Source organism: Hemitrygon akajei, unplaced genomic scaffold, assembly GCF_048418815.1.
Source record: "Hemitrygon akajei unplaced genomic scaffold, sHemAka1.3 Scf000049, whole genome shotgun sequence".
Taxonomy (NCBI): Eukaryota; Metazoa; Chordata; class Chondrichthyes; order Myliobatiformes; family Dasyatidae; genus Hemitrygon; species Hemitrygon akajei.
This window is the reverse complement of record NW_027331935.1, coordinates 4,942,622-5,014,710: the sequence shown is the minus strand read 5'-3', so window position 1 is coordinate 5,014,710 and position 72,089 is coordinate 4,942,622. Positions and strand designations below refer to the sequence as shown.

Below are 72,089 nucleotides of genomic sequence, written 5' to 3'. Positions count from 1 at the left end.
TCCCGCTGTTCTCACTGGCCAACCTCCACGCGCTTGTGCAGTCGTACCCCATTCAAACTGCTGAAGAGATAACAATAACCAAAAAAAAAAAATAATCTGGCATTGTTTGAGTAGACTGAGAATGATAAATGGCCCTCCGATGGGAGGGAGGCATAAGAAAGGAAATGGTAGGTGTTAGCCTGTCCTTGAGTGCCTCAGCCAGAGTCCCGACCTTACCCCAATCCAAAATCTCTGGCAAGAACTGAGGATTGCTGTCCACTTGCGCTGCGCAGCTCACCTGGCACATCCTCGGCAATCTTGCAAGGAGTTGTGTAAAGCTGAAACAGACTTTTCCAAAAAGTACACTGGCTGTGAGAGATGATTCAACTAGGTATGAGTAAGGGGCCATGAACACTTTTGAACATTTCCGGTTTTGAATTTTCAGTTTATCATGCTTTACAATTTTCCCTGTTTGTTTTCCGGGGGCAGGGAGGGGGTGTCCACTATGTAAAAAACAAACAAACAACCATAAAATTCACGAATAAAAACTCTGAGTTAAATTGATCAGACTCCCTGGTTGTAATACTGAATAATGTGAACAAGGGATTAGTGACTGAATATATTTTGGTGGATGCTCCAGTCTTCGAATTCGTCCCAGTGCCCCCACCTGGGATGCAGCAATATCTGCGTGGAAGAAAAGCCTGATAATCTACTCCCTATCTTGCTACGGAAACCCCATGGACATCTGCACTATCCATCGGTTTGTCATGTCGACCTCGACTGGATAGCAAAGTTCCTTATGCATTCTTTTTCATTGCCGTCTCCAGGTGCACATCTCTCATTACCCAATGTTCCCAGATCTTGCAACCTTGTTTTCACTCCTCCCAGAGACAGTTTGAATTCAAAACCACTTGGCTTCAAATAACTCTCAGAGATCTGTTGTGTGCTTACCCCGTCACAGTTTGCACCCGATTTGTACTCTCCCCAGATCCTGCCTAAAGTAAGGCTCACTAGCCTGCAACGCAGACACCAGTCTGAAGGAACTCAGCAAGCATCGTTTGAATAGAGTCAACAGTCCTAGTTTCGGGCTGAGAAGATGCTATCGGCACTGGAGCAAATAGGGTGTAGGGACGTGAGGAAGGAGTACAAGGCGCAAGATGTTCATTAGTTTGTCCTGATTTTAGCAAAATCCCCTAAGATTACGTCCTTCTTTGGGGATGACTGTAATCAAAACTGTTCTCCCACCGAAATTCATCAATTATAAGGCTTGTGCCCCAGTGCAAGGTCTCTTAAGTGTCCCGAATTCATCTGCTTCTACCTCAACCCCAAGATAAAATTCCACATGTTTCGCGACATATGACTTGCATTCAATACTTTCTTCCAACCACTTTGAAATTATCCCCCTTGCTTCAGCCACCTCCCTCCCTGGGAAATAACTCTGGCTGTTCACTCGATTTATCTGCTATAATGTTGTATACCTCTTTCAGGCACTTCTCATCCTGCTTCCCTGCAAAGAGAAGATCCCTATGTTATTCAACTTACCCTCACTGGACATGTTTAAAGTAAATTTGTTGTCGAAGTTCATATGTGCCAACATTTACCAACCTCATATTTATTTTCTTGCAGGCATACACAGTAAATACGAAGAAACACAATGGAATCGATGAAAAACAGTTCACAACAAAGGCGGACAAAACGTCAAAGCACAAAACACGACAATGGCAATGAATTGTACAAATAAAAAACATACATAACAGTAAATATGAAATAGATGTCCATAACTGCAGTGGTAGAACACTTGATGTAGGTTCTTTATAAACCAACTGGACTTATCCCCTTTGCCTCGAGAGCCTGATCATTCAGGAGGAGTAGCTATTCCATAACCCGTTGCCGGGAGACCGGGCGCTCCTGTAATGTGTTCTTGCTGGCGCTGTCGAGATGGGGCATCAACCGGAAAATGGGGGTCCTTGATGGTAAATGCTGTGTTCCTGCGACCCCTCTCCTTGTAGAGGTTCTCAGTGGTGGGAAGAGCTGTGCCTGTGATGCCATGAATTGCAGTCCAGTGTCAGGGTTGAACAGACCTCTGTTCTTGAAGTTCTTGGGTTGCACCAGTGTTTCCCGGTGGAGTACCGTGCTGGGTGTACAAATGTCAGTGCGATCACTACACAGGTTTCAGAGTTCTATACGACTGTGCCCGAGAAGTGAAGGTCTAGGTGTTGTAAAGTTCACTGTCTTGGTAAATTAACTGCTGACTATTCTTGTACAGGTTCGTAATCAGGTAATGTTTGTACCATAGTTATACCCTCCTCTTCCTCAACATGTTGAGTTGCATCAGGGTTTGACCCTGCAGGACTGTGTTTGGTTTCTACTTGTCCGCTTCCCTGATGTGCAGCACTGGGCAGTTGTGTAGCTGTACCTGGCAGTGTCCATGCAGTCCGGAGCTGGTTTGTAGGTCTTTGTTCTGCCAGTGTTGGTGGCTCGTGTACTCAGCGGGATCTCTGTTGGGTTGTGTATAATGAGGTATTCCTCACGCCTTTTTCTGTACAGAATATAAATGGTGCTGCCAATCTGTGGTCCCAAAGAGCAGAGATGGGTTTGCTGGGACCTGTGATACATCATTTTGGTTCTATTTTTGAGAGCCTCAGGGTTGTCATAGACTGCAGAACAGAGTGAGGGTTGTATTATTGTGAAATTTGTGGTCATTGCAGGGATGCTACCAGTCTTCTATGACACCGGATAAAGACAGTTAAATGTTGGTATATAGTAAGATTCTCAGCCGTTCCAGTGCCGGTTCATGGTTGTGCATCTGTTTGATTGTACACCTGACCCCATTAAGCATGCGAACAATATTTGTAAAGGTCTGTGCCCTTACCGAACAGTGCTAGATGTTGTCAATGCATGCAACCTTCCAGTATGACAGCCGTTATAGCAAAGATCTGTATCCTTAGAGTATGGAGCAAACGGCTGTAAGAATCAGTTACAGTACGATACTGGTTGTTATAAAGGTCAGAGCTACAGCAAAAAATTTAAATATATATATGTACACTGGGATTCTCTTGGTCTGTGTCAACAGTGTAATGTTTAGTTAGATGTCTCTCCTTGTATTAGAGTCTTTCCTGGCCAGTGTCGCTCTGGCAGCTCAGTGTGCGTGGAATACAATGCCAGCATTTTGACAGCAGAGTGACCTTATTACACAAACTTGCCTTCTACACCCCGGTAGATGTGTTGTCTCCAGGAGACCATACTGGGATTTTGATATCATTAGTGAACAAGGTATCATTGTGGGATGGCACACCATTCAACCCAGAAAGTCTATACTAGCTCTTAGTACAACGTTTCAATTGCCCTGTTCTCCACACTCTTCAAACAGCTCAGCAGTTTAATTCTCCCGAATGAACTGTCGTGTTCCACTTTGAACACCCTGATTGTTTGTTCCCACCACACGTATAGGCAGTTTTCCAGATCAGAACCGCATTCAGCGTAGAACTAAGAATTTCATCACATGTGCCCTTTTGGACCTTTGCCCACTGGGCTTCAAATCATTGACCAATAAACTGTGAACGCACAACACAGAGAAAGTCCCCCCAGCTCACGATATGTGCGTTGATCATAATGAAAATTTTAACTGTATGTTTCCCTGCATGCATCGGTGTCTCCTCATGGACTAAATCCCCTGAAGGATTCAACCACCTTAATGCTCTTTGAACTAAATTCATCTCGTCCTTGGTGTCAACATATCCCCTCGAGATTCCACTCTCGCTCATGTTCCCTCCCTCGCCATCAATCCCCGATGTGTCATTTACTCTCTCTCGCTCGCTCAAAATAATTGTGTTTTTGTTCATTTGTAGCACAGTTAAAATTCTAGAATTGCGTTTCAATCTGCTGTAAAGGTCTGTCTCCTTATAGCAGACTGACGATAGTTATAAAGATCTGTACCCTTCCGGTATCATCCGAGATGTTGTCAAGCCCTGCACCTTCCAGTGTGACAGCGGCTGCAGCAGAGATGGACATTCTTACAGTACGGTGCCAGCTGGGCTAAATATCAGTTACAATCCTCCTGCTGGAAGATAGTTGACGGTGGTAGAGATAAGGAGAACCCACAGGTAGACAAGGATGCGAATAAACGCGGGAACGAAAAGACCGATTTTGATGAGAGTAGGAGTGTTTGATACAAACGAATATATACTCCCGGATCACGCAGCGTAGACAATGCCGGGAAGCTGGGGTAACAGGTCCGCCTGAAACTTCACTTTTAGGTGTGGTGAGGTACAAAGCACATTTCTGTGGAAAAGAGTAAACTTGCGAATTATGGTTCTGACCCCGTTCATTGGACTCTGAATTACTGTGAGTTGTTTTGTAGCAACTTCAGATTTTAACGTGTTTGCTTTATAACTCTATTTATCACACTGCTCCCATTTACTCACAAGTGGGGCCACGGAGTAGGGAGCATGACGGCAGCTGAATTGTAATACAAACAACATTTATTTCTAACTTTTAATGAGTTTCCAAATCTGCTTCACTGGATACTCGATCATATCCTTGAGTTCCTCCCGGAATTTGCTCTGAGTCAGGGCGTAAGTACATGTGTTGGTGCAGGAACTGACAACCTGCAGCATAGACGATGTCAGTAACGCGATGTAACCAGGATCCGTGACAGAATAAACAAACCTCATTGAAATCCGTTCATAGATATAAAATACCACCTGTGTTACCCAACACAATATGAAACTACCCGTTATGCTGAAGAGCAAAACGATGAATTTGCGTCAGTTCTCCATCTCCCGGTCCTTGTCATTCTCTCCATTCTTTTGTCCCCGGAGCCCCCTGCGGGCTCGACTGGCCTCTAGAATCCACCGGACAGTCAGAATATTGAATAGCAAAATCAGAAAGAACGGGACACAAGGGGTTAAAATGCGGTGAAAAATCTCGAATGCCGCCCATGATGATGAGTTTAGGAAGCTCTGTGTAAGGGTACAGTCCCAGGGAACACCATCAGTTATTACTTTGGGCTCGTACATAAAGCCCCAGGGAACACACTCCAAACAGGCCAGCACACTCACTGTCCCGATAACCACAGCCGCCGTTCTCTCGCTGCAATATTTTGTTTTCAGCTTCTCACAGCAAATAGCCACAAATCGATCGATGGTGAAAGCGACAGTCAGGCAGACAGAGGTCGCAGTGCTGGCAAAAATTAACCATCGACAGAGTATGCACAAGGGAGTCAGGAAAAGGAATGATTGGAGAAAATAAAACCTAGCAGTCCACGTCAGCAGCGGATCGAAGGTAACGACCAGGAGATCAGCCGCGGTCATTCCCACCATGTAGCGAATAACACATTTGGAGAGACCTCATTTCCCCCGGGACAGGATCACAATCGCCACCAAGTTCGCTGGAAGAGAGACAGGGAACAGCAAGCCGAGAAAATACAGAGCACAATTCAATACAGTTGTTGCTGGAGATCCTGCAATACTTGCACATTATTGTTGCATTTCGCGGTGGAAGAGTCGAGAGAAGGTGCACCGACGTCGTAGAGAAAAAAAACAACAAAGTATCCCCTAAACTTGTCCATCTGGTCTGAATACAGATTAATATCCTAATGACTGAAACGTGAAGTGGGGGCGGAAAGCTAAAACCGGATAGCTGCCTCCTCGGATTCAATACGTCATTTTCTACCCGCGGGGTGCTACAGACATCAGCTTCCGTGGCGCTCCCCGCCAGCGATAGAACACCGGAACACGGAACAGAAACAGGAAATGCTGGAATACAGAATAACTGGAAAAGCATATAACGCGTCTCGTCTCAGAACTGTTGTGCTTCTGTTCAAGTTTCTTGGGATATGGCATTCCCGGTGTATGGTTCCTAATCCTGCAGTTGCCACCTCACTGACTTAACAACAGACATAGCCTGATTCCAACAGATACTCAGCAATCAGTAACAACCCCACAGACAGACATGACGCCTCCTGCTGAGTGCATTACATGGAAGCAGAGAAGAGGAATTCTCCGGCCAGCAGCAAGCTCGTTACCGTAGTTAGATGTCTGTAACCGTGTCAGATGTTGATGTAATACAACACAATTTCGCACAACTATGAAACAACACGTCTGCTGTGATATTTGGCGCAGCAACGGCTTCATTGTGTTGTCCATCAACGGCTTCACGTTCAGTCACAGCGCACAGTTATTAAAAAACCTCACGTTTCAAGCTACACATGGAACTCCTCACATTTGTTAAAGTGTGGTGGTTTGATTGTTACACCTACCTCAGACAATCGCTCACATACAAATGCAGGCGACCAATGGTATAACCTCCGCGGGTTGTATTCACGTAATATTTGCAAATGCAGAACAGCTGCTGCAAACCAAAAGCACAGAGACCCCGAACATCACTTTATTGAACGCAAACGACTGCAAAAGCGCTGCCTAACGCGTTGAATTCCATAGTGCTGTCGAAATCACTGCAATTCTGCACGTTCTGTCTTCAGATCCAGTTCCCAAAATCCTCCGTACCTGAGTTTCCATTCCGTCCCTGAAGATCGGAATTCTGGAAACGGACATGTGGCAGTGCAGACCAGCGATAAACAAATGACAACACTGGAATTAAGATTCGTTTCCCACCGACAGCAGCTGACATTGGGCTTACCGGGAATTCCAAAGGCTGAAATAAGAGGATAGAAAACTTTTTCTAGCTTCCAGAAGGCAGGATTCTCCATGTCAGAAGATCTGTGACTTTTGTCGACCCTGTGTTCACAGTTCTGGCAGACACTGAGTTCATGCATTCCAAACAGCCATGATTTATTCAGAGGATCCGTCGCTGGAGATACGGTTATACCCCTGACTAACGTTCTTACTTACAGTAGCTTGAACAAACAGTTTAGTTGTACACCATCGACTCTGATGTAAATATTGGGCTGATTAAAGATAAACACATCAAAATTCTTGAGTCAATACCTCAACAGTGACTCATCTGGTGGAAATAATGCTAGAGCTCTAATGATAAAGACTGAACTTTGTCACTGATTAGTCACACTAATGATTTACGAACGTTACTATTGGCTAATTGTTCATCTGGAAACAGAGTTCACCAAGAGCGTCCGAACCCTAACTTCTGTCAGTGTGGTTCCCATTCGAAACTGTCCTTCAGTCCCTCAGCCCCTTGACACCATACACTCACACACAGAGAGAAATGTAGACATTGCGAGGAATTATGTCAATCTGCAAAGGAATGGGCAGACCAGTTAAATAACAGAAAACAATAGTCTAAAATGTGAGAGGAATAGATACAGGATGTCTGGAAATGAATAACAAGCGTCAGTTAGAGTATTGAAAAGTGTGAAGGAGAGAGAAGGAGCGAATCAGACAGGCAGATCCCTCCCCTTCAGTGACCATGGAGTTTCCTTCCACCCACACGTCCATCAACTCCTGTCAAGGAAGAAGGTTCAGACCAGCCGCTCCGCACTATTGTAGAGCTCAGCTCGCAAAACCAGTAGTTGGAAGTTTGCAGAGAGTGTTTTGGGATGCAGTCTGAAGTGGATGAGTGAGGATGTGGCAGATGGTCAGAGTGTGGGGAAATGTGGCGCCATCCATTCCGAGAGAGACAACCAGGAAAAAGACACTTTTACATGGCGACAGACATGACTGTCCAGAGGGACCTGAGGATGCTGATGAACAAATCTCTGAGCGTTACCGTGAAGATACATCATGTAATAAGGGAAATAAAGAGAATTCTGTGCCGTGATGCAGGAGGATTGGAGAAGAGGTGTAGAGGTGTCTTACTCGGAGATGTGTTATGGGCTCTGGTGTGAATGCAGATTGAATCTTACTAACAGGCCTCGTCACACTTCCTCGGGCATGTTATCCCACCAGCAGTGGGAGCGCAGAAACGATTCCTCACACTGACTGGACTGGTTCCAGCGATGGCCGGCTCCCTGTGTGTGGGGAGAATGAGTGCACTGGGTGGAATTTAGAGGAGAATTGATGGATTATTTCAGAGTATTTAGAAATATTGCAGAGATGTCTTCAACGAATAAGAATTCTATTATTATGGATCACAGCCACAGCAAGAAGGAACAGCTATTCAGGATGAGAGTCAAATACATTTCCTTAGTCAGTGATTATTTGTCGAGGTAGAACATCTACCAGTGCAGAACAATAAGAGTCCCTCTGCTCTGTGTGGTTTTGCTGACATAATTGACCATAAGGCGATAAGATATAGGAGCAGAAGTAGGCCATTCGCCAATGAAACATAGGCTGATCCAATTATTTGGAATGTTATATGAGATTCCACCCCCCCCCCCCCCCACTTTCTCCTGAACTCCAGGGAATACAGCCCAAGAGCTGCCTGACGTTCCTCAAACGGTAACCCTCTCATTCCTGGAATCATTCTCCTGAATCCTCTCTGAACCTTCTGCAATGTCAGTTTGTCCCTTCTAAAATGAGGAGTACTGCACAAATCACTGCAAGTGTCGTCTCACAAGTGCCTTATCGCGCCTCAACATCACATCCCTGCTCTTTTATTCTATACCTCTAGAAATGAATGTCAATATTGCATTCGCCTTCTCACCACCGACTTAACCTGGATTTTAACCTTTAAGGTATCCTGCACTGGGACTCCCAAGTGGCTGTGTACTTCTGCATTTGGAATTCTCTCCCCATCTAAATAATAGTCTGCCCAGTTATTTCTTTCACCACAGTGCAAGACCATACACTTTCCAATATTTTATTTCATTGCGACTTCTTTACCCATTCCCCTAAACTATCTAAGTTTCTCTGCAGGCTCTCGAAATACTGACATTGGAGAGGGTTCAGAGAAGATTCAGCAGAATGATTCCAGTAATGAGAGGGTTACCGTTTGAGGAACGTCTGGCAGCTCTTGGGCTGCATTCTCTGGAGTTCAGGAGAACGGGTGGGGTGGGGGGAATCTCACTGAAGGGGAGGCATCTCGTATAAACATTCCAAATAATTGGATCATCCCATGTTTGATGTTTCCCCAACAGTACCTGCCCCTTCACCTTTCGTTGTATCATCGGCATATTGAGCTACAAATCTATTTATCCCATAGTCCAAATCATCGCAAAAAGCAGCGGTCCCAACACCGAGCCCCGTGGAACTCCAGTTCTTTGCCCATTCCCCTAAACTATCTAAGTCTCTCTGCAGGCTGTCTTATTCCTCAACACTGCCTGCTCCTCCACCTATCTCTGTACCATCGGGGAATTTAGCTATAAATCTAATTGTCAGTGCCTGGAAGTTTATGGCAGGGAGATTTTCTCCCGTTTGCTGCCTGATATCGGGACTTGAGACTTAACCACGCCCATGTCTGAGTCTATCGACGTTACGGTATTGTTTGCACTGCTGTAACTATATGTTATAATGATGGTTTTGTCAGTGTGAGTCTTGGTTTATCCTTTTTTTATTTTGTGATATCACTCTGGAGGAACATTGTATCATTTCTAAATGCATGCATTTCTAAATGACAATAAACGTATCGAATCCAATCCAATTAATCCCATAGTCCAAATCATGGCACACATCATAAAAAGCAGCGGTTCCAACGCAGATCCCTGTGGAACTGCACTGGTAACCGGCAGACAGCCAGAATAGCATTCCTTTATTCCCACTCTCTGTTGTCTGCATATCAGCCAATGCCACACCCATGCTAGTACCTCTCCTTTAATTCCATGGGCTCTTACTTTGCTAAGCTGCGTCATGTTAAATGCCTTCTGAAAATCCAAGTACACCACACCTGCTGCATCTTCCTTGTCTACGCTGCTTGTAATTCCCTCAGAACATTGCAGAAGGATAGTCTGGCAGGATATTTCTGATGCTGACTTTGGGCGATATTCTCATGTGCCTCATTGAGCCAGTGATGGCTAATTAAACTAATCCACTTGTCTACACGTTGTCTGCATCACTCCATTTTCTGTGCGTTTGGTTGCCTGTGTATGACCCTCAAAAACACCACTCCAGATATGCATTCCAAACACCCACCAGTCTTTGTTTTTTTTTTCTTTTAATTTCTTCCCGACCATGTCCTCTGAATGTTTTCCCCTCTCACCCTATCCACATGCCCTCTGGTTTTCGGTATTTTGATGCTCTGAGATAGATACTGGCTGTCTGCTCTTGTAAAGCTTTGGCTTCTGGAACTCTGGGAAAAACAACCAGTTTGTGCAATTCCCGTTTCTATATCTCCTCTTCAAACTCCTCTTTCAAATGTCTTCTATACACTGTCCAAATCTTCGGCACCCTTCCTATGATAGGTTGACTGAAACTGAATGCAACAGTCCAGATGCACCCTAACTTGAGGTTTACAAATCTTTGTAACTCTTGAACATAAACCATTCAGTCATAAGTGTAAGAATGTAATAGACTTTTATGAACTTCTCTAATTTGCTGGAGCGCAAACGAAATTTGAGTAGAAATGTTTACTCTCCAAATGAATGGGGAGACCAGGCAAATAATAAAATCTACACTTAAATTGGGAGTTGAATAGATTTGGCATGACTCTTTGTGAATAAAAGAATGAGAAGCGTCAGATACAACGTTAGATATGTAAGAGAGCGCGAGCGAGCGAGCGAGAGAGAGAGAGAGAGAGAGAGAGAGAGAGAGAGAGAGAGAGAGAGAGAGGGGGGGGGGGGAAGTCAGATTGACAGAGGCTCTGGGCGCTCAGGCCTCTTCACACAACCAGCTGACTTTTACCTCACCCTCACTGACCCAGTTTCCTTCTCCTACTCACAGGGAAAGACTTCATTCAAATCCGATATCGCTGCCTGTCGAGACACAAGCAACAGGGCAGCCTTTCCTCTCTCGCATACAAGGTGTATTGCGGAGCACAGAGACACTGACAGCCCATCAGTTCCACAATTTCAGACAGCTAAAACATTCGGTTCGCGCTGAGACCAAGTCCCAGGTATACATTTCCTATAGAGCTGCTACACTGAATTATAGATGGTCAATATTTCCATTGTATGCTGTACCGCTGTCCTCCAGGTAGAGGTACACACTCAGACCCTAAGTCCCACCGCACGGGACTGAGAGGACAGCAACAGCAGGGAAACGGTAAACAGACCGGACATTTGGCAAATAAAGAATGTGATGATAGTGGAATTTCAGAAAGGTACTGATAAGGATCTGGGATTGTGGATAATGTACTCGTGTGGACCGAGAATTAGTCAGCAGTTCGAAGGCAGAGAATGAATTAATGGATCATGCTCAAACTGGGAAGTTGTGATCAGTAGCGTGACACAGGGTTTGCTCCGAGACCGAAGCTGTTCATGGTCTACATCAGTGATTCGTATGTGGGAGTATATCCATCTATGCTGCTGTTACCCTTCTGCCCCCACATTAAGGTCGTTAATAAAAATCACGAAAAGCAGAAATCACAGAAACGATCCTTGTGGGGCACCACTAGTCACAACCCTCCAATGCAAATGTACTCCCTCCAATACGACCTTCTGCTTTCTGCAGGCGAGCCAATTCAGTATATACCTGGCCAAACTTCGCTGGATCTCCTGCCTTCTGACTTTCTGAATAAGCCTACCGTGTGGAACCTTGTGAGCTGATAACGAGCGGGAATAAATAAAGTGCACCCAACTCACTCACAGTCACACACAATTAACTGACCGGCGACACCGAGTGACAGTTTGAATATCTAAAACTTTTAACGCGAGGAAATGTCAATGTATTTTAGTGATGTTTAAGTTGCCCACCAGAATACCGTCTTCATATGGCACCTGTCCAAAATTTATCTCCAGAACAATTCCTCGAGGTCTAAGTATTTTTTAGGGTGTGGGGTCTGAGGTCTGTCCAGAACTCTCTCAAACTACTGATTGCTCCCTTTCTGCTCTGAGTTCTACTCACAGTCCATCGATAGACAAACTCTCCACGGGTTCTTCGCTTTCTGCTGCTGTGTTACTATCGTGCTCTCTCTCGTTTTCAATGGCACTCCCTTTATCCTCTTTTAATCGACTCTGTCCATTTTGAAACATCTGGACCCGGGAATGTCCACAAGTCATTCCTGCCCTTGTGATTGTCAAGATTCTGCGATAGTGCAGAGTAAATCAACCAATGTAACAATCATTGCCCGGTGGTCTACCTTAACTGTTTGACGTGTGCAATCCTTCGTGGATTTTGCCATTGAAGGATGGCCAGGCACACGGTTGATTGAATTTTTGACATATTTGCCAAACCAGTTTTATTCGGAGACTGTGCTGAATTGCAATTGGAGATGGGCGTTATCTGTACAGATGGCCATTTAATGTAAATACATACTTCACTCCATTCTTTAGCTCGTTTCTGAATTTCTTCAGTGCCAGTGTATAGATACAAGTATGGGTGCACACACTGAGTGATTGTAACATGAACCCAAATTGCTGTAGTATATATACAGGAGAACTCAAATATTTGTCCTGATAAAAATAGTTTTGTGGTTGCCATTTCAGGGAACGAACTACAAAGGGTATCCACAATAATATGAAATTAGCTGATATAGCAAACAAAAAAATCATCGATTTTCTGCGTTTTTCCACCTCGTTATCGTTCAGATTATCATTGATATTCCGAAGCCCTCTGCGAATTCTATTTGCGGCAATGATATGTCTTACTGTTAACCCATTGAACACTAGAATTAAACCGATCGGTAACAAGGGTCTAAAAATGCTATCCAGTGTTTCGTATATTTTCCACACGGGTAAAGTACCGTATTCGTGTGTGAATGCGCAACGCCACGGTATGTTGTCAATAATCATGTAAGGCTCTATGGCAAAGTACAAGGGAACACATTTCCCGCAGATCACTATAACCATCATCAAGATCACCACCGTTGCTGTTCTCTCAGTGCAATATCTTTCCTGCAGCTTTCGAGAACATATTGCGATGAAACGATCGAAGGTAAAACTGACTGTAAACCAAACAGAGCAGTCTATTGTTGCAACAACAAAGATATATATCAGAGCGCATACAGGAGTGATGAGCAGGGATCTGGAATAAATGTAGATATTGTTGGTGTGTTGCACTAAAGCAGCAATGATAACCACCATCAGATCCGCTGATGCCATTCCAACCAGGTAACGGGTGATGCATTTGGAGAGTCCGCATTTTCCCCGGGATAGGATCACAATCGCGGCTAAATTAACTACAAGAAATTTGGAGGGAGGGGTGAAAAAAAAGCAGAAACATCGTTAGGTGCAACTGTTTGAATTCCCAATATTTTTTCGATGCTCTGCAGGGTATACATTTTGTGGGAAGTGGGGAGCAGGAATCCAGTCTGTCTGGGCTTCGTCGGTGCACTACCGCGAGTTGACTATAATGGACTGGAGAGACAGTGGGCTGGCGACCTTCCGACAGTTCAGAGCGGCGTCTCATTTCCACAACACACGTAAACGATCAACCGCTCCATAAACAACAGCATTCCCATTACTTGAGGTGAAACATCTGAAGGGATTATATGTAGTGGGAACAAAATGGAATCAATCAGATAGAAAGCACACGTTCTCTTTACCTGCCAGATTGAAGAACAGACCTGCGTCTCGAAAATAGATTGGTGCATCATTTGAAAAAGCTATCGTATTGTTTTTGTAAGGTCAATGTATCTGTATTGACAAAGACTTAGATCTAGAAAACCATGGACCAGTATCGATTCAGAAGTCCGAGCAAGGTGAAATTATGATACTGTTCCAATATCGGCACCAACGTTATTGACAGGAAAAAAATCACACGGAAAAAATATGGAAGATGAAAACAAAGCTATTAGATGCTTGAACCCTTCAGTCCAGAGAGAGAAAAAAATCAGACGAGGGAAGAATTTGTGCTGGCAGAATGTCCGAGCTGTGCAACGAAACAAAAGCAAGACGATGCCTACACAGAGAGTGACCAGATCCAATATCTTACCAGGGACACCTATCGCTACAATTACAGGATAGAAAACGGCCGCGATGTAGTAAATTGCTGGATATCCCATATTCCGGCAGAAGCAGCGTTCAGTTGTACGCTAACTGTTTTTATGCATCGTTGATCGGTTTTACGCATTTATATGCAATTGAGAGCAATTTCACTGAGGCAATTAGTGTGGTTACCACGTCAGTCACATCAGGGACGTCCTACCACACAGAACCTGACATTAATGTTTTTTTTCCTCACACTGTCACTGTGCCATGAATTTGTCTCCTCAAGGGATGCTTCAAGTTAAAGCTGAAATTAATATCACCATTGCCCATTTGATTTCCAAGGCACGTGGATTCAGCTTCTGAAATGCAACATTTTCTGATCAGTTTTATTTTTAACATAGGCTACCAAATGAATAATTAACATCGACAATCAACTTCAAACAGATTTATTTTTTCACATTCAGCCGAGCACATCCACCTGTGACATTGGGGGCGGGACTTTAGCTCGGCAGGTGAAATGGAGTACACCTTATTGAACGGGGAGATAGCATCATTTATTTCCTTCGCTTGTTCGTCATTTCGAAAGGCACAAATAACAACTGATGACATGTATCAAAATAAAACACGCTGCATGTACGTTCTCCTAAGCATATAAAAGAGATCGACAACAATATTCCAGGGACCTTTGATAATAGAAGTTTTCGCGCCCACACTACTTTAACTGCGGTTTGTGGACAGATTGGTGAACGTTCGTTTCTGGATTAGCAGAGAGTGGATGATTGATTGACTGTGACAAGGGTACTATAGGATTCATGCTGGGTCCATTGTTAGTTATCATGTATTTTAATGATTTAGATGTCGATATAGAAAACACTATCAGTAGAATTAAAGATGAACCCTAGATTGGGAGCGTTTTACAGGCAGGAACTCTATCCAAGCGAGCAGCTTGATGTTGACTGGCTGAAAAATGGGTTGACAAATGGCAGATGGAATTTAATACAGACATGTATGGGGTGGTCTCTGAGGAAAGATACAACAGGTTAAGAAGTAGATATTGAATAGGTGGATTTAGTGTGCGGTATTTCAAAAGAGACGCGGGGCTATAGAGCGATAATTCCAGGAAAGCGGCGTCACGGGCAGCTCACTGTGCTGTAATTGAGCTCCAATCACGGTGGCCTTCACAATCAGATCACTGAGCACGGGAGTTGAGACGTTATGTTGCAGCTGTACAACACGTTGGCGAGTTTGTAGATAGAATATTCAGGTTTGTTCCGATCCGCTACCTACAGTTTTGAAAGGTCAATAAGTTTCAAAGTGTGCAGCGATAAATTGAAAGGAAGAGCTCGGTGCCAGAGGACAAGAGTTAGAGGGGTAGGTTGAATAAGGTAAGAATTTATTCCACGGAGAGCAGGAAAATGAATGGAGTTCTTACAGAAGTATATAAAATTGTGAGAGTTACAGACTGGGTGAATGCCCGGTGATTTTCCCCATCCTCTGAGTGAATCTACAACTGGAGTTCATAGGTATGGGATGAAAGGTGAAATATGCAAGAGGGATATGTGGTAAATCCTATTCACTGCGAGCGTCGAGCGTGTGTGGAAGGAAGTGTGTGCGAATGTGGTGGTTGCAGATTCAAAGATATCATTTCAGTGAAGGTTGCGTAGGTACGAGGATGAGAGACGGACAGAGGGTGCAGATAAATGGGACGAGGTGGAAGATCACAGCGGGATGGTCTGAATGGGCGGAAGAAACTATTTCTCTGATTTAATCTATCAGTTCATGACTGTCTCTTTTCAATATCCCCAGTGTCTTTTCATTTTCCTCACCAATCTGAGTCTGCGCAGAACATATTCTGTGACTATTGTGGTACTGTACCGATGGGAGATCGTCGACCTATTGGAGGGAAGGAGGGGGGGAGGGGGGAGAGAGAGAGAGAGAGAGAGAGAGAGAGAGAGAGAGAGAGAGAGAGAGAGAGAGAGAGAGAGAGAGAGAGAGAGAGAGAGAGAGAGAGAGAGAGAGAGAGAGAGAGAGAGAGAGAGAGAGGGACTGAGAGACAGATTGACAGATTCATACTGCACTGTCTGCACGGGCCGCTCCACACAGCCGTCTGATTTCTAGCTCTCCTTCACTGACAGTTTCCTTCTCCTACCCACAGGGAAAGACTTCATTCAAATCAGATATTATCTCCTGTCCGGGGACAGGGTACGGAACAGCCGCACCCCTCTCACACATATGGTGTGTTACAGAGCACCGAGAGACCGGAAGCTCATCAGTTCCACAGTCTCAGACAGTAGAGATATTCCGTCCCACAATAAGTCGAAGATTCATACACACATTTCCAATGCAACTGTTAAAGTGAACCACATACAGTCAATCTTTCTATTGTATTCTTTACACAGTGTCCTACAGGCAGGGACAGACCAACCCAGAACCCACATCCCCACCCACGGGGTTGGGATGGACAGCAACAATAGCTTTGGCAGAGTCAGCGTGTGTTTAGAAAAGGATAAACAGATGGAAAATTGTGGACTGAAGAATGTGGTCTGGGTGGAATGTAAGAATTTTTCTGATAAACTCTTGGGATTGCGGTTAATGTACTTCTGTGGACTCAAAAAAAATCAGCAGGTTGAAGGCAGAGAGACGCAATAAATGGGCTGTTTTCGATGTTGAAAGTGGTGACCAGTGGGGTTACACAGCGATCTGACCGAGTCCCCAGCAGTTTTCCCTGCAGGGAAATGCACTCTACGCTGGCCTGACATTCCTCGCACTCCCGATCACCACGTATCCGTGGGCTCCTCCTTATCTGCTACGGTTGGTCTCTCGTTGCTGAAGTGCTATCATCCCGGCGTATTGGGAGCTCCTGATACTTACAGTGTTTCTCATTATTTGAACTTTTGGATCTCCATCCCATTGACTCTCCGTCACCTGAGCTATCTGGGTCACCTTCTCACTAGTCATTGTACAGGAATACAACCAACATAATATCATAGCTCTGCCTACCCCTGCTTTGTTTACTTGTGTTTGTTTTAACTCTGACTGGTCCAGGCTAGTTAAGAGACGATACCAGACAGAATCTAACGAGATTACAGGTTGCTTCTCATTCAGTTGGCTGCCCAGAGGACTCCTATGGAGCCAAATTGAACAATTGCATTCTATATAAAATACTAACGCTCACTAACTAAGTTTGCCGAATTTATGCTGACCGCATTCTTTGTTATTTCATGAAAGAATTATCCCCGATTTTTTCCCCCATTATTTCTGCCTTCCATCGTCGCGGTTGATATAAACTGAGCAATCAGTTATGAGGGTATATTAAATTGGTATTTCAGCAGCATATGTTACTATTCTTATCCACGGATATATTTGAACGTTTATCCCCCAATTCAAAACTTACTCCAAAAGCCTGGGTAGCTGAATAGTTCATTTGCCTTACCAGCGTGTGTGTTAATTGGTTCAGTGTGTTCTGTCCAGTGATGGATTATCTCCCTTGCTTCCTACACAAGACATGTCCAGGCTGCAGTCAAGTGAGGCATTGAGGGCAACTGAGTAACAACATATTCCCACAGATATTCATCTGTACCAGTGCATTGGATCTAGAAATTCTCCCTCATTACTGTGCATAATATAAATTTCAGTCTTCTACTTCTCCTTTGTCAGATCGTATCACCCGTGCCCGTTGAGAAAATACTTAATATTTTTTGTCTTTCACTGAGTGTGTTCTAAGCAGTGATATCACTGTTGACACATTGGTCTGCCGTACTGGCTCTGGAGCAAACTTACTCTGTCTCAGTCATGGTTAACGTCATCGCAACGAAATACAATATTCTCTTCATGTTGAATGAAACCTGTAACACAAAGGGGAATATCTGCTCTTATTTCCAGTGAAAATCGTAAGTTATTTTAAGTCCATATTTTCTATTTTTTTTTCTAGGCCATCCAATCCGGATTCTCAGTTGTCTTTGGACTCAAGGCGTCCATTTTTCCTCACCCAATTTTGTTTCGAAAAAGTGGAGGAGGACAAGCACACGGATATTTTCCTTGCTTTTTGATGATTTAACAAAACTGCCCTTTTTATCAGGATAAGGGAACTGACAATCACCCCATTGATAGAACCTGTCCCAATCTTGTTGGAACAGTTGTTCCACTCTCCAGTCATCCAAGTCAGAGCAGTCATGTACATCCGGTACAGATGGTGATAACATTCCTGTTTCTCCTCCACCAATTTTAGATGGCTAATACAGTACCACCCACATTTTATCTGTGGAAGTCAGTAGTTTGTACACTGATGGACCTGGTTTGTCTATAATTTCAAACAGCCCTGCAAAAGCTTCTATTTAATAATGAACGTTTCTGTATTCTAATCATCACGCTTTGCCCTAAACAATTCAGAAACCAGACTGACCTCTGAGTCAAAGTAGGTTTTCCTCTGTTGTTTCGTCTTACCCTTTTGGTGCGTTGCCACATAACTGGCCTCTTTCATGGACTGTACCATTGTTGTACCCACATTTCTGACACAATCCCTTTGATTTTGTGTTCTGACAAATTTCATTCAAACAACTCCTCTAAACATTTCATGTCCCTTCCAGAGATGTATTTATAATGGGAGTAACCTGTTGAAAATGTTAATGAATTCCATATTATCATCAAATCATAATGCTGTCCCATGTTGTTGCACCATTTCCTTTCCATACTTCCTCCTGATTGCGGTGTACGGAGTTTAGGAAATCACCATTTCATCCCTAAAAATGCCATGACATCTTCCATTACCTGGGCAGTGAAATGTGTGCCTTGATCTGTTTGGATACTCCGAGCTAGACCCAGCAAGTGAATATTTATTTACTCACGTCATAAAGCTATATGGTATATGGTATAAAGCATGGTATATCTGTATCCTCCTGGGGGGCGGGGGGCGGTAAGAAAAATAATTTAATCTATTTGTAAAGTTGTCCAAGGCCCTTCTACCGGTCTGGTGTGTTGAAGGCCTCTTTTTCTTACATTTCTGTGAGGATTAAATTGTGCACAAATCAAGCATGTTTTCACAAAATATCAACATCATCCTTCTTCTTAGGCCACCAGCCCACTTTCTTGATCTTTTCTGGGGTGTGTTTGCAACCCTGGTGTCCCCATGCGTCCTGGTAACAACGGGTCACCTGTTTCCTTCCTTCCTCTGGAACCAAAAGCTTTTATTCATGAAGGACAACTCCATCTTTGTCAGATATCATTGTGTGTGTGTGTGTGTGTGTGTGTGTGTGTGTGTGTGTGTGTGTGTGTGTGTGTGTGTGTGTGTGTGTGTGTGTGTGTGTGTGTGTGTGTGTGTGTGTGTATTTCGTTTCTGTGTATGTGTACACACACAGAGAGAAATAATCCTCCACTTCAGATTCCGAAAGCAACTATTACAAAGACTAACAGCCGTAGGAGTAGAAGTAACATCTTTTTGAAACAAACTTCTAATACCTCTGTTATTCTGTTTTAAAGACGGAGGGAGATATATCTTTCCAACAGCTGTACTGGATGGATCCAACTAATTTAACTACTGAATGTGATGTATTTCTAAAAAACATAATTACACCAGAAGGAATTGCATACAGAACAGCAGCAAATTATTTTGTTCTCAAATAAAGATTCAGTATAACTCAATAAATACAGCTTGAATTAAATAACTGTTTAACAAAATATTATCAAACCAACCCTTATAAAACAAAAAAAAATGTATATACTTATAAGGTATGTTGTGGTTATTCCAGATAAAATAACCATTAGAAGAAGAATTGTGTTTGGAATTCAAAGACTGAGATAAAAGCATCTGTTTATGAAAATGAGATAAACGGAGAAGAACTTTGTCTATTTTGTAATTACATAAAAGAAAAATAAACAACAACCACCAACCTGGGAAAAGACAAAAGAAGGAATACAATTCCATATAGAAGTAGGATTACGTAAAAATTGTTTAACCCAATTAATTTTAGAAGTATTATTAAAACTATCAAAATCAAGAAAATGTAGGACCCCCCCCCCTACATTTGTCATAACTATTCATGGCAACAGATTTTTTTTTAATATAATGAACTTTGTTTTTTTCAATAAAAAAAATTAAGCCATATGGCGTCTATCAATTTACAGATTTTTTAATCGACGTATAAGGGGGGAGTTATATATATATATAAAGCCTGGAAAGGATTTCTGCTTTACAAAGCAAAAACCGGCCTTTCAAATATAAGTCCCTTTGAAGCCACTGGTTTAATCATTTTTTGGTTTTGTCTATAAGAGGTTGAAAATTATCCAAACACCTTAAGTACTCATTTTAGTAGTAGTTATCCTCAAATACGTGACTTTGTCTTTTACTGGAATATTAACAAATATAAACTGAGTACAACCTTTAAGAGGAAAGAATTCACATTTGTGAATAATTAAATAGAGGCCTGAGGATTTGAAAAAGACAGAAATACAATTTAAAGCTAACGAGATTTCAAAAAAAAAACATCATTTAAAAAAAGTACTATCATCTGCAAACTGACTAATCAGAAAATTGGGATTTACCCAATGAAATGTATTTTAGAGGACTAGACTTGATGAATAGGTAAGTAGCTGAGCACATAAAAGAAATAGATAGGGTGAGTTAGGACAACCTTGCTTCACCCCCCCCCCCCCCATTTACATCAAACCTCGGTGAAGTCCCCAACTTCAACTTTTTAGAACTATTACGTTTGTGTACAAAGCCTTAACAGCCTTACAAAATCTTGGACTAAATCAAAATTTACCAAAAGCAGAGAAGATAAACTGATGTTCAATACTGTCAAAAACTTTGTAGAAATCTAAAAACAGTAGAAAACTATCATTTTCAACAAGATGAGAATTATCAATAAGACCTAAAACTAATCTGACTTTATTAGAGATATGAAACCTGACTGTGTTTCATCAATAATAAATGGGAAAAATACTTTCATTCTGTTAGCAAAGTTTGGGGCCACAATTTTATAATCACTATTGACAAGGTAAATATGACGTCAATTATCGATAAATAATTTATCTTTTCTTTGTTTAGGAATTAAAGTAATAAGGCCCTGTGTTAAAGAAGTAGGAATGAATTATTTATCAATACATTCTAAAAACAATTTTAGTAAAAATAAAAGGTGTGAGAAATAATCTTATAAAATTCTGCAGTCAGACTATTCATACCTGGCAACTCATTGTTTTTTTTTTAATTTGAAATGACAGCCTTAACTTCTCCCAAGTTAATAAGAGCCACACACAGGTCTGTACATTGGACAGGTTCCTAAGAATATTAATATCGTTTATGAAATGTAGTGGAGATGCTTCACAATATTTTGATCTTTACTACTTACTATAAAAAGCAGAGCAATGTTTTGATATTTGTTTAGAGTCCTCTGAAATCGCACTATCAATATTATGCTGATGAATGGAATTGTATTGGGCACGCTGTTTTTTTTAGGAACGAAAGAAATAAGCTGTACTTTGTTCACGCTCTTCCAGCCATTGTTTTCTAGATCTCACATACGCACTTTCTGTCTTTATAAGATTAAAATTGTTAAACTGATCCTTTAACAAACCCAGCTCCTCTATATCTCTCCCGGAAAGGTTATCTGGAAAGAATTCACATAAATTTGCAATCTTTGAGATCAATAACTGTACTTCCAATTTTCTTTTCTTTGCTATATCACTACTCTATTTCTATAGAATTTGGCTGATTCAAATTTCAAAAGTTGCCAATTTGTAGAGAAATTGTGGATAGCTTTAAGATCTGTTAAAGGTGAGGGGGAAAATAAAAATGACATTATTATTCCTTAAGGTATCGGATAGTAACCATTAATCTAGTCGAGACATTCATGTAATAGATTTATTAGTCTAAGTATAATTTCTAAATCCAGGAAAGCGTTCCCTCCAAATATCTATGATATTAAACTTCTGAATAAAGCTACTAAAGTTATCATAAGTAGAGAACTGCCTTGGTGGCATCGATCAATATTTTCATCTAATACCATATTAAGGTCTCCTCCCAGAACAATAAATGCATCAGGAAATTTAGAGAGCCAATAATCAAAACGTTTTTCCAAAATCTCAAGTAATCCATCATTATCATTTCTAATATTATGACCATAAATATTAGCAATAATAAGCATTTTACCACAATATTGAACAATCTGAAACAAAAAAAAGTCCATTCGTTTCCGCCTCAGAGTACAAAACATCCCCTTTCAAATTAAACATCAGAATAAGAACACCTGCATAATGTTCAGAACCATGTGAAAACCAAACATCGTTCCCCCGCTGGGATTTCCATAGTTTAATGTCTTCAGTCAGAGAGTGTGACTCTTGGATTAAAAGGAAGTCCACACTTTTATGCTGCTTTAAGAAAAAAAGACTAAAGCCTTACGTATAACAGTGTGTTCAAGTTCCCTGGTATTAAGAGAAAAAAGTGAAAAAGACAGTCTTATGAGAGACTATCTATATACACGAAAAGAATTCTTCATCTCTAATAATAAAAGTTAAAAAACTATCCCAGTCCTATATAAACAAAGACCAGACTCAAATATTGGTAGAGGTAGTAGACCAGCCGCCAGGCCAACATGTTCTGCTCGCATCTCTTTTCCGTCAATGAAAGCTCGGGTCCCAGCAACGAAAGCACACTTACATCTTTTCGAGCCGCCTCCAGCAGCGGCCACAGCTCCTGTCGGGCCACCTGCTCAGCTGCAGTCAGGTCCTCAGCAATCCGCAGGCTCTGCGAGAACAAGTATTCATATTTCTGGCATATTTCCATTCCAGATCCTCATGGTTCTGTTTGAAAATCGAATAATGGTCACCCGAGGATTCTTATCCCCTCTTCTCCTACCGAGACGATGTACACCATCCACGTGTAGTAGAATCTCTTCCTTGGTCTCCGGAACTCCTGCTTGGCATATATGAGTTACTTTATTTTCAATATTTTATCCGTTTGCTCAGGAATGCCGTGGATTCTCAGCTTGCATCTTATCTGATAACGCTCGGCCTCAGCTCCAAAGTCTCAATTCTCTTTTCGTGGTCCGTGCAAGTCCCTTTAATCTGAACGATATCAGACTTCGGGGTGTACACCTCTTCAAAATAGTCGAGGGATTTCTTCATGTCATCATTGGTGCGCAGACTGAAACCCGCCGTGCTCGCTTAATTCCCCGGGTCCATCGTGGAGAGTCTCGAACGCGAACATCCGGCGGAATCAGCGCCGCTGGACAGGAGGCCGAAGTACGTCACTGCGGATATGCGGTCGCTTCCGATGTCGCGGGGCCCAAGACTGGAGCAGGTTCCAGTAAAACCCTTGGTCATTAAACCTGGCGTGCAGCCATTAAATGGGAGTGCGGGAGTTAAATGGAAGGAGGGATTTAAATGGGAGGGCCGGAGTTAAAGCGGAGGATTGAGTTAAAGGGGAGGGCGAGAGTTAAATGGGGGGGGGGGGAATTGATCAAAATGTCCCCATCCTGCGGGCGAGGATGTTCACACATTCAGATGTTCATAGATCCACTCTCAGTCCGGATCTGGATTCCTGCAGAGATCTCAATTCCTTCTTCCCGGTCCCACCGAACCAATTTCCCCACAGCCTGAAACAGATGGAAGAATAAAGATGAAATAAACAGATTACGCAACAGTGTCAGTAACAGGGGTCTGGGGTTAATGTTTCAACAGCACTCAGACAAATGTCAGTGGAAAACCTGCGGATCCGCTGATAATTTATCACATTGAACATGAACACAAACACTCACCCAATCCGTTCCAGACTCGGGAGGGTCAGTACGAGGCGGCAGAGAACGGAGACAGATCGGTCTGTCAGTAAGTTTGATCTCAGTTCGAGCTCCGTCAGTGATGGATTTGTATTGAGAGCGGAAGCGAGATTTCTGGCACCAGAATCTGTGAGATCAACCATCGCCAACCTGGAGATGAGAGAGAGTGAGAGTGAAGGACACAGAGAGACAGGAGACGGTTTATCAGAAACACAATTACTAATCAAATTAATGTTCAGTGTCACACAGTGACTGCAAACACAATCTTTCACAGTCTGGTACTTACCACAGTTTCTGTATTTTACACTCCGTGTTCCTCAGAGCCGCAGACAGCTTTTTCACTCCTGAATCTCCCAGTTTATTACGACTCAGGTCCAGCTCCGTCAGTGATGTGTTTGTACTGAGAACGGAGACGAGATCCTCGGCACCAGAATCTGTGAGATCGACCATCGCTAGCCTGGAGATGAGAGAGAGTGAGGGTGAAAGACACAGAGAGACAGGAGACGGTACAAATCCCCAGTGTATATCGGTATCAAAATTACTGATCACATTAGTGTTCAGTGTCTTACACCCGGTGACTGTTAACACAATCTCCCACTGTCTAGTACTTACTTCAATTTCCGTATTTTACACTCCGGGTTCCTCAGAGCCGCAGACAGCTGTTTCACTCCTGAATCTCCAAGTTTATTATAACTCAGGTCCAGCTTCGTCAGTGATGGCTTTGTACTGAGAGCGGAGGCGAGATCCTCGGCACCAGAATCTGTGAGACCGACCATCGCCAACCTGGAGATGAGAGCGAGTGAGAGTGAAGAACACAGAGAGACAGGAGACGGTTTATCAGTAACACAATTACTAATCAAATTAATGTTGAGTGTCAGACACACAGTGACTGCAAACATAATCTTCCACAGTCTGGTACTTACCACAGTTTCTGTATTTTACACTCCGTGTTCCTCAGAGCCGCAGACAGCACTTTCACTCCTGAATCTCCCAGTTTATTACGACTCAGGTCCAGCTCCATCAGTGATGGGTTTGTACTGAGAGCGGAGACGAGATCCTCGGCACCAGAATCTGTGAGATCGACCATCGCCAGCCTGGAGATGAGAGAGAGAGAGAGGGTGAAGGTCACAGAGAGACAGGAGACGGTGCAAATCCCCAGTGTTCATCAGTAACACAATTACCGACTGCCTGTAAACACAATCTCTTACCGTCTGGTACTTACTCGAGTTTCTGTATTTTACACTCTGTTTTCCTCAGAGCGTCAGACACCAGTTTCACTCCTGAATCTCCCAGTTTATTAATGCTCAGGTCCAGCTTCGTCAGTGATGGGTTTGTACTGAGAATGGAGACGAGATCCTCAGCACCAGAATCAGTGAGCTCAACATTGTGCAGCCTGGATATGAGAGAGAGAGAGGGTGAAGGACACAGAGAGACAGGAGACGGTACAAACCCCCAGTGTTTAGCAGTAGCACAATTACCACAGTTTGGCACTTACCAGAGTTTCTGTATTTTACATCCCGAGATACTCAGAGCCGCAGACACCAGTTTCACTCCTGAATCTTCCAGTTTATTATCGCTCAGACTCAGCTCCGTAAGTAATGGGTTTGTAATGAGAGCGGTGGCGAGATCTTCAGCACCGGAAGCCGTGAGACCGACCTCGATCAGCCTGGAGATGAGAGAGAGTGGGGCTGAAGGACACAGAGAGACAGGAGACGGTACAAATCCCCAGTGTTTATCAGTAACACAATTACTGATCACATTAATGTTCAGTGTCAGACACCCAGTGACTGCTAACACAATCTCCCACAGTCTGGTACTTACTTCAGTTTCCGTATTTTACATCCCGAGATCGTCAGAGCCGCAGACAGCTGTTTCACTCCTGAATCTCCAAGTTTATTATAACTCAGGTCCAGCTCCGTCACTGATGGTTTTGAACTGAGAGCGGAGGCGAGATCCTCGGCACCAGAATCTGTGAGACCGACATTGAACAGCCTGGAGACGAGAGAGAGTGAGGGTGAAGGACACAGAGGGACAGGAGACGGTACAAACCCCCAGTGTTTAACAGTATCACAATTACTGATCACATTAATGTTCAGTGTCAGACACCCAGTGACTGTAAACACAATCTCCCACAGTCTGGTACTTACCCCAGTTTCTGTATTTTACACGTTGGGTTCCTCAGAGCCGCAGACACCGGTTTCACTCCTGAATCTCCAAGGTCATTCCCACCGAGACTAAACACAAACAGACAAATTGACGAACAAAGTGATTCAAACCGTAGGTCTGAGGAAATCTTTCTCACGATATTTCAGGAAACATTACACCCTTCAGTAAATCACTGATCGGAGTTCCCATCACTGTCAATGTCGCTCACTGCATAGCTCCAGGGTATTCACCGAATGTCGGCAATTTAGTCTGTCGGTGTGACCCTGTAAACACAACACATTCTGTCTCATTTCCCAACGGTCAGAAAAGTGTTCCTGACGTGAGAGGATCAGAAGGGGCAGGGCCGAAGTGTGGGAGGAAGTCCCACAGTGAGGAAGATCTGTTGAGGGAAAGTGTCAGTGGGAGATGGTGGATGTGAACACACCTAAGGCATAGGAAGACAAATCCTGTAGGAGGGTGATTGAGGAAGAGAGATTCCAGAGGAGGAAGGAGGAGAGATCCCAGAGGAGGAAGAGGGTTGGGGAATAGATATCCGATGGGAGTATACCAATGGGAACAGCGAATCCAACAAGACAAGGGATTTCAGAAATATTGCAGGGACGGGTTGGTCTGAAATGTGGCACCCAACCGGGAGAGGAGATGCCTGTTTGCCGTCTGGGTATATGATAGTGAGCACAGCCACAGGGGCGAACTGATGGTGATAGTCACACACGGGGAAGGGCAGGGGAGGGCAATCTCACAATGGTATTTCTTTCCTTTCCACCGAGACAGTCTGCTGACGGGTAGAGGGTGTGAACCTCTGACCCACCTGCTGCAGTCACGGCCATTGCTGTGATGTACTACCATTAAAGAAATGGCCATTGTTCACTGATCCAAAGACTTCAACATCCCTTCACAAGGAACCACAGAAACGTCCCGTCCTTGGGGAATTACTGACCGATCCCCTGAGCATTTTTCACAATTCTTCACAATCTGATTTACTACAGTTTTACCCAAAACACAATGGAACAGTTTCACAGTTCAGAGTGAGAGATAAATCAAGTTACCTCAACTCCTGGCACTTGTGCAGCCCGGGTCCCAACCGCTGGATTTCTTTACACTGAATGTTGCATTTCACCAGGTCGAGGTGTTTTATTGCATCACAGAGTCCGATGACATAAGACAGGACCGCGCAGTCAGTCGGGGTTAGTGTCATTCCACAGAATGAAAATGTTTCCACAGATTTCAGTGCGACCTGAGCCAGTCCACGATTCTGAGACTCAAACAGGTAGTACAATGTGTTCAAGAGGCTCCTTTTACCAGCGTACCTCCTGTTTTCACTCTGGCGTTTAACCTCCTCCTTCACCCAGTCAATCACCCGGCAGGTTGTTTCATGAGGAAATGGACCCAGAAACTCCTCCAGGCCCCGAGCTGTCATTGGGGAAGAGAGACCAGCAACAAAACGGAGAAATACCTCAAACTGCCCATCTGTCGTGTTGTGGGCTTCAGTGAGGAATTTCAGGATATCTCCGGGATGTGGATTCAAGAATTGTGCGACAGCTGCTACAAACTCTTGGATGGTGAGGTGTGGGAATGTGTACACCACGCACCGGGCAGAATCCTCTCTCTCCAAAAGCTCCATCAGGAACCCGGACAGGAACTGGGAAGGCTTCAGATCGTCGTTGATCAAATCTCCATCTGTAAACACAATCTTCTTCTCGGACACTCCTCTGAAGGCCATCTGACCAACCCTGAGCAACACATCACGGGGGTTCTCGATCTCTCTGCCGTGGCTTTTCAGGATATTGCAAATATAGTAGGAGTACAGTTGCGTGATGGTCCTGGGAATTCGCTGTGGGTCCCCGTCTCTTTGTGTGAAGAAGGGGCCCAGTGCCAGAGCGAGGATACAGCAGTAGGAGGGGTTGTAGCTCATGGAGTACAGGATCTCATTCTCCTTCATGTATTTGAAAACATCTTCCGCCACCGTCTGATCTTCAAAATGCCTGATGAAATATTCCTTCCGTTCCTCACCAACAAATCCCAGGATTTCAGCCCGGACACTTATCTCTGCCTTTTCCAGTAAATGTAACGTAGTGGGGCGGGTGGTCACCAGCACTGAACACCCTGGGAGCAGCTTGCCCTGGATTAAACTGTACACAATGTCGGACACTTCACACCACCACTCGGGATCTAGGCACTCGTGCTTGCGTTCTGTATCTCTCCAACTGTCGGCAAAATCGATTCTGTGTTTGAATTCATCCAAACCATCGAATATAAACAGCAATCCCTCTGGGTTCTTCCAGACCTCTCTCAGGAAATTCCCAAAGTAATTATACTGATCCAGAATCATTTCTCTCAGGTTTATTCTGCAATTAATGAAGTTTAAATCCCGGAATTTGAAACTGAAGACGAACTGGAACTGTTGGTATATTTTCCCCGTGGCCCAGTCGTAAACAATCTTTTGTACCATTGTTGTCTTCCCGATCCCTGCAACTCCGGCCACAGCTGCGGACCTCCCAGATTTGTATTTACTCTGGGAAAAGCTGCTCCGGAACAATTGTTCAGTCCGGATGTTTTCCAGCTCACCGTGAAACTGTTCCTCTCTCAACTCCTCGCGGTCTCTGCCTCTGGCCAGCAGCTCATGTTCCACCAGTGTCCGATCTCGAACAGTAGAAATGACCGTGAGCTCAGCGTATCGATCAAACAGCTGGAAAACCTTCTCCTTCTCCCTCATCAGGATCGTGTTCACTCTCAGTGTTTCAGTTTGTGCCCGCAGAGTCTCCTTGTGTTTCTGTTGAACATCTTCCATGGGAACAGACAGTGGACAAACTGTTAGATGCCTCAACTCAGAATTCAATACTTAAGTACTCAGGAATTAGCTCAAAGCTATTGCATTAATTGAATTCGTCAACGGATGCTCGTTCAATGAAGTAAATTCGATTAATAGACTCCAGACTGGACAGATAGACTTGGTCTAGATAAACACCAGATCACCATATTGCCATCTTATTGTGCTTTGAAGGTCAATACTCCCCTGGTAGTTTACTGACCCCCGACTGTGCCGTACTGAACAAACTACCACTACTACCACAGCTAAAATTTTTCCTGTGGAAGAACTTTGAAAGCCCAGTGTTGATGTGGTGTATGGAAGTGGAGAAAGGGGTAGTGGGTATTCTGTCAAAGGAACAGGTCTGGGAATCACAGCTCCCCGTCCCACCGTCACTGATTCTAAATGCAATGTATATTTGTTGAACAGCACGTGCACTGTGGGTGGGATTTTTTTTGGGGGGTGAAAATGTCAATGTCTTGTTCAGGAGATTGAGACAGTCAGCATTTTCACATAAAATGGAGATAAGACACCTCTTCCCGGTCAGCACAGATGCTGTTCAGCTCACTGAGTTCCTTCAGAAAATTGTTTGAGACGGCAGATCCGCAGTCCTGTGTCTCTTAAAGAGTCTGCGTTGCAAATACTCAACAAGTTCAATATTGAAGATAAACAAGTGTAAAGGAAAAGGAAATGATTGTTATTCCGGAGCTGGTGTAGCACAACAAAAATCTCAGATAAAGTAAGCAGTAGAAAACACAATAAATATAAATTCATACGATACAGGAGTCTCTCTGACCTCAGGTGGTTCTGACAGAAAAAAATAAAACCGTGCTGGTGGTTAGGTGGGGGTTGTGAGTTGTGGAGGCGTGGTTTAGTCATTGGAGGTGTTGATCACTCTTACTGCTTGAGGAAAGTAACTCATTTTGAGTTAGGTGGTCCTGCGATGGATGCTACGTAACTTCCTCCCTCATGGGAGAGGGGCACACAGCTCATAGACAGGATATAACGGATCCTTCCTGATGCTGATGACCCTTTGCCGGAGGCTTTCTGTATATACGTCCTTGATGGAAGGTAATCTGGGGATGCCCGTGATACGTTGGGCAGTTTGACTATCTGTTGTAGAGCCTTCCAGTCCGTCACAGTTATGCAGCATGTTGGAAGCTGTAGAAGGACGATAGTGTAGATGTGAGTACAGGTCAGGCAACGTCTGTGGAAAGGGAAGAAAGGGGAAATTCTACCGGTCAACGCAAGCAAAACTTTGGTGGAACACAGCGGGTCAGGCAGCAGCTATAAGGAGAAGCACTGTCGAAGTTTCGGGCCGAGACCCTTCGTCGGACTAACTGAATGGAAAGATAGTAAGAGATTTGAAAGTAAGAGGGGGAGGGGAAAATGCAAAATGTTAGGCGATGGCCGGACGGGTTGGTGAAGCTGAGAGCCGGAAAGATTGGCAAAAGGGATACAGAGCTGGAGAAGGGAAAGGATCATGGGACGGGAGGCCTAGGGAGAAAGAAAGGGGTAGGGGAGCACCAGAGGGAGATGGAGAACAGGCAGAGTGATGGGCAGAGAGAGAAAGAGAAAAAAAGGTTGAGGGGGGAAATCGAAATATATCAGGGATGAGATAGGAAGGGGAAAAGGGGCATTAACGGAAGTTAGAGACGTCAATGTTCATGCCATCAGGTTGGAAGCTACCCAGCCGGTATATAAGGTGTTGTATCTAAGATATAGACATATCAGAATGGGAATGGGACGTGGAATCAAAATGTGTGGCCACTGGGAGATCCTGCTTTCTCTGGCGGACAGAGCGTAGATGTTCAGCGAAGCGGTCTCCAAGTCTGCTACTTTAAATAAAAGTTTGTAAACCGTGCTGTTTACAGGCCGGGTGGTAAACAAGAGAGCAGAGACCGAGGAATTTCGGTAGCAGATGATTCAGGATTTCAGCTGTCACAGGACCTACCTGGAATGTAGAACAGCGTAGGAATGGGCGCTTCGACACACAACGCTGTTATCAGTATTATGTCAGAATAAAGTCACTCCACCTGCATCCGGTGGTAATTATTCATTCCCTGACTGTTAACGTGCCTGGCTAAAATATTAACATCTGTCTGTAGCACCACCCCTGGCAGCATATTGCAGGCACCCACCACTCTATGGAAAAAAACACTGGACATCTTTCGGCCAAATCAATAAACACTATTACCTGATATATATACCGAAAACACCCTGACTATCTTCACCTCTCAATTTTACAGCTCAATATATGGTCTCCATTCAACACTTCACACTTAAAATAAAAGAATTCAAGTTCGTCTACACACTCAGACAGACAGACAGACAGACAGACAGACATACTTTATTGATCCCGTGGGAAATTGGGTTTCGTTACAGCCGCACCAACCAGGAATAGTGAAGAAATATAGCAATATAAAACCATAAATAATTAAATAATAATAAGTTAATCATGCCAAGTGGAAATAAGTTCAGGACCAGACTATTGGCTCAGGGTGTCTGACACTCCGAGGGAGGAGTTGAAAAGTTTGATGGCCACAGGCAGGAATGACTTCCTCTGACGCTCGGTGTTAAATCTCGGTGGAATGAGTCTCTGGCTGAATGTACTCCTGTGCCTAACCAGTACTTTATGGACTCCTTAAAGTTAATGCTCTCTGCTCTAGAATATGAGCTGTATTGCTCTTCAGCACCCAGTGAGACCTTCACACCTTTCCTGTAATGGGGGACAAAATTGCAAAAATACTCCATGTGCAGCCAGACACAAGTTTTATACAGATGCGACATAAGATTCATATTCAATGAGCTATGGACATGGACATCAAGATCGCTTTAGACATGAAAGATGTAAAGGTCGTGACCTTTGCTCGATACTTCTCCCACACATTTGATCTCCTGAATTGCAACAACTCACTCTTCTCTGGGTTGAACTCCATCTATTATTTCCCCATCCGCATCTGCAACTGATCTATATCCTGATGGAGTCTTTCACCCTCTTCACTCTGCACAACTCAGTGTCTCATTTCAGCATCATAAATCTTATGTTTCCCTTGGACTAAATTTACAACATCTCTCGTCAAAATCCACAGGTGCTGCCATCGTTGATTTTAATACATTTTAATCTATGCCCCAAAATCTGATCAGCTGATATTCAGTTGATCCCACATTCCTGATGGTTGTATCTCAACCACGGTTTCGGTAGCGCATCAGATTCTGCAATTACGTTAGTGAATATGCACGTGTCAGCTTATAATTATTTCATTGTGATAGTATTTAACTCCATTCATTCCGTCGTAGTATTTGTCGAGACATGGACACAACAACAATTCGGTCTGTGAGTTCCGGCTTGTCTGAGAAACTGGACTGTCGAGTTAACTGACTCTGAAGACTAGCGATATTTGTTTCATTCTTAGTTATTCTTTTCAAGGACAATGTAGCTTCGTTTTCCATTTGAATGTTTAACAGCCCCTTTTCGCCTGGCGTTCATTGATTTATTCTCCCTGTAACAGTAAGACCGCATTTGGAGTATTGTGTGCAGTTTTGGTCACCAAATTACAGGAAGGATATTAATAAGGTTGAAAGAGTGCCAACAAGGTTTACAAGGATGTTGCCGGGACTTTGTTGATTGTTTTAGATAGAGTGAATGTTGGCAGGCTTTTTCCACTGAGGCCAGGGGGGAAAAAACAGAGGTCATGGGTTAAGGGTGAAGGGGGAAAAGTTTAACGGAAACATTGGGGGAGTGGCTTCTTTACGCAGAGAGTGGTGGGAGTGTGGAATGAGCTGCCAGATGAAGTGGTGAATGCGGGCTCACTTTTGACATTTAGGAAAACTTGGACAGGTATATGGATGAGAGGGGTTTGGAGGGATATGGCCCAAGTGCAGGTCGGGGGACTAGGCAAAAAAAATGGTTTGGCACATCCAAGAAGGGACAAAAGGCCTGTTTCTGTGCTGTTCTGTTCTATGGTTCTAACACTGTTCGCATTAAAATCAGTGAACTATTGAGCTGCTTCAATGTATTTCACTCCGCATTTGGGCCATATCTGAAACTGCTGATAGGTGGTTTGCCCGACAACAGCTGCTCTCGATCTAACCCTTTGCCATTTAATCTGCCCACCCCCAGTTTATCTTTCCCACAACCTATACCGCATATTTGTAGACCTCTCGTTATTCATAACCATCTGAGAACAGGAGTTGTGTTCACTGCTCCAAAAATCTGTCCCTCTGAAACCCGAGTATCCTGAGGCTTACATCCCAATACCACCTGCAGTGCGGCCTCTCCTCTAGTTCGGACATTACACACAATATTCCCAGAGCACATAGCACCATCGGAGATTCGTAAAATATTCTTCCAGTGTGGAGACATGTGACGGAATATGTTAGCCCATCAGCCACAGAGGGAAATTTTAAATTACCCACTACAACTTGATGCTTTCGCATCTTTCCAGAATTTGCCTACATATCATTTCCAAGGTCAGTAAATAAACCTCTCGAACTGTATTACCGCCTCTCTCAAATCTGAGATATCATAACTCTGGAATATCGAGATGGCAGTTCTGTCTCCTTCTCGAACAAAGCTTCATAAAGGCATAACATCACACTTCCATGTGCTCATCAACTCTAAAGGTCCAACTACCTGACCCACAACTCTCTCCCCATTGAACCAACCACTTCAGACCCAACCATCCCATCGTGTTCATTTTCCCGGCCCTGCCGCCTTACACTGAGGTTTATTAGCCTAACCTGTATCTTCCTTCGTCCGGACTGGGCAGGAGATAATGTAGCTGGCAAGCTTTTGGTGTGTCAGTGGTAGGGCATGCTGGACATAAAGACTATGGGTCTCAGTTATGGAAAGGGATGACGATGTCCCGAGTATTGAGGCTCTGAATTAGGGGAAGGCAGTTGTCCGTCTAAGACGGGGTTTGAATGAAGTGTGGGAACAGTTGCTTGCAGCTACCCAACAGCTGAAGACAGACTTTCCAAAAGGTAAATACGAGCAAGTCTGCAGACGCTGGAAATTCAAATGCTGGAGTAGCTCTGCGGGTCAGGCAGCATCAACGGAAATGAATACACTTTTTGACAATCCAATATACCAGGGTTCTGCCAGGAGTGTGTGGCATCTGATAGTGTGTCAGGAGCATTCCAGGTGTGTCTGTGGTCTCACAGTGATTCAGGACCCTTCTAGGGGTGTGTGGGGTCTCACCGTGTATGTACGGAACCTGTCAGGGGTGTGTGGGGTCCAACAGTGTGTCAGGAACCTGTCAGGTGTGTGTGCGGTCTCATGGTGCATCAGGACCTTACTGGTGATGTGTGTGCTCTCCATTCAGTTATTAGGGTGAAATAGTGAAAGAGTGATTGTTGAAATCGTTACTTTAGAAAATGTGACAGTGATGTACTTCAATAGTCAGGAGGAGAATCAGTTTCGTATTCAGAAATGGGTGTGGGAATTTCACGGTTGTTACTCTTCCCTCGGCAAAAACCCCATAAAGAACAGTGAATAATAAGTTTGCTGGTTTGAAGAGATCTACTAAATCCACCGTGCACGGAAAATGAGTGGATTAATGTCTAAATGAGGACTAGAAAAGCACTGACAGAGGTGACAGAGCCATGAGCAGTTCGTAAAGCTCCTGAGTCACTTTTTTCTGGTCCCATATGTAAATTAACATCTTTGGAAATTGTTCTTGAACATGAAAGGGGCTGAACCGGCTTTTGTTTTTGCTGAGATTCCTTATGTTTCTGCTCAAGAGCTTCGAATACTCAGAGATAATATGGGCTGATGCAAGATGAATGTTTTTGCGTTAACTGCCTTTTCCTCGACCTCCCTTCTGTGAAATGTGGACTTGAGTGATCCAGCTGAGTCTGCGATAATGAAGCCTGACAATCTCCTGAACCCATGCACTGCCCTGGGCTCCATTTTCACAGACATGATGTGCTTACCGATGCAGCGAGCTTCTCATCCAGACGGCCACAATTTAATTGATTGTAATATTATTTATAGAAATTTTTATTCCTTTGCACATTCCCTGTCGCGATCTCACGACTTTTGATTTTCCTCTCCTAATTCCCATGTCTCACCCTTCCACACTGCCCATCACACAGCACTGGCACACATGAATTTGAGCTTCGGTGGACTGAGCTGAGGATTGTGTCCCGAATCTCACCCTCACAAATACGGTCCCCTGATGGAATCCCTAGATTTACTGAGTTGGAAAATAAACTGGATAACTCTCGCTGTGTTTGTACTGAGGGAGAGCAGATGTGAACAGAGTGCGGTTCATCTGCTGCTCTGTGGTTGAACAGACCAGTTGGGATGCTACCTGCATTTCTAATTAAAATGAAGCTATTATTACAATTCTGTGACTAGAACTTCAATGACGCCCAACTACAAGAAAAGATAATCTGCAGGAAAAGAGGGAATTAAAAAAAAATGGTTTATGATTAAAACTGTTCAGGAGAGAGTAGTGGCTGGCTGGAGAAGGATTTGACTTACTGTTGTGAAGAAATATCCTGTGGCGACCCACTTCACAGCGCTCTCTAACCGGCTCACAAAGTGGAGCGCGTCGGCATTGAGGCCGGTTCCAAAAAGGACGCCAGGCCTTCTTCACCAGCAAGGGGAAAAGCCCGCGCGCGGGACGGGACTGTGAATATGCGTCCCTACAGCATTCCCGCCCGGGGAGGGCAGGAAGAGGAAGGCTTTAAAGCGAGGCTTCAAAGTTTGAATAAATCTCTTTTGCAAAAGCAACTCTCCGACTGCGTGTCGTTATTTCAGCGCTGTGTGTAGCACACCGCTACAGTCCGTTTTTTCTTTCTTTCTCCAGATTGCCCTCTTCTCCGCTCAGACTCCGGTGGGGATCTGCAGTTTCAGGCCCCTGGAGCAGTGTGACCGCTTTCCTCAAACTCGCCAGCTCTCTGCCTCTTTCTGCATAATGTCCTGTGAAAACTCTCCCTCGAGCAAACATGCTTCCATGTGTCTCACTGTGTTTTCTGTCACACTTACCTGGTCAGATCCTTGTGGCTCAACATCTTAATAGCCCTACACAAATTACAGCCCTTGGGGAAAACAGAAGTTAAGTTTCAACTTTATGAACTCGGCCACATCTGGGCCATTACTTACCGTTCCTATCGCCAAACTACAGGAGGGATGCTAAGGCTTTAGATAGGGAGCAGAAGAGGCTCACCAGGATGCTGCCTGGTTTAGAGGGTATCTGCTATCATGAGAGGCTGGATAAAATTTTGTTGTTTTTTTCTGGATCATCGGAGGCTGCGGGGAGCTCTGAAGCAGGTTTACAAAATTATGAAAGGCATAGATAGAGTGGACATAGATAATCGGATTGTTGTGTTTGAACTGTCTGTTACCAGCTGGAATACATTAAAGGACAGAAGGCGTAGAATGAAGTGACGTTTAGATATGTAAGGATGTAAGGAAGATGGAGGCAATGGACGTGGTGTAGGAAGGAGCGATTAGGGTTTGGGTATGTTTGATTTACTTCTTAGCTGGTTCGGAAAAATATTATATGCCTAATGGTTTATTCCTATTTTATACTTTTCAATGTTCGATGCACGTTCACTTACCTTGCAGCTCACAGAGAGCTCCAAATAAACCTTGAGCGGGATTTGATCGATGGGAGTGAGAACAACCTGTTTGAATTCAAACAAATTGATGGAATGATTTATGTACAATTGTAAAGTGTGCTGTGTTCAATCTTGATTTAAATTACACTGATATTTTCTCACCGTGTTCTTGTATTTCTTCCAGTATTTTGTCAAACTTTGAGACATCAATCCGCATTTTCACAAAGGTTCCCCACATCACCCTCCGGGCGCGGGAGCCTTTCTCCATCACCAAGCTCAGGAGGAGTTTAGAACTTTCCGCCCGCTCTCCCTTATCAGCGAGATCAGAGATTTTCTGTGAAGAGTAACAGTGAACATATTGGGGACTGACAGATTCACACAGAGAATGAGAAGTAACTGATGTGCTCTGTAACGGGATCACACTGAACAGTCACCCGGATGGGTGCTGATTCTGTCCGGACATGGACTGTACATTCTGAGTGCAGAGCACACGGAGGGACATTCACCGTGAATTTGGTCCACCAGTCAATGAGATCCTGGCTGGTCTGTGACCGCTTCATTGACGTCGCTCCCAATCCATAAATAATTCCTCACCAAATTTGACTATGTAGAACAGAAATGAGAAAATAATGATCACAGATGAAGAAATAAATCTGGAAGTGTTTTTTATAACAGAGTGAGCTGTCCAGAGAAGTTGCAGAATGGATGATGTGATTCATCTGCTCAATCTGCCAGTGTCCAACATGTCAGCGGATTACCGGCTGATACCTGATGCCTTTCCTTCGTCTTTTCCAGTGGAGGTTTATTCAGTGATTAAAAATTACAACATGGTCGTTTTCCCCGATTCACACTGTTTGCGGTGACAGATTGTAACACAATCATCTCCACTCAGAACAGAACACACTCGAGCTCCTGTGGCATCCACCGGGAATTGTCTGTTTCTCACTGCTGTCATGCTCCACGATCGTCCGAAACCAAAACTTGCCGTCATTTTTCCATTTCAACTCCTTTGTTGTAAGTCCACATAACTCTTACCTGCTCCGCTTGCTCTGAAACTTTGAGAACCCAACAATCGGCGGGATATGTTTACCCATTTCTATCATTGCCTTATTTTCGCAAGTTCGTTATAGTATATATCTGTTTTAATATCCGATGAGTCAGAATTCTAACATCCACCAGTACTGTGATGCACATAAAACCAAACTAATTCTCCCTCCCACTCACCCGGTGTTCCTCTCCGCTGAACTGATTCTCGGCCGTTAACGCCAGGCTCACTCCGTGCACCCCTCCTTCAATCGCCTGCTCCAGCCTGTCCCGGTAGAAATCCGTCAACTGCAGCAGCTGGAAATCATTCCAGCTTGCCAGGAGCTCGGTAATCACTGAGTCCGAAACTTCGAAGCAAAATAATAGAAACTAATTATATTACCGAACCACTACTGGGTAGTAAATTTCTCTCTGCAAACTAAAGACAGATCAGCAAACACAATATCAAATAGACACATACAGATGATACAATTTGGAATGAGAAATCAGGGAAGAACTTACACAACGAAAGACGGGGTACTGAAGAGTGCACTGAGGAATATAGATCCAACAGAAATGAATTTAATTCGTGACGTCACGTGGAGATTGGGTAGTAAAGAGAGCGTTGGTATATTGTGTTTTGTAAATCAAAGTATTGTGTCAAGAAATTGATATATAAAATTGCAAGTTGTCTGAGCGGTTTGTGAGGCCTGGCATACTTTGTTGTGTGGTGTTCCACTTTTGTATCTTTCCAGTCTCAGCAACTCCACCCGTATTTTCCCACTTCTGAAATTTGCCTTAATCGGCCATCGGCACTAAAAATAGTGATCCCCGAAACGTTAGCAGCACAGATAGACATTTACAGTGCGCATGGCTTGAGATACTTAACATTCCCCAAGTCTTTAAAAGTAAAAGGTTAGGCTGACCTCAGTGGTGTGAATAATTATTGACAATGGTAGAAGCAGCATCAGGAGAAAATTCAAAGTTCAGAACAAATTTAACAATAAGTTGCAGAAGGGAAATCATGCTGACCGAATCCGCTGTAATGTTCACAACGACGCAACGAGTAGAATGGATAAGGCGTGATCAGAGAATGTAGAAGACTTGGAATCCAGTAAGATCACACGGTTGAAGTCTGCAGGCAGACTTAAACTACCAGGAGTCGGAGTGCTGACACAGCCACAAAAATGGTTGGCCAACATGGCAGGGAGTAGAAATTAATGTGTAGTGTTACAAATGGCAGGGAGCCCTTAATGGGTACCAAAGGAATTTTTGCCTGGGACTTTGCTATTTGGAATATCTATTAACGATTTTCACGGGGAATTGAACTTGTCTTGGAAGTTGCATGGCAGATACAATAGGAATAACAAATGCAATATTTTCCACATTTGTGGTAATAACAGGATGCCTATTTACCCGCGTGCTCTCCTAATGTTGACGGCACTAGAACTCCTTTCTCTGACGCTCCTTCAACAATTTCACAGCCAGGTGTATTCAGATTCATGATCTCTGTAACAAACAAAATCAACAGCAGAGTCAGACATTAATTAAGATATAATAGAGAACGTTTCTTGGTGTACCGAACTACGCACTGCGAAATAACTTCGTCAGAGTTACAAAACACTAGAAGAATTGACAAGGTCAGACATAATATATGGAGAGGAATAAGCAGGCGACGATTCGGCCTAATACCTTTTGTCAGGATGTAGACTATTTATTTAGATCTCTAGATCCTGCCTGACATGTTGAGTTATGTGTGTTTTGATTTGCATTTCCAGCACCAGAAGAATATCTTGTCCATGTGATCGGAAGTTACGTAGTCTCCGGATACTGATCCCTGTGCAGCCTTTATAGCTTTGTGGGTAAATGTACACAACGGAGTAAATATTGTTTCCACTTGTTAATCATTAACAAAAGGGCGGCTCCACCCGTTGATACAATGCCCCCTACCCTCCCATGCTCCATGTCACGATGCTAAGGACAGAAATGGACCATTCAAGAACAACGTAAGAAGTTGTCTACAGACCCGCCAGTGGATTAATGTCCTGGTCATTCGGTTTGTTTGAACAAATTGAACCGTTTCCTCGCCTTTACTAACTCTGTGTCTGGAAACAGTGATTCTGCTTCTACCGGCCCTTCTGTCTGCGCTTCATAAGAAATACAATGAGCTGTGGGCTGGTGTGATACCATGTCTTAGTTTGATTATACTTTTCCACTGTTTATTACGCAACGATCAGCTGCAGATGGACAGAGAGTAACAAAGATCACTATAACGACATTCACTTCTATGAACTAATGCAAGTTTGCTTTTGGGGTTCTGAACGTCGATTATCTGACTTCATCTTTCCTCTGCTTTACCAGACCCGGATATTTTGCATTCAACTTCTATCCGCGATAATCTTCACAATAGAGCCTATAGAAACAATCTCCGAACCCTGTGTACTGCGGTCTCCTCACCATCTCTGTTCTAAAAGGCCGCCCCCTCTACTGAGACTGAGTCCTTTGGTCTTAGACTCTCCCACCACAGGAATCACCCTATTCAGATCTACTCTATTGAGATCTTTCACCATTCATAAGTTTTCAATGTGGCCACCCATTGCTCTTCCGAATTCTAGTGAATACAGGCCCAGAGTCATTAAACGTTCATATCAAAGGCCGTTTAATCTAGTAAGCATTTTCGTGAGCCTTCTTTGAACCCTCTCCAGTTTCAGAACATTTATTACAAAATAAAGTGCCCCAGTGTAGCTCGGAATCCTCCAAATGAGGCCTCACATGTCCATTATAACATGAGATCCTTTCTTCAATATTCTTGTACCCTTGAAATGAATAATGATAATACCGCATTCGCCTTTCTCAACACGATCTAGCTCTGCAAATTAACGTTTAATCACCGGCTGCAAATCAGAAGAGGCTTCCTTTATTCGCACTCTGTGTTTCCTGCCAGTCAGCCACTGCTTTGTCCATGCCAAAATATTCGCTGTAATAGGACGGGATCGTAGCTTGTTCTTTACCCTAATGTGTGGCATCTTGTCAAAGGCCTTCTGAAATCCGAATACAACCGATTCTCCTTTGTCGATGCTATTTGTTATTTCTTCAAAGAATTCCAACATTTTTGACAGCCAGTTTTTGCTTGATTTTCTGGAACCACTCCAGAATATAGAATTTTTTTAAATATCATTACTAATGCTCCCCAATCACATGAGCCACTTCTTTCAGAACATTGGGCTGTACACCATCTGACTCCAGAGAATTTTACCTTCACGCCTTTCAGTTTATCAAGGACCTTCTCTCATACTGGTAACCTTACATGACCCTCGACAACAGGATCTTCCATCTTACTGCTAGTGTCTTCCACAATGAGCTCTGACGATCAGTATTTATTCAGATAGTCCAACATTTCCTTATCCCCCATTAATAGAACGCCAGAATTATTTTCCAGCGGTCCAATATCCACTCTCGCATCTCTTTTATACTTTATGCATCCAAATAAATTTTGGGATCCTCTTTAATATTATTAGCCAAATTACTTTCTTTACCTTACCGATGTATTGCTACTTGACTGATGTTGGTATTTGGAAGTTTCGCAATTATCCTCTCTCTGTTTTTCTTTTACGTTGGCGCTGACTGCTCTTGCTAGCCACGGGTTGTATCATCTTACTTTTAGAATACGAATTCCTCTTTGCGATGTATATAGCCTGTTCTTTCCCAATTACGTCCAAAATCCTGGACATTTCTATTCGGCATTTTCCACACCAATGTTATTTTCTATTTAAATCTGATCATCTCCTCTCCCATGTCTCTGTAAATCCCATTTCGCCACTGTAATATAGATAAGCTTCTACTTTTAAAATTCAGTTCGAATTAATGATAACTTTCCCCTATAACCGCTTACGTTAAGCTCTCTAATCAATTGCGGTTCGTTTGCACAACACCCAGTCCTTAACAGTTGATCCCCTCGTGGGCTCAACCACGAGCTGATCTAAAAAAGTCATCTCGTAGCTATTCTAGAAATCTCCCGTCTTTGAATCCAGCACCAAACTGATTTTCCCAATCGGCTTGCATATTGAAATCCCCCATGTCTATTGTAGCATTGCCCTGTTAGCATGCCTTTTCTATCTCCCGTTGTAATTTTTAGACCACGTTCTTACTGCTGTATGTAACTCCCAACAGGATTATTTAACCTTGCAGTTCCTTTGCTCTCTTGAAAATTAATTTGTACCTTCCGAAGCAGGTCTTCCGGCTGTTCAACTTCGCCCTTAAAAATGCCATGGACCCGATTCGAAAATTGGCTGATACTGGCAACGGGGAGGCAAAATGATATTCAAATGTTTCTGCCGCGCGCACAAATCCTCGTCTCTGTTCCTCCGACAAAGAAATCTCTTATCTACTCTCTTGTCTTTCTCGTCACTCTGCTCTTCTGAGCCAGAGCATCAAACCCTGTGCCAGAGACCCAGTCACTGTCGCTCCCCGGTGGTAAGTTGTCCCCATCCCAATGATATCTAAAGTTGTAAGCTGTTGTTATTGAAGGGAGCGGCCACACTGCACTGGATGTGCACTTCCCATTCTTCTCCTGACGTCATCCAATTGCCTGTCTCTTGCAAACTAGGGGTGATTAACTCCCTGTAGCACCTGTCTATCACCTCCTTGTTCTCTCCTATGCCTAATCCGAGGCTAATTGTGGGATAAATTGCAGTGGCCAATTAACCTACTAACCGGCACTCTGTGTACTGTGGGAGGAAACAAGATCACCTGTAGGAAATCCACATAGTCACAGGGAGTACGGAAAATGACGCATTTCACTCGATAACTTGGTTAAGCCTTGTTATTGTTCTTTTTGAGACTAACAACACAAAAATTAAAATAGCTGGATCTTGTAAGTAATCGATACTCTCTACGACGGATTACTGTAATGTACAGCTCGTGAGCAACATCGCGCCTCAACATATTCCCTCTAGCTTGGAGTTTTGCTTGCTAATTGAGTTTTGCGTGCCAGTCGTTATGTTTCCCTTGATACCAGAGAACCGCCTATTGCAACAATTCTGTTTACTCTATTCAGCCTCAATATCCCGTCGTGCTACTGTGCCACGTTCCAATATGTTGGTGATCGCAATTACTCTGCATGGATGCTCTTTACAAATACTGGCCTTACCCACGGCCACTCTAGATCAACCACCCTCGTTTGTATATCATTTGGGCCATAGGGTTTCAGTGGCGGATTGTTTGAAAATGAGGGAATTGGCTATAATGAAGATTATAATGTTGACAACACGTAACATCAGCGATCTCACCCTTGAGATCACGAGGGGCATTGATTTCTGATTGGGAAACATACATCAATGTTAATGACAAAAGCCAGTGATATTCCTCGGGGTTTTAAATATTTTTTAAAAAATGTTAGTGCCAGATGTATATTTTTAGATGTACATGTTTATGCACTTTGGTAGTAGAAAAAATGCCGTATATTTTCGAAACGTGGAGAAAATCCAAAAATCTGAGATGTAAAGGGACTTGAGAGTCCTGTACAGAATATCTTAAATATTATATGTCAAACTCAAGGCCCGCGGTGGAATAATCTTTGGCCCGCGAGATAATATCTAATTACTATTAAAGCTGGCCCCAGTAATCGAAGCGCCTATGGCGTATGATATAGCTAATGCTGAGTTTATTCAGGTACCAGGTTTTCAGGGTTTTTAGTGTTTATTCGGCAGTCTTGCTCGGCAGTCTTCTTCATAAGAAACGGAATTTGTAAAGTGAAACACTTTGTAGTTATAGCAGAGACTGAGATACATGAGAGCAGGCTGAAAAAAAGGAGGCAACGAAAGCTGCGTTCGCACGTGTCCGACTGATCCGCCCGCATGAAGCTGCATTTTGCTCAATCCGGACCGTGACCTAAAATGAGTTTGACACCCCTGCCTTAAATGTTAACTTCCATCTCGAGCGGGTGGTGAGGAACGAACATGCCATGTTAGCATTCATTTCAAAATGTCTCGAATACATGGTAAAGGATGTGATGCTGAGGCTTTATAAAACACTGGCGAGGCCTCACCTTCAGTATTGTGAACAGTTTTGGGCCTCAGATCTTAGAAAGTTTGTGCGGGCATTCGGGAAGGTCCAGAGCGGTTCCCAAGGATGAGTCCAGGAATGAGAAGATACGTATCTCACAGGAGGTACGTTTCATAGCACTGGGGTTGTACTCGCTGATCTTTTGTTTCTCTTCTCCTACGGTACGAATTAAATGGCTGTGGTGTTTTCTTCGTGCCGGATGTTGGAGAACGAGAAGATCCAGAATCTCACGGAAAACCGCATCTGGGTGAAGTGCATCGGGCTGCAGCTCCTTGAAGACCACGTTAGCGATCTGGAATAGCTGCTGTACGGGAGAGTCAGGAGATAATTGGCCAAAGTTATAGGGAAGTAGTCACCCCAAAGTTGCAAGAAGCTAGTAGCCTTGTGACTGTCAGGAGAGCAGTGGCAATTCCCCTCAAAAATAAGAATACAGCCTTTGTTACTTCTGTTGGGGATGACCTCCTGGCAAAATGTCACGGCGAACGGTGTACAGATACTGAGCATGTGTCAAGTCAGACTAGAGTTTCTAGAAAGTATTGGGACCTAGAGGCAAAGGAAACTAAAATTTAAAAGTAATAGCAAGAAACCACTGACAGACCAGATGGAACCAACTGCCTGAGTGCTGCTTCTTCCCGGAACAATGGGGGGACCCCCAGCATCACAGCGGCAGTGCACGAGCAGCGTTGGGATCTGCGGTAAGATGCTGGTCTCTAAATAACTTGAGAGACTGTTTCATGGAAAAGTGCACTGCCGTCACCGCGTCTGGGTTAGCGGTAGCTTCGACCAGGGGATCATCGCGAGCAGGCGCTTCTGAGAAATGGCACGAGGTTTAAGAAGATCTGCGGAACCTTCTGGAGAATTCGCCCGGTTTAAAAACATAACGGTCTATTAAAAACGGAGACTGTGCAGGTCGGAATCAGTCTACAAAGTCCGGAGAAGCAGCCAGTTTTTTTCACATAATGACTAGACCAATGACTAATGACTGATGGAACTAATGGAACTATCAAACTGGCACACTTGCGAAAAAATAAAAGTAGGAAAAAGGAAAAGTGAAATTGAGTGGAATCCGGTTTAAAAAAAAATCACATATCTTTCAAGTGGGGAAGCTGCACATGATCAAAGGAAAACAATTCGAACTTGACAGTATGGGTCCGTGGAGCAGAAGAGAAAGAGACAGAAGGGAGCCTCCATGACGGGATACTCAATAGTGAGGGGAGATTCTGCGTATGTTATGTTGCTTTCCAGGTGCGAGGGTCAGGGATGTCTCAGATCGCGTCCACAGAACTTGGAGAATGAGGGGGTGGACAGGCGTCTTTGTACCAGTGACATAGGAAGTAAAAGCAATGAGGTCCTGAAAAGTGAACAGAGAGCTAGGTAGAAAGCTGAGAAGCAGGACCACCCAGGAAGTATTTCTGGATTCCTGCCTGTGCCATGCGGCAGTGAGGGTAGAAGCAGGATGAATTTGCAAATCCATGTGTGGCTGAGAAGCTGGTGCAGGGGGCAGGACTTCAGGTTCTTATATCATTGGGATATCTTCTTGGGGAAGTATGGCCTTCTCAAAGGTGATGGATGCACTTGAACCTAATGGGAACCAATATTCTCGCGGGTAGGTTTGTTAGAGCTTTTGGAGAGAGTTTAATCTAATTTGGAAGGAGTGAGAGCCGGAGTGAAGGGACTCAGGATACGATGGATGATAAAAAAAAAGTCAAGGTAGCATGCAGTCAGACTGTCAGTAAGAACAGGCAGGTGATGGGACTTAGTTGCAGCCAATAGGCTGAGTATCAAATCATTACCGGTGCCGAATCTAAAAGGATAGCGAATTCGGTACTCAAGGTATCATATGTAAATGTGCGTTCTGTAACGAATAGGGTGGATGATCTAATTACAATATTACAGATTGCAAGTTTGATGTGGCCATCACTGATTGAGTTCAATGTGAAATTTCATAGGGAGAGAGTACAGTCTGATGTAGCAGTATTTCACTGGAGTAAGGGGAATTACAGTGGTATGAGAGAAGAGTTGCCCAAAGTAAACTAAATGGTGCTGCTGGCAAGGATCAGCAAAGCAGCAATAGCACGCGTTGCTGGGAAATATGAGGTAGCTGCAGGACATCGGTATTACAAAAATGAAGAAATACTCAAATAGTACAATCGTACAACCATGGTTGACAAGGGAAGTCAAACCTAATGTGAAAGAAAACGAAAGGGCGTACAACAAAGCGAAGATTAGTGAAAGACAGACAATTGGGAAGTTTTGAAAACCTAAAAAGAGCAACTAAAATAATCTTTAGAAGGGAAAAGATCAAATATGAAAGCAAGCTAGGAAATAAAATCAAAGTGGATATTAAAAGTTTTTTAAGTATTTCAGAAATAAAGGAGAAATGATAGTGGATTTAGGACTGCTTGAAAATGATGCAGGTAAAATAATGAAGGGGGAAAGGGGATATCTGAAGACTAAATATGTCGTTTGCATCACTCTTCACTGTGGAAGACATTAGCTGTATGCCTGATGTTTTAGCGTGTGAAGGAAGAGAAGTGGTGCAGTTACAATTATAGCAGAAAAGATGCTCAAAATCTAAAAGACCTAAAATATATAAATTACCTGCACCGGAGAACTGCACACTAGGCAGCGTTAGAGATTGTGGTGGAATTAGAAATGACCTTTACCAATCATTGTAGTCTGGCATTGTCCACATTTTAAGACAGCAGAAGGCAGCAGAAAGTCAATGATAGACCGGCTAACGTGACCTCAGTGGTTGGGGAAATGTTAGAGTCAATTGTTAAGGATGAGATGATGGAGTACGTGGTTTCACAAGACAACAGAAGGTGCTGAAAAAGTCCTAAAGGTACATAAGGTACCCGCTCCGGTGAACTGTACTCAATGGTTCTGAAAAAGGCAGCGTTAGAGATTGTGGTGGCATTAGAAATGATCTCTACAAATCATTGGACTCTGGTATTGTCCACTCTTTAAGAAAGTAGAAAGGCAGCAGGAAGGAAATTATGGACCAGTTAGCCTGACCTCCGTGGTTGGGAAGATGTTAAAGTCAATTGTTAAGAATGAGGTGATGGAGTACTTGGTTACTTCCCTCAGGGAAAATCCTGCTTGACGAACTTTTTGGAATTCTCTGAGGAGATTACGAGTAGGAGAGAAAAAGGGGATATAGTTCATGTTGCATATTTAAACTTCCATAAGGACTTCAGGAAGGTATCACACATGAGGCTGCTTACCAAGTAAAGAGCCCATGATATTACAGGAAAGTTACTAACCTGATAGAGCATTGGTTGTTTGGTCGGAGGCATCGAGCGCGAATAAAATGATCCTTTTCCGTTTAGCTGCCAGTGACTATTGGAGTTCCACAGGGGTCGTTATTGGGAGCATTTCTCTTTATACGGTATAAAAAATGATTTAGATAATAGAATAGGTTGCTCTGTTGCCAGTTTTGCAGATGATACGAAGATTGGTGGAGATGCAGGTAGTGCTGAGGAAATGGGTAGGATGCTGATGGGCGTAGACAGAGAATGGGTAAGAAAGCGGCAAATGAAATACAATATTGGAAAATCTATGGTCATACACTTTGGTAGCAGACATATCTTTGCGGACTATTTTCTACACGGGGAGAAAATCCAAAAATCTGAGATGCAAAGGGACTTGAGAGCCCTTATGCTAAAGGTTAACTTGCAGGTTGAGTCGGTGGTGAGGAAGGTAAATGCCATGTCAGCATTCATTTCAAGAGGACGAGAATAGAGGAGCAAGCATGTGATGCTTAGGCTTTTTAACGCTTTGGTGGAGCCTCACCTTGTGTATTGTGAACAGTTTTGGGCCCTTCATCTTAGAAAAGATATTCTGGCATTGGAGAGAGTCAAGTGCAGGTTCGGAAGGATGATTCCAGAACCGAAAGGGTGATCACACGAGGAAATCTTGACGGCTCAGGGTCCGGACTAGCTGGAGTTCAGAAGGATGAGGGGGGATCTCATTATAACCTTTGAAATGTTGAAAGTCCTAGAAAGAGTAGATGTGGCAGGGATGTTCCCCATGGTGGGAGAGTCTAGGTTTAGAGGGCAGCCTCGGGATAGAGAGGTGCCCCTTCAAAACAGAGATGTGGAAAAATGTTTTCTTAAAAAGGGTTGTGAATTTGTGAAATTTGTTGCCACATGCAGCTGCGGAGGCCATAAAGTTGGGGTATTTAAGGCAGCAATTGATACCCTTGTTTGAACGTGGTATCATAGGCTACGGGGAGCGGGGAGAATCCCGGGTATTGGGGTTGAGCAAGAAGAAAAGGATCTGCCATGATTGAATGGCGGAGCAGACCCGGTGGGCCTGTGGCCTAATTCTGCCTGGTCTATTCCTGTCCCCAAGTTCATCATCACCAGGAATCGCGTGTTGATAGCCATCTTACAGCTCGTAACACGGGAGGCTTCAGATGTACTCTTGACTGAGAAACACGATGCTCTATCAGTATCTTCCCACTGTACAAGTCAGGAAATCCATTATCCTTTTTTTTCTATGCAGGGTGCCTTATGCCACTGTCCATTAAAATTGCCAAGGTCAAATCGATAATGTCATCTTCTCGGACACCATCCTACATACGCAGTCCGCACACTCTCCCCGGGTCTTCTGTTGTCTCATTCCTTCAACAAGTCACGCATCGTCTCACCCATCGGCACCCCGCATTTTCAGGCCGTGAGCTGCCCCAGTCCAGGGACCCCACATTCATCGTTTCAAGCACTTTTCGCAAAGAAAATTACGCCACAGGTATGAAAAGTTCGGCGTTTCCATTTGCCACACACTAGGGAGATTGCAACCGGTCTGGCAGGATGAAGAAGGAAATTACCAGAAACGATAAACTCTATATTGCGAGATGGATTTTAATGCAGACAATTCAAAAGTGATATATTGATCTTTGCAAAGATATTTCGGTTGGGCCGTTATGCATGAACGAAGTAAGGGCAAAAGGAGTAGATTTTATCGCATGTCGGCTGGTTTACACTAATTTATTCCACAATAACATTTTGCAACAAAAGTTTCAGCAGTTGATTGATCCTCTGCTTGAGAGTTTCACACAGTATTCCATTTTCTCACCAATTGCTGAATTGTTCAGGAACTTACTTTTGACAGTATACTGATTTTTTTCTTTTGCAACTATTAGCAATCCACTCACCTGCTCCATGTTCAAAGCTTGAAGACGGTTCCGACACATTTTTGTCAAAAGCAACCTCTTCACGAGGAGAGGGTCCTGTGTGTGGATCTCCTTGCAATAGATCAGGATCCAAAAAATGTCTTTCTTCACTGACACTCGATGCTGTTGCGTGATCAGATTCCGCATCCGGCAAGCCTTCAGGCTGAGTCTTAATGCATGCGTGTATTGCTCCCATTTCATTTGTTTTCCTACCTAGAAAATGCAAAATTCAGGGTAATGATCAAAGAAACACGTGACGGACTCCAATAAGTATCTGACTGACAACATTCTCCTGTCCCAATTAAGTGGCAAAACCCCAAATAAAGAAATGAAATCCCCCAATTATTTTCTTGGTTATCTTTTGTCATACGAGATGCCCCACATCAGCGGCTGCCAAGGTTTATCGACGTCCGAATTATACGGTCTAGAATATTACGCACCTCAAAAAGGTTTTCCTCGACCATCCAGAACAATTGATCAATTCAGTTCAGAGCTTTTGCTTGTGAATCTGATTCTCTTACTTAAGAGTAAACAAAATACTTTTGCACAGTGCTTATTTGTACCGCATCGCAATATTACAGTCGACTTTTTTTTGGTTAAGTCTCCATCTCAAGCAAAGTTGCTTCCCCGTGGAAGTATTCACCCTTCCTCACTGACACCATCCGACTGCACAAAAACCTTGTGTAACGGGGCGGCATCCTTAGCCTTTATCCCTCCTCTGTTTGCCCAGCTCCTGTAAAACGGCCCTCGACCCACTCCAATGTTCCTCTAAATATCCTCTCCGACAGATATTCTCTGGAACTCTAACAAGCCTAGGCGCCTATCTCAGCTCAATCCAAATCCTAAAGAGGCTGAAAGCAGAAGAATCTGTTCTTAAGGATCTGCTAAAATGAAATACCTACAGCACAACTTAAAAAATCTTAACCAGTGCGTTATATGAAAGGAGTGAAGAGAGTAGAAATCCTATCGGTGAAAAATTAACTGAAAAGATAATAATGGGGGAATAACATGGCGGACGATATCAGTCTCACTATGGAAGTAAACAGTAGGCTTCTGAAAGAGGTAGCTGAAGAGAATTTGGGGAAATAATAAATAAGCTTCTCAGAAACGACAATTAGAAGCCTCAAGCATTAAAGTAATTGGAACTCCTAAGTCGTCGTCGATCAACATCAGTTCTGTATTGGTAAGCAGTTGAGCATCGTCGCCTAACAATACATTTCCCCTGATGAAACTCATTGTGTGTTTACATTTCCATTTATTTGATACCAAAAGCTGCCAGTTGAAATATTCTTTACCGCTCTATTCAGCCTTAATGTCCCGTCTGTAACAGGAAGCGCGATTCTGTGCCATGCTTTTCGCGATAAGTATGCATAGATTATAGCAGTTTGCCTTCCCTTAATATTACCCCTACCATTGTCATCATAACAATGTTTCGTCCACGATCTTGTCAGCAGCAGCCTGTTGTTGAGAATGTTTTTCTTAAATTGGATGCTGCGTTACAAACCAGATGTTACTATGGAGCTTCATGTATAGCAGCCCTTGGGAGGCTGTGATCATCATATGACAGAATTCATACTGCAGTTTCAGAAGGAGAAACATAACCCACCTGTATCTGTATTGCAATTCAATAAAGGGGATTGCAGAAACATGAGCGCGGAAGGGCCCATTTCAATTGGAGGAGGATGCGGGCAGGGATGACAACAAAGCAGGAATGCTGAAGATTCTGGGAATAGCTGACCAGGAGCAGGGTGGATATGTTTTACAGAGGATGAAATTTTTAAACGGCGTGTGTAGGCAATAGTGGCTGATAAGGGAAGCTAAGTACAGCAGAAACGCCAAGGGAAGGAAATATAATGTACCAAAAATTAGTAGGAAATTGGATGATTGGGAAACCTTTAAAATCCAACAAAAGGTAATTAAAACAAAAAAAAAAACTATAGGAAGGGAAATGCTGAAATATGATGGCCAACTAGCCAATAATATAATTCAGTATCAAAAAAGATTTGTTTTTAGTTATATAAAGAGCTATCAAGCATAAAATTAAGTGGTCCTCTGTAAGTCTAGGGTACATATGCTCTTGGTTCCACCAAACACAGTCTGGGTCAATGCTGTGTATCTATTGCCCCCAATGAAATTAATGTCGGTAAAATCGTACACTGCTTACAATTATGAAGAAAGTATATTTGCAAATGTCAGCTTTATCGAACAGTATGTAGGAAAAAAGAAAAGGGAAAAAACAGAAATGTCTATTACTGTCAATCGAGTGAAAATGTGCACATAACTTAGTGCTGATCTAGAAGTTGTCTGTAACTCACTCCCCGACAGGGTGTCCTGGACTTCCGAGACTTCCTTATTTCACCTTGAGCTCCTCCAGATTCAACCATCCCTTCTGAATGTTTGTCTACAGGAGGTTGCCTCCCTTTCCCTATCACTCGTGTCTGCTGTCGGCTCAGCTCACCCTGCTCCATGATCGAAGTTAACTTCTGTCAGTTCTCATCTTCTCGATCCAACATTTTCTCGTTTAGCCCTTACATACTGTTCATATTCTTTACCTTCACAGTATGGTTTTTGACCCGGCCCAAGAAATCCCTCATAACAAGTGTCTATACCAAATTTTGAACCACAAATCCATTTAGAATCTATAAGTAGCCTATTTGAAAATAATAAATAGGTGATTAATCCTTAATGAATGTTTCAGAGATCTAAAACCCATTTCAATAGATACGGGTGAAATTTGACCCGTAACAGCCTCAATGTACAAAAAGTTGTAGCACCTGTACAGAAGTATAAAATTTTCAAATGTTTTCATTTCTGCACATTTTGGATCACTTTAGGAAAAGTCATCAAATTTCGGCTAAAATTGCATTTAGTGTGATTTCCTTTACTGTCAAATGTCAAAACAGGTTAAATTTGACCGGAACAGTATGTAAGGGTTAATCTCCTTTTCCATTCCTTCGACATCCGGCACATTTAGGGGTTCCTGTCACTCTAGCTACTCCTCCAGGACGTAACATGACAGGCTGAGACACGGTTCCTTATTTCTGCTCATCACCGTGCTTAGAAAGAACTTGCACCTTCCCAAAAGCAGCTCCGAACACGGGCTGAATGGAAAAGGTTTTCAAAATGTTCTCGCCATTTCTCTCTTTGCATGCTTCCAGGAGCCTTCTCACAATAGCAGTATTCGTTCCCACAAGAATGAAACTCCGCCCTTTTTTAACCGGATCCGGGCAGACCAGCAGTGTCAGTTATCCCAACATCTCAGTTATTCCAAACATCTGCTTCCTAGTGTTCCATCCGCAAACCAAAGTAACCATCGTATTAATTCTGCTCATCTCAAGGACACTGAGACACTAAATGGTGCATGCGTCAAATGACGGTTGTGCAAAAGATTCAAAAAGCCAACTAATCGGTGAACCTGGGTCATGTATGGATCCAGCAGAAAAACTTTCAATCCGGATGGACATACACTGATACGAAGCTTTCCTCTCCGAAATGTCAGCCGTTCCTTCACTGCCCCTCCATCGTTTTACATCTCTTTTGTTTTGCAGTTTGATTAATTGCTGATTTAATTACCTAATATTTTCCTGTCCTTCACTGCCGCTTGAAAAAGTCCATATTCTCCACAACTGTTACGGAAAATACCGGTTAGCTTCCTGGTCAAGGAGTAGTCTTCGTCTTTACTTCACCAGTGGTCCGGCTTCCATTTGGTCTTATTATGCTTGATGTCAGCACCAACCGATGTCATCCGAAATACGTCGGCCCTCAGATCTTTCACGACATCCTGCAAACCACCTGCTTCAGCAACAGAGGCGACAACCGAGCAGCGTGCCACGCTGACGGAGATTTCCCGGTTCTCCATGCCCCTTTCCTCCTCTCTACCTTCTCTGCGTATCTCGGTAAAAATGGAGGAGGGCACATCTGGCGGGTCATTCAAATATGTAGAGCAATCGCGTCAATCATGCAATCACGGGCCCTTCACAACTTGCTCCATCGCAAGCAATTTCTCTCAGAGAGTTGATGCCCCTGTGGCTCAATTAGTGCAGCAGCTTTTCCAACCTCAAAATATAGCCAAATAATCTTTCTTCTTTCTCCTAGAAAATGTGCTTAAACTTCATCCTAAATTCGGCAGCACATTCAGCAGTGCCAAATTTATCTTCCAGAGCTTGCAGGGAATGAGGTGACTGGGCTAATGGATTTTCAGACTTGTGGACTTTAAATCAACCGCTGATGGATTCAGCTGACGTATCACATCATATAAACCCTTCGTCTCACTCCGCAGAAACGGGGGCAACTTGTATTTAAGATCTCTGCCCTTAAATACGGGACGCTCGACTTCTGTAGTTCTAGATAGATATGGCGTAAGTTTCGGTTGTCACGCCCACCCGAACCTAGACCTGTTTGATTACTGTGTAAATACCTCTCCGTGCAATTCGCCGTCGGCAAACAATAAGAGATCTTACAATGCATACAGTTATAAAGTATATATGCAATTTTCAGCTTTATCGAAGTTAGTAGGAAAAGAAAGAAAAAAAAAGCAAGGCACATTACAGTTATCCCAGTGATGATCTGCACGCACATTGAAGCTGATCTTAAAGTTGTCTTTAACTCATGCGTTAGACCCTGGGTTCACTTTCTGAATGCCGCTCGAAATCCATCTCGAGGCCTAATTTGGAGCGGTGTGCGCAGAACTGATCACCTACCTATCGAAAGGTTATCCATATGATTGAAGAAGTGCAGAGGGAATTTAAAAGGATGTTGCCTGGACTAGAGAATTTGAGTTATGGAGAAAGTTTGTAAAAGGAGTTTAGAACGGCACGGTAGCATAGCGGAGAGCGTATTGTGTTACTGCGCCAGTGGCATGTGTTCGAATCCGGCTTCTTTGTAAGGACTCAACCCTTTCTGCGCACAACATGTGTTTCCAGTCTCATCTCCGATTCCAAAGAGATTTGGAGTAGGACGTTAATTATTCATTTGTGTATATTTGGTAGTGCACACCTGTTGGATCGTGCTGTATGAACGACTGAAGGGTGGGGAATATATTGTCTGCCATGTCTGCCGGCTCCTTCACAGTTATTTCACCTGCTACATTTAGTAACAGATGGCTCAGCAGAAGATTGATACTATGATTAATGAGTTCACACAGTATTTTATTTTCTCACCAATTGCGGAATTAGTCCGAGACTTACCTTTGACAATGTATTCAACGTTTCATTTGCAACTATTTGCAATTTACTGACCTGCTCCATGTTCAAAGCTTCCAGACTGTTCCGAAATATTTCTGTCAAAATAAATCTTTTCTTGAGAAGTGGTTCCGGTGTGTGGATCTCCTTGGAATAGATCAGGATCCGGAAGATATATTTGTTCACTCTCACTCGATTTTGTGACATGATCACCGTCCGCATCCGACAAGCCGTCAGTCTGGGTTTTAATGCATGCGTATATTCCTCCCATTTCACTTGCTTTGCTATCTGAAAAAATGCAAATTCAGGCCAATGAGCAAAGGAGTACGAGATTGACGCTAATCAGAATCTGACTGGCAAAGCTCTGATGTCCCAATTAAGTGGAAGACACCCAAAAGGAAAAAAAAAACAACGGAAATTCCAATTACTTTCTTGATTAGTGTTTGTCATAAGAAATGTCCCACATAAGCGGTGGCATGATTAATCGACGGCCGAACTGTACGGACTCGTCTTTTTCAGCATTTTGAACACCTTTTCTCTCGTAAGAGTAACTGCACCCACTTCTTTTACTTCACAATCTACAACATCAGGCATGCTGCTAGTGTCTTTCACTGTGAAGAATGATGCAAAATTCTCATATATTTCATCAGCCATTTCCTTGTTCCCATGATTATTTCTCCTGCCTTATTTTCTAGCGGTCATAAATCCACTCGTGTTTCTTCTTTATTTTTAATATACGAGGGGTGATCGGTAGGTTCGTGGCCTGAGGCAGAAGGAGTCAATGCTAGAAAAACTAGCACAACTATTTTTCAACATAGTCCCAGCCTTCATTTATAGATTTAGTCCAGCGGTCGTGCAGCATACGGATCTCGGACCTCCAGAAAGTGTCCACAGCCGGGGTGATGGATACGTTAGTGGCCTGAGGTAGAAGGAGCTGAGACACATGCAATTGCTCATTGAGTCATTATGCACAAAGCTTGAAGTTAATAACTCATCTCCTTCAACCATAGGCCACGACGTTATCAATTATCCTTCATACTTGAAAACACTTTAACTCTTCACTTTGATATTATTTGCTAGCTTACTTTCATATTTAATCTCTTCCTTTCTAATGATTTTGTAGTTGTTTTCTGTAGGTTCTTTTTCAAAAAAAACTTCCCTATCCTCTAATTTCCCACTAGGGTTTGCTTTGTTTCACGCCTATATCACGCCTTTGCTTTTATATTAGCTTTGACTTTGACTTCCCTTGTTAGCCATTCTTGTAATACATTGGTGGTGATGATGATGAATATGATGATGATGATGATGATGAAGAATAAAATTACCATTTGAGTATTTCATCACTTTTGGAATGCATGTGTCCTGCAACATCCTCTTTTTTTCTCAGATACGAACGCCATTGCTGTTCCGTTTGCATCTCTATCCGGCAGCTTTTTCCAATTTTGTCGAAATCATCACTCATACCACTGTAATTTCCCTTACTCCTCTGAAATACTGCTACCACAGACTTCACTTTCTCCCTTGGTAATTCAGCTCCCAACTGCAACCATTCTTCAGCCACGATTCAGATTTCGCCGCAACATCATTCCTGGAAATTTGTAATAGTCCAACAACAACATCCACCTTATATCTTATTGAATGTTGAAGTAGTAAAATAGATTCAACAGTGGCTGGATGGGAGATGCCAGAGAGTAGTGGTGGATAACTGTTTATCAGGTTAGAGGCCGGTGACTAGTGGTGTGCCTAAGGGATCTGTACTGGGTCCATTGTTGTTTGTCATATGCATTAATGATCTGGATGATGGGGTGGTAAATTGGATGAGTAAGTATGCAGATGATACTAAGATAGGTGGCGTTTTGGATGATGAAGTAGGTTTTCAAAGCTTGCAGAGAGATTTAGGCCAGTTAGAAGAGTGGGCTGAAAGATGGCAGATGGACTTTACTGCTGAGAAGTGTGAGGTTCTACATTTCGGTAGGAATAATCAAAATAGGACAGACATGGTGAATGGTAGAGCATTGAAGAATGTAGTCGAACAGAATGATCTAGGAATAATGGTGCATAGTTCCCTGAAGGTGGGATCACATGTGGATTGGGTGGTGAAGAAAGCTTTTGGTATGTTGGCCTTTATAAATCAGAGCATTGTGTATAGGATTTGGGTTGTAATGTTAAAATTGTATGGCCAAAGTTGGAGTATTGTGTACAGTTCTGGTCGCCGAATGATAGGAACGATGTCAACCATTAGTCTCTTCTCTCGTGCTCTCACACCCTGCCAAGTTAGTTTAACACTACCGAACAGCTCTAACAAACCTGACAGCAAGAATAATAGTCTCCCTTGGCTTCAGGTGAAATCTGACACTTCTGAGCAGGTAATACATACCTTACAAAAGATCCTAATGATCCAACAACCTAAAGCTTTGCCCCCCACACCGGTTTCCCAGCCACGCATTGATCTGCCAAATCATTCTGTTTTTACCCTCACCGGCGCGTGGCGTGAACAGCAATCCCGAAATTAGTACCCTGGAGTTCCTTCTTCTAAGCTTTCTACCCAGCTCTCTTTTCAGGATCCGATTGAGTTTGCTTCCTATGTCATTGTTACCATTCCGTACAAAAGAATCTTTCCAAATGATAGTTTCCCAAACACTTTTACGCCATATACCCCTACATTACCCGAGGGGTCCATAGACTAAGGTTCAGAACACCGATTCAAAAGACATGCACTCTGCTTGGTCTATTCCTGTTCCCAAGTTGATCATCACCAGGAATCGTGTGTTGATAGCCATCTGACAGCTCGTACCACGGGAGGTTTCAGGTGTACTCTTGACTGAGAAACACGTTGCTCTATCAATATCTTCCCGGTGTACAAGTCGGCTAATCTAAGACCCTACTTTATTCTATGCCGGGTGCATTGTGCCACTGTCCATTAGACTTGTCAAGGTCAAATCGATAACGTCATCTCCTCAAACAACATCCTGCATACGCAGACCCCACACTCTCCCCGGGTCTTCTGATGTCTCATTTCTTCAACAAGTCACGCATCGACTCATCCATCGGCACCCCGCATTTTCAGGCCGTGAGCTGCCCCAGTCCAGGGACCCCACATTCACCGTTTCAACCACTTTTCGCAAATAAAGTGACGCCACTGGTATGAGAACTTGTGCAATTCCACTTGCTACACACCAGGGAGATTGCAACCGGTCTGGCAGGATGAAGACGGAAATTACCAGAAACGATAAACTGTATACTGCGAAATGGATTTTAATGCAGACAAATCAAAAGTGATATATTGATCTTTGCAAGGATATTTCGGTAGTAATTCCACATCGATTGTTAAGACGTTGAGAAGCATGGTGGAACAGAGGAAACTGGGAATGTAGATCCACAATTCCTTGAAAGTGGCATCACAACTGTATGATGTCATAACCAGAGCTGTTGGCACGTTGCCCTTTATTGGTCAATGTACTGAGTCGAGGATATAACATGTTAGGTTAAATTTAAACTAAGTTGATTTTGAGCGCAATTTGGAGTAGCGTAGCAATTCTGGTCACCTGCAGGACAGATTTCCAAATGACTGAAAGAGTGCAGAGGAAAGTTTTAAATAATGTTGCCTGAACTTGACAATTTGCTTTTGAGATAAAGACTGAAGTGGTAGTTTAGGATGGCATGGAACCATAGCGGAGAACGGAAGTTATTTTATGGCGTCAATCAACTGCATTCGATTCCGGCCGCTTTGTAAGGACTCTATCCTTTAACCCCGCAACAACATCTGTTACCAGTCTCTTCCCAGATTACAAAGAGATTTGGTCTAGGAGGGTGGTTAGTGATTTGCGCATAATTGGGGGACGCGAACCAGTTGGGCCGTTATGCATGAACGAAGTAAGGGCAAAAGGAATACATTTTATCGCATGTCGGCTGGTTTACACTAATTTATTCCACAAGCAACATTTTGCAACAAAAGTTTCAGCAGTTGATTGATTCTCTGCTTGAAAGTTTCACACAGTATTCCATTTTGTCACCGATTGCTGAATTAGTCAGGAACTTACTTTTGACAGTAGACTGATTTTTTTTTTCTTTTGCAACTATTAGCAATCCACTCACCTGCCCCATGTTCAAAGCTTGAAGACGGTTCCGACACATTTTTGTCAAAAGCAATCTCTTCACGAGGAGAGGGTCCTGTGTGTAGATCTCCTTGCAATAGATCAGGATCCAGAAAATGTCTTTCTTCACTGACACTCGATGCTGTTGCGTGATCAGATTCCGCATCCGGCAAGCCTTCAGGCTGAGTCTTAGTGCATGCGTGTATTGCTCCCATTTCATTTGTTTTCCTACCTAGAAAATGCAAAATTCAGGGTAATAATCAAAGAAGCACGTGACGGACTCCAATAAGTATCTGACTGACAAAATTCACGTGTCCCAATTAAGTGGCAGAAACTCAAATAAAGAAATGAAATCCCAATTATTTTCATGGTTATCTTTTGTCTTACAAAATGTCCCACATCAGCGGCTGCCATGATTTATCGACGGCCGAATAATACGGTCTAGATTATACAGCGCCTCGAAAAGGTTTTCATCCATCATCCAGGGCAATTGATCAATTCAGATGAGAACTTTTGATTCTGAATCTGATTCTCTTACTTAAGAGCAGAACACAGAAATAGAGAGAAATGTAAAGTGTGGAAAACAAATTAAAACTAAAACTGATATGTTGGCAGTTCAAAACACTTTTGAACAGTACTTATTTTTACCGCATCGCAATATTACAGACGATTTTATTTTTGGACAAGTCTCCAACTCAAGCAAACGTGCTTCCCCGTGGATGTATTGTCCTTCCTCCTTGACACTATCCGTCTGCGCAAAACACCTTGTATAACAGGGACGGCATCCTTAGACGTTATCCCTCCTGTGATTTATTTTTACTTATATAAATAGCTATCAAACAGAAAATTAAGTGTTCCTCTGTAAGACAAGGGTGCATATGCTCTTGGTCGCACCAAACACAGTCTGTGTGAATACTTTGTATCTCCTGCCCCCATGAAATTAACTGTCGGTAAGATCGTACCTGGATATAATTATGAAGAAAGTATATTTACAAATGTCAGCTTCATCGAGCAGTATGTAGAACAAAAGGAAAAGGAAAGAAAACAGAAATGTCTATTACTGTTAATCGAGTGAAAATGTGCACATAACTTAGAGCTCATCTTGAAGTTGTCTGTAACTCACTCCCCGACAGGGGTATTGTTCCTTCCTCCGTGAAGGCATTCATCTGCACAAAGCACCTTATGCACCTGGGACAGCATCGTCAATCATCTTCCTCCTGTCTTCTCCCAGCTCCCGCCGGAAAGAACTCAACACACACAAGTGCCCGTCACAAAAACCTCACCGCCCAGTGTTCTGTAGAATCTTCTTCCATATCTACCATCTTGATAGGCTGACACAATATTACAAAGCTGAACAACAATATCCCTTATCTTAGCTCAACCGCAAGTAGGCTGAAAGCAGAAGAGACAGCTAAAATGAAATACGTACAGAAAAGCAGTAAAAAAAATATAACCAGGGAGTTACAATCTCCACCACCCCCACCTCATGCACCAAGAAAAATAGTCATGGCATCATGAATTTGAAATTTATTAACTCATCATTAACAACAGAATCTTCAAAGGAATTTCGCAGTGCCAGGACGTCCAATTCATTTGTAAATGGCTGTAAAATTTCTCACTCAGGGAATAGATGCGACACTCTTTTCGCACGGCGCTTCATAGGACAGCCTCTCTGACAGCCTCCCATCTTCAGCTCCTCCAGATTCAACCACCCCTTGTGACCCTTTAACTACAGGAGGGTGCCCCCTTTCCCTATCACTCAGGATTAAGTAAATGTCTTTCTTCACTGACACTCGAAGCTGTTGCGTGATCAGTGATCGCAATTGACAAGCCTTTAGGCTGTGTGTTAATGCACGAGTATAATCCTCCCATTTGAGTTGTTTTGCCAGATGGAAAATACAAAATTCAAGTTCATGATCAAAGAAGCACGTGACTGACGCTAATTAGAATCTGGCTAACAAAATTCCCCTGTCCGAATTAAGTGGCAGAATCCCAAATAAACAAAGGAAATCTCAATTATTTTCTTGATATCCTTTTGCCATTAAAGATGTCCCACATGAGCGGTTCCATGATTAATCGACGGCCGAACTGTATGGACTCGACTATACAGTGCCTTGAAATCTAATGCACCAACATCCGGGACAATTGATCAATTCCTTTGAACGTTCTTACTTGTGAATCAGATCCTCTTATCTAAGAGTAGAAGACGAAAATAGGGTGAAATGCAAAGACTAAGAAACTAAGCATTCAAAAACCGAAAACTGAAATGTTGGCAGTTCAAAGTAATTTGCATATTACTTATTTGAAAAACTTTTCGCAATGTTACAGTAGTTTTTTTTTATAAGTCTCCATCTGAAACAAACGTGCTCCCCCACGGAAGTATTGGTCCCTCCTCCTTGAAACCATTCACCTGCACAAAGCACCTTCTGTGACAGGGACGGCATCCTTTACCTCCTTAGCCTTTATTTTCCCTCCTGTGTTTTCGCAGCCCTGCAAAAAACACAACCCTCGACCCACACGAGTGGGACCCTTCCGACAGACATTCTCTTTACCCTTCTCCCAATTCCATCAACCTGAATGGCTGACACAACAACACTAAGCTGAATAGCTGAACCCTTATTTCAGCTCAATCCCAAAGAGCCTGAAAGCAGAAGAAACTTTTCTTACAGAACGGCTAAAATGAAACACCTATAGCATAGTAGCAAAACTCTTAACCAAGACGTTACAGATATGTAAAGAGTGTGAATAGTGGATATCCGATCTCTGAAAAATTGTGCTGAAGTTTTAATAATAGGGGTTAACATCGTAGGCGATATCAGTCTTCACTATGGAAGTCTTCACTCCTTCACTATGGGTTCTGAAGGAGGCAGCTGAAGATATTTTGGAGAAAGTAGAAATAACCTTTTAAGAAACGAAAACTGGAAGCCCCAGACTTTAAAATAATTGCATATTCCAAGTTTTCGTTGACAAACTATATTTCGTTACAGGTAAGTATTCGGGCCTCATCGCCTAACAATACATTTCCCCCGATGAAGCTGTTTTACATTACCATTTACTTGATACCGGAAGCTGCCAGCTGAAATAGTTTCGACCGGCTGTAACACGAACCCCGATTCTGTGCCATGTATTTCGCCATAAATATGCCTAGATTCCAGCGGTTTACCTTATTTTAATATTACCCCACTCGTGTCATCATAACAACTTTTGGTCCAAGATCCTGTTAGTTGTGGGAAAGGCCACCCTAAATTGGGTGTTGCATAATAAACCAGATGTTATTTCGGAGCTTCATGTAAAGCAATCCTTGGGAGGCAGTGATCATAAAATGATTCAACTCATACTGCAATTTGAGATGGAGAAGTATCGCAGGTATCTGGGTCGCAATGCAATAATGGAAATTGCAGAAGGATTAGAGTGGAGGAGGTGTCCAGGTGGATTGGACGAGGATACTGGCAGGTATGAACACCAGAGCAGAAATGGTTGAAGTTTCTGGGAACGTTCACAAAGAGCAGGGTGGATTAGTTTCATTAAAGAAGTTGTTCCCAAATGGCAAGTGTAGGCAACCGTGGCTGATAAGGAAAGTTAAGGACGCAATAGAAACCAAGGAAAGGGCAAAGTTGGCCAAAACTGCGCTTAATCGTCTAACTTATACTCCAACAGTATCATATACAACTTCAGCATAACATCCCATCTTAGGTACTCAGTATGTTGATATATGAAGGTCAAGGTGCCAAAAGCTTCCATTCCGACTCCATTCATCTGTGACGACATTTTTCCAGCTGGTCCAGATTCCGCTGCAAGCCATGGCAGTATTCCTCGCTGTCGACCGCACTTCCAAGCTTCGCATCATCCGCATATTTGCTGATCCAGTTCACCACATTTTCATTCAGTTTGGATATAGATGAAGTAAAGATGCAGTATAGATGCAGAACAGTAAAGGACGATCCCTGCTGCAGTCTACTTGTGACAGACCTCTAGTCGGAGAGGTAGCCATCGGCTCCCACTCTTTGGCTTTCCCTACAAAGTAAATGTCCATTCCAATTTACTACCGCATTTTGAATGCCGAGCGCCTGAACCGCATTGTCCAGCCTCCTATGCGGGACATTGTCAAATACCTTGCGAAAATTCATATATACAATATCTACTACATTAGACGATTCTGTGTAACTAGCAATATAGAATTATCGGTTTTATGTCATTAATGATATATAAAGATACATTTTGTGTCGATGGCAGACCGGAACTGTTGAATTTCCTCTCTCAGACACATTGTTGACAGTTTGGGAACAACTGGACTACAAGCACCGGCAGATACAACATCCAGTGGGTCATCCTGCAGGGCTGGTTATTCCTTCTCATTGAACACACAAACACCAGGAAAAGGAGCAGGCTACATCGCCCCTTGAGCCTGCCCTGTCATTCAATAAGACCCCAGGCCGGTCCATCCTTGACCCTACAACAACACTCCTATCATCAGTTTCCCAGACCATTGACCCCACGACAGCCTGCCGCTGTTTGTCCCCCCAAGATTGTGAATCCCTCTGCTCACTACCACTATGTGCTCAAAACTTTCCACAGATGAGCCCCTCTTCTCCCCAACGGGACAAACATCCTGTCCGACCCCGCTCAGACCATCCTTATCCTTTCAACAAAATCCCCCCTCTCCTTCCTTCTGCCTGTATCCTTCATTCCCCCTCCCTCAGGAGCGGGCATCAGGACGACGGGCCGATCGCTCTCCTCTTACCTCTCAGCGATATTTGTGTCTCAGCAGGAAACGCTTCACAAATGCCCTCAATTTCACTCGGAAGGAAATGGAAATAAATCAAAAAGCGGGACATTTACATTTACTGAGGTTTATTCACCTTTAACGGGGAGTCCGAAGCCAGAGGGGACGCTGAACAGCAGAGATAACACCCTCTTTGCAGGTCCACCGCCGCTACTGGGTGCAAACAATGATTGACATCTCTTCGCATCAATGTGAACAACGCGGCTTGTAAATACTCTGTTGAGAGCGCCGGTGGGGGCGCAGTGACGTGATAAACACTTCAGCCGTTGACCTGTCTCAGCGCAAGCAGGCAGCAGGTGTATGACGTAAAATACCGCACACGTGACGTCAGATCCCGGTGTGGTGGGGGGGGGGGTGTACACGTATTTTGAAATGCCTGAATGGACGTTTAATTTGATTTCCGAGGGAAAACAAAATCTATCATGGGATTCGCCGGGCTGCGCCGCGTTACTGGTTCAGTGTGCAGTGTGCTGTTTGTATCGAGTTGGGTCACAAAATCCAATATTTTTGGGGGAGGATGGATGGAGTTGATGTAGAGGTCGGGAGTGTCACAGAGAAAGGGCCGTATAGTCGGGCCCACGCCTTGTCCGTCCGGCTTCAGACCAATGGTGCGATGTGGGGACCTCCGACCACTGGAGCCTCCGCGGCGATCTCTTCTTAATTCCCAGGTATATTTTGACAGTTTGGATATGATTTCAATATCCATGGATGCAGTCCTGGCAGCATCTGTGGATGGAAATAAACAGTCGACCTATGGGACCGAAACACTTCATCAGTACTGGAAAGGAAGGGATAGGGAAGCGAGATTGATCGATTCGGGAGGTGCGGGTTGTGGTTCTGTAAGACTCTGTCTGTGTGTCAGCAGCTGCCTTTCCACGCTCATTCCCCACAAAGGGAGTGGCCTTTCTGCTGAAAAATCCATTTCTTCCGACAACTCACTCTCATTGGGTATGAACAAAGTCGCTTTCATATCTTATGTAACCCTTTCTCCTGCAGGGAAACAGATAAAACCTATACCCTGTTATCGGTGCCAACACTTACATCTGATTCTATAACCGGATGGCGTTCGGTGCGGTCCGGGGAAACCACAGTCTGACTTCCCGGGCGAGCGACAATGGAGCTGGACAATGCAGCTTAACCTGCGCGGAGTGTTCAGTCTGAAATGATGCACAAATTGACATTTTCTGGCATCAATAGAGCTGCATAACTCGCACGTCACCTGACGAGCACGCAAGGTTCCAAATGGCCTCAGCGTGAGCCCACGAGCGCGAGGAGAACGAGCTCCGCGAGAGCGCGCGTGTCGAGCAGTGGGCGGGGTGGGGCTGAGAGCTGGTGCAAGAGAGCCACAGGGAGTCTGCACCGGGATTAACGGGGAAACCAACAGCGTGTCTCTGGGTCTGATACGGTGCTGCCCAGCTCACCGGGTTAGTCATAAATTCGATCCTCTAACACAGCAGGGGCACATAATTAACGCACAGATCTGCATGCAAATAACTAATCAATTTAACATTTGTTTTCAATTCAACTATAAAATAAAATCATATCTCCCTTTCGGAATGCAATCATTATACTGGCTTACCCTAATCAAATTGTCAGAACTTTTCCAGTCAACATACCAACACGCATAACTGGATTACACGGCCCCTCGAAACTCCTGCTGCAGATAATGATATCATGGCTGAACAGATCTAAAATTTCATTTCGTATTGCGCCCTGTCCATACCTGTAACACTTCAAACCCGCTGTGTATCAACAATCTTGGCCTTAAACAGAATCAAAAACATGCTTCCACTGGTCATTGTGGAGAAAAAATCAAAACACCCTCAATCGGCACAGGAACAATAGTTGTATTCCTCTGAAATAAGAAACTAAGAAAACGGAATAGGTGCTTGCTGTACCGCTCCCGCACCATTGCTTTGAAACAGGTGGCCATTGTTCTAGAGCTGATCTCAATCTTTCTCTAACCTGTGGAAAATGTCAATCGTGCAAACAGGTGACGGTAGGAACAAATAGCTTAAATTAGCTTGAACGAAAATCTCTTTGATTGCTGATCCAATGAAGAGACAACTGCTTTTTTTTAAAAAAATAAAGATCCGAAATGAATATCAAAAGCTGAAATATTCTCACATTAATTCCCTAAGAATATTCCAGTGTATCATTTTGTACAAATAACCCCGCGCATCGCCCCACACCGATCTCTCGTGAACAAGGGAACACACACAGTGCTGGAGGAACTCAGCTGGTCAGCCAGCATTTATGCATGGGTTTAGAGAGTGACGTCGTTCAGCGAGTCCCTCATCAGGACTGGAATGGAAAGCGGAAGAGGGCAGATGATTGACTGATTTGGAAGGTGCGGCTTGTTGCTCTGTGAGACTCGGTGCTCAGGGTCTGTGTGTCAGCAGCTGCCTGTCCGTGCACATTCCACAGAACAGGGAGCGGCCGATCTACTGAGATCAAATCCAACCGGTTCTCCAAGACATTGTCAATCAAGCGTGAAGAAATTTTAATAATGTATTTAATCCTTTCGGCTGCAGGAAAGAGCGGTAGAACCAATGACGCGGTGTAAAGAACATTACCGGGGGTCTCGCAGGTCGACTGCCCCTTTTTTTTCCAGAGATGCTGCCTGGCCTGCAGTGTTCGTCCAGCATTGTGTGTGTGTCGCTCGGATTTCCAGCATCTGCTGATTTTCTCTTGTTTGAGAAAGATTGGTGACGAGTCACAACCCCGTGGGATAATTCATATGTTACTACCGGGATGAATGATTACTTCTGCTCGCACTCAGTAGTAACCACTCTCGTTTCTATTAATCCATTTGACAGTAATTGACTCGCTAACATGAACATGTCAGGACTCCCTGCTTCCACTAAATTCACTCACGATCACGAATAACGCCAACACTCGCTGTAAATGCTAAATAGTTGTACAGAATCATCGACAATGCTTACCTCTGATGTTGTGACCGGATGGCGTTCAGTGTGGTCCCGGAAGATCACAGTCTGACTTCCCGGGTGATCGACAATGTTCCGACACCGGTGTGTTCCCCCTGTCCGGAGAGTTGAGTCTGAGCTGCTGCTCCCGAGGCCACTCGGCTGTGACGTGTCCGTCGCTCATTACAGATGGACAGGGCTGGGACTGCTGCAGTCCGGCTCGCACTAACTCCACCTGCTCAGGACGGGTCTGACAGCGGGAGGAGGCGAGTAGGGGGCAAATGTAGCAACCCTAAAGAGGTGAACAAACAGGCTGCGTTAATCATTCTGTCCGGATTTCCGTGTCGATCATTCATTTTCATTCATCTAACCAGTGGGGCGGAGTGTCTGCTTAACTCAGCGAGTCGCAGGCTGCTAGTTTGATCCAGCCCAGGTTATGGGAGGGTCGGATCTCCACCCCGTGTGTAAGCAGGACTGCCCGGCGTAGGTATAGTTTTCGCTCAAACGTCCTTCACCTTTTCAGGTACAGGGACCCGCTATCCTGCTGAATTTAATTCAAACACCTTTGACTATATATATTCACACTCAACTGGAATAAATCTGGTCAAATATTTTCTCAGCACCACTCAATTCAGGGGAATTTGCTACAATTCCTTTATTAACTCTATTACTGAGAAATTATCGCATTTGCATCCGGACAACTATTGTCACAAGAAACCCCTCGCACACGGTTCCATTTCACAAGCATTGTTTTTTGATCCAAACTTCGCCGGAAATACTTGTTCAATTTGTTTCTCTTACAATCCGGATTTTCCAAATGGCCAGAAGTTTTGCCTGTGGAGGCAGTGATGAGCAGTTTGAGAATGGGCGCTGTTGAGGAAATGATGCAAGAATTTAAGTAAGAACTGTTGTCAGAATGGCCGCCTTAGAGGGAGAGACATACTGATCGAAAATGAGCGCCAGAGAGGGAATAGTGTGCTGATTAAAATGGGAGTCTCACTTACCTCTATCGCCTGACCTAATCCTCACACTTCCTATACCTTTATCTCATGTATCCCATCTATACCCCTCGTAAATTTGTAGACCTCCATCAAAAATCCTCCAAATCTTCTGCGTTCCAAGGGACAAAGTCACAACCGATTCAATCTTCCCTTACAATCAAGTCCCCCAATGCCGGATATATCCTTTTAAATTGTCACTGATACTGATACTGATACTGAGTCAAACTCTGTCAGAACGTCTGCAGGATATTTTCAAGGAGTGGGCGGGGAGATAGCCAGAGCTTGTGGTGCTGATTGGAACCATGACATAATCAGAAAGGGGAAAGAGATCCTGCACAGTGAGTATATAGAGTTGGAAAGAGGCTGACGAGAAGGACGTCCAAGGTTGTAATCTCCGGATTACTCTCTGTGCCAAGTCTACTGAAGGTAGGAGTGGGGTGATGGCACGACCGAATGATGACATTGGAACATTTTCTCGGGAAGGGATGACCAGTATAAAAGGGACGGGCTGCACCTGAACTGAAGGGGATCCAATATCAGGGCCGGGAGGTTTGCCGATGCTACTCAGGAGAGTTTAAACTATTTTTGCATGTGGCTGTGAACTGGAGATCCAGGTCGATAAGGGAAGTATCGGACTAGAAGGTAGATATAAGGGAACATGTTGATGTAACAGGTATGATTGATCGGATAGTTTGAGTGTCTATATTTTAATACCAGGAGTATTATAGGTAAAGGTGACTAACTTAGAGCATGGAACAGAACATAAAGTTACGATGTTGTAGCCATGACTGAAAGTTGGTTGTGAGAGGGGCAAAAATAGGTTATTAATGAACCAGGGTTTCGAAGTTTTCGAAAAGATAGAGGAGGCAAAGTATGTTGGGAGGGGGGAGGAGGGGGGTAGCATAGCTGCACTCAGAGGAGGAGATATAGTGGTCAGTGGTCAGACTGAGTCCATTTCGGTGGAATTCAGGGCGAAGGAGGGTGTAATCACACTGATGCACTACAGACTCCCTAACAGCCACCGGAACATTGAGGCACAGATATGTAATCAGAGTAAGGAAATTTGTAAAAAAAAATAATAGGGTTGTTGTCATTGTGGATGTCGACGTCCTTAATATAAACAGGGTCCGACTTAGAGCAGAGGTTTATATGGGGCCGAATTTGTTAAGTGTAGACAGGAAGTCTTCTGAAATTAATATATGAACACTCCAACGAGAGGAGGGCCCATGCTGAATCTGGTGTTGGGTAATGAGTCTGGCGAGGTAACTGACATTTCAGTGGATGAACAGTTAAGGAACGTTGACCACAAATCATGACTTTCAGGAGAACGATGGATGAGAAGAGGCATAGTTCCAGTAGGCGTATTTTAAATTGGAGTAGGGCAAATTACCAGGATATTAGGCAGGAACTAAGCAGCGTTAATTGGGAACATTTTGTCTGGCAGGCCAACATCAGATATTTGTGCAGGGTGTTTAAGGATCAATGGTACATAGTAGGGGAGAGGTATGTTCATGTCAGAAGGAAGGACGGGGATAGCATGATAGGGGAATGGCAATAGCAGGATAGGAGAATGGCAGATGTCCACAGAAGTGATGAATTTAGTCAAGAAGGAAAAGGAAATACATGTAAAGTTCAGAAGTTACGATAAAACAAAACACATCAGGTGTATGAAGACGTCAGAAAATAACTAATGAAGGGTTATAGGAAATCCAAGAGAAGCCATGAAAAGTCATTGGCAGAATTATGGCATGCATGTATAGAATCCTAAGGCATTCTATACATATATCAAAAGCAGGAGGATAGAGAGTGCAACGACACAATGGTAAAGAGGGAACGTAGTCCTGGATGCAGAGAATGTCAGTGAGGCACGTAATGAGTACGTGGATTCAGTATTTACCAGGGAAATTATATGGAGCACCAGGAAATCAGTATCGAATGTATAAAAACTGTGGGGCATTTAGAAGTCAAGAAGGAGGAAGTGTTGGGCCACCGAGAGAGTATTAAAGCGGATCGGACCGAGGGCCAAGGGCCCAATGAGATTTACACCAGGTTGTTGAAGGAGACAAGAAATGAGATTTCTGGGTCAATAACCAGCATATTTGTGTCACCGCTAGCCTCAGGCACGACCCAGATGACTGGCAAGTGGCTAATGTTCCACCTTTCTTTATGAAAAGAACAAGGGGAAATACTGGAAACTGCAGAATGGTTAGTCTTCCCTCAGTGTGAGTGAAATAGCTGAAGCAAATTCTTCGCTATAGATTATATGAATGTTTAGAAACCTTGGCCTAATTAGGAGGGGCATCTTAGCTTTGTGTGGGGTAGGTCTTGCCCTACTAACTTGCTTTGAGGTTTTTGACAAGGCATCAAGAGTGATGAATGAAGGTAGGGCACTGGATGCTGTCTACATGTATTTTAGTAAGGCTTTTGACAAAGTCCTTCATGGATGGGCGAATCCAGCCGATAAGGATGCACGAGTTCTGCGGTAAATTGGCTGTTTGAACTCAGAACTGGCTTAACCCAGATAAATACGAGATGTTGCACTTCGATAGGGCAATTGCAAAGAGACAATACACTGTTAAGGGTAAGATCTTTAACAGTGTGGCAGAGCAGAGAGATCTGGGATCCAATCTCATTGTGGCTCCACGGGTCGAGAGGTGGTTAAGAATGTTTATGGAATGGTTGCCTCGATTAGTCGAGTCATAGATTTGAAAAGTCCGGAGATTATGTTATACATTTATGAAACTCTAGTTAGGCCACATCTGGAGGACTGCGTACAGTCCTAGTTGCTGCACTACAGAAAAGGTGCTGAGGCTTTGGATAGGGTGCAGAAGATGTTTACTGGAATGCTGGCCAGTATAGAGTCCATAAGCTATCAGGAGAAACCGGATAAACTTGGATTATTGTCTCTGTAACGCTCGAGGCTGAGGGGAGATCTGACAGATTTACAAGATTATGAGAGGGATAGATAGAGTGGACTGTGTTTCTGATTCCGAAGGTCAAAATGCCTAATACCACAGGGCATGCATTGAAGGTGAGAAAGGTTAGATTCAAGGAGGTGGTTACGGCTAAGATTCACTGTAGAGTGAATTGGTAATGCCTGGAATATCCTACCTGGTAAAGAGGCATAGGCATTAGAGGTTTTTAAGGGATTTTTGAATAGGCACATGGATTTAAGGAAGACGGAGGGATATGGATATGGTGTAGGTAGGAGGGATAAGTGTTAGGCTGTTGCGATTAGCTTGCTGTCTGGTGCGGCACATTTTGGGCCACATGGCCTGTTCCTATGCTGTATTCTTCAGTGTTTTATGTGTGAGTATCTGGTCTGTCTGTAAGTGTTCTTCGGTTTTCCCTGACTGAGCAATGACATGACATTTTCCCTGAGTAGTAACGCCACAAGGCCCCTTTCATCACTTCCTCCCGCTGAATTCCGTTGCATCTAAATAATGGAACAGCTGAATAATAAGCTGCCAGTCTTGCCTTCCTGCACCGTCTAATGGCTACAATAGGTCATCTGCCTTTCCATACAGTCTTACTACGTTGTAATATACGAAACTCAGATCATTAGTCACAGCATGATTAACCTTTTGATTCCTGACTATGTCTGAGATCTTAAAAATATCTGTTTGAGAAACTTGGATAAGTACATGGATAGGAGCTTTTGGAGGGCATGGAGGGCAAGCCAATAGGAACAGTGCAGAGTAAAATTCCCGGTGTGCTACAGCGAGACAGGGAATCGAGTGCCGTCTAACACCTAATGTGAAATATAAAGACAGGGAATCGAGTGCCGTCAAACACCTAATGTGAAATATGAAGACAGGGAATCGAGTGCCGTCTAACACCTAATGTGAAATATGAAGACTGAGAATCGAGTGCCGTCTAACACCTAATGTGAAATATGAAGACTGGGAATCGAGTGCCGTCTAACACCTAATGTGAAATATGAAGACAGGGAATCGTGTGCCATTGATTTGTTCAGTGCCTTCTGATCAACCATGACTAACATCCTTGGCACTGCGGATGAACAAGTAGTTGATCTGATAATTTTGCCAAGACACAGTGCATCTTTTCACTCATCCGTGCCTCCTTACCCCAGCCGAACTTCACCCTGCCTCTCCCTGACCCTGCCAACCCTTCCCACTCCGCCCTGCGCCCTTCTCCCTCATCTCTGCTTTCTTACCACATTCCTTCACTATTTCGGACTCAAACCAGTCGTCCACTCCCTCTTCCACTGACGGCATTGCAACTCACCAGCCTTGTCCCGCTGAACAACTCGATCATCCTTCCCTCCTCTCTGAATATCCACAAACACTCTTTCCTCGACTCACATCTCACTCATCCCTCTCTCTTCGCATCTGTGCTCACGGACATCCTTGCTCGCTGCCCCTCTCGTTCAGCCATTCCACCTCGCCCCATCATGCACACCCCTTTTTCATTCCCCTCCTCTCTCACAGCACAATCCTCACCACCTTTCCTCCCCCTCTCCCAACCACGTTCCCTAAATCATGTACACTTGCTACATCTCTATTCTTATCCCACACACTCCCACACGCAGTCGTTTTCCATTACGCGTTTGCCTCTCCACCTTCGCCCTCCGCTTTCTCTCCAAAATCTCTACCTGTCTCACGTACCCTCTACACATTTCTCGCACTCTCTCTCTATCTCCTCTCTCTGGCCATCGATCTTCCTTCTCTTTGTCCCGCCGTCCCTCACATTCTCTCCACCTCTACCTACACTCACACTCAGATTCATCTTCAGCTTTTCCATCACCCTGTTGACACCTCCCTCTCCCTCGATCCCGCACCATCACCAACATTTAAACGGTTTGTGGAAAGTGTAACTGGGAGCATTGCAGATTCCAGACACTATAGTAATGATCTTTATCTTAAGGAAAGTCGCAGTTAGGAATCTCGTGGAATAATTTATTTAAAAAAAAATCCTTGAACAATATTTTTAACCCAACTGCAGATGATACGAGTCTGAGATAAACATAATATGCTTGAAATTCTCGGCAAGTAGGGTAACTGTTAATGTTGCGGGTTCGAGACATGAGGTGATCTTTTAAAATCACGTTAAAGTTTATTTTGCTCTTCCCTGCAGCAGAAAGAGATAAGTACAACATTAAAGTGACTTTCTTTACGGCTGCATGAGAGTGTTTTTTGGAACCGGTTGGATTTGATTTCAGCCGAAAGGCCGCTCCCTGTTCCGGGGAATGTACGCGGAAATGTCACCTTACACACAGACCCTGAGCACAGAGTTTAACAAACAACAACCTGACCCTTGAAATCAATCCATAATCTCTCTTCCCCCTTCATTTCAGATTCCATTGATGGGTCTCTGCTTGAAGCATTGACATTATTCAGTTCCATAGATGCTGATTACTACACCCCCAATCTTGGCGTTATCCGCAAACTTGCTGATTCAGTCAACTACATTATCATCCAGATTGTTGATTTCGATGACAAAGAACAAACGAACCATCACTTCATTGGTCACACCCTCCAGTCAGAGAGGTAACCATCTACTAACACATTGCAGCTTCTCCCACCAAACCAATGTCTAATTGAATGTACTGCCTTATTTTGAATACTGAACAAATGAATCTTTTTGACTAAGCTCCAATAAGGAACCTTGGCGAATTCCTTGCTAAAGTTCATGTAGGCAAAACCTACTATCTTG

At 43.6% G+C, this 72,089-nt stretch overlaps 2 protein-coding genes across 5 annotated transcripts in view; one reads left to right on the top strand and one right to left on the bottom strand.

Annotated features, from left to right (window-relative positions):
- Positions 1–1,765, top strand: part of LOC140721019 (uncharacterized) — a 23,957-nt gene extending 22,192 nt beyond the window's left edge. For all 4 annotated transcript variants that reach the window (XR_012097303.1, XR_012097305.1, XR_012097304.1 and 1 more), the window contains one exon: positions 1,606–1,765. The gene's annotated coding sequence lies outside the window, so the exon portion shown is untranslated. The remainder of the gene's footprint in view (positions 1–1,605) is intronic.
- Positions 1,766–23,325: 21,560 nt separating this feature from the next.
- LOC140721011 (uncharacterized) lies at positions 23,326–70,651 on the bottom strand. Its single transcript, XM_073035875.1, has 19 exons — positions 70,591–70,651; positions 63,527–63,814; positions 57,704–57,934; positions 53,666–53,896; positions 48,411–48,641; positions 38,606–38,698; positions 37,391–37,557; positions 36,329–36,500; positions 36,167–36,232; positions 26,597–26,627; positions 25,770–25,856; positions 25,444–25,614; positions 25,118–25,288; positions 24,845–25,015; positions 24,546–24,716; positions 24,235–24,405; positions 23,909–24,079; positions 23,605–23,772; positions 23,326–23,442 (listed from the first exon to the last, which is right to left on the bottom strand). The coding sequence occupies exons 1-19, from the start codon at positions 70,649–70,651 to the stop codon at positions 23,355–23,357; spliced, it is 2,940 nt and encodes a 979-aa protein (XP_072891976.1). The 3' UTR covers positions 23,326–23,354.
- Positions 70,652–72,089: the final 1,438 nt, after the last annotated feature.

Excerpts from the sequence above, each read along its gene's own strand:
- LOC140721011 (XM_073035875.1), bottom strand. The coding sequence starts at position 70,651 with ATGCCGTCAGTGGAAGAGGGAGTGGACGACTGGTTTGAGTCCGAAATA. Across the intron at positions 38,699-48,410 it reads AAGCTTTGAACATGGAGCAG|AGATCATGAATCTGAATACA; the intron begins GTGAGTGGATTG and ends TGTTTGTTACAG. Across the intron at positions 36,233-36,328 it reads GGAAGAAATACAAGAACACG|GTTGTTCTCACTCCCATCGA; the intron begins GTGAGAAAATAT and ends GAATTCAAACAG.